General features: G+C 38.6%; 1 protein-coding gene across 2 annotated transcripts; it reads right to left on the bottom strand.

Annotated features, from left to right (window-relative positions):
- Positions 1-9,833: 9,833 nt before the first annotated feature.
- plekhf2 (pleckstrin homology and FYVE domain containing 2) lies at positions 9,834-44,170 on the bottom strand. Of its 2 annotated transcripts, none has more exons than XM_085472031.1 (2): positions 44,000-44,170; positions 9,834-10,878 (listed from the first exon to the last, which is right to left on the bottom strand). In XM_085472031.1, the coding sequence occupies exon 2, from the start codon at positions 10,865-10,867 to the stop codon at positions 10,130-10,132; it is 738 nt and encodes a 245-aa protein (XP_085328157.1). In that variant the 5' UTR covers positions 10,868-10,878; positions 44,000-44,170; the 3' UTR covers positions 9,834-10,129. The 2 variants fall into 2 exon arrangements, with proteins under 2 accessions (XP_085328157.1, XP_085328158.1); XM_085472032.1 differs by having other exon boundaries at positions 44,105-44,152.
- Between the last annotated feature and the right edge of the window lie 25,823 nt (positions 44,171-69,993).

Below are 69,993 nucleotides of genomic sequence, written 5' to 3'. Positions count from 1 at the left end.
GCATAGTTTACATAAAGAATGTATTGGTGTAGTATTTTTGAGTGTGCACATCAGTAAAAATCATTGTCATGGTGATTAAAGTTGGGCAGGTTCCTTTTTCAGAAACAGTCAGAGCATTTTCTGTCACCTTTTGCTGTTTCATTTTCATTTTTGTACGTAAAGTGTGCTTGATGCACAAACATGCTTTTCATGCAGGGCTTTGTGAAAATTTAAATACTGGAATACCTTCAATTTTGTTTAGTGCAGTTCTAGCAACACTGAGTTCTTATAATTTTCACATTATGCACATTTTATTTTACTGTAGTGAGTACTTTATTCTAAGAAATCAACAACTAAATTATACTTAAATCTATTAAATGTGAATTATTAACTTTTTTATTTTTAAATAATGTAAATAGTATTACTTAAACACAGATAAGGTTTATCATTTTTAAAAACCTAAACTCTTAAGGGTATTTAATAGGAATGTAATCCAAAAAAGAGCATTATACTCATGAGTATACAAAACTGAAATCAGGGGACTAATGCTTGAAAACATGCTCACTTATTCCTGATATTATGGCAGTTGCATATTGTCAGCAGATTAAATGTGCGACCCTTTCTTTTTTCGGACAGCAGGGAAGAGAGTATAAATTAATATTATGGGAGTTAATGTCCGGCTCATGTGTCCTAAAAACAACACCTTTGATAAACAGTTTTATTACTTTCTCACGTCATATGACACACAAATATTGTAGCCACTACAAAGAATGTTTCAGTAATGCTGTCTAACAGCAGCTAACAGAGGCTAACAGCAGCTAACAGTAGCAAAAACTGCAGCAATTAAAGACAGAAAATTTCAGAATATTCTCAACAACTCACCTCAGTATCGCTGCAATCGAGCACATGTTAGCGTCACTGACTCATTGACTCGTACTGAACTCTTTTCTCAGTTTTACAGCCTCCTTCAGAGTAAAAAGAAAAGGACACCGACTTAGGTAAACAGAGTGATAGCTTACACTCAATACAGATAAACATCAGCCAGAGTTGTGTATCCTACAGAAGCCACCATAACTAGACTTATGCTCAAATTGGGAGGAGTAAGAAAACAGTACTCAGTTGATTGTAATCTGCAACTTACTCACATCTAGTGATGATATTTTACACACTACTTTTGACTTTTTTCTGCTGATCAAACTTTTTCATATAGATAAAACATTTTTCTTTGAGTAATCTCATCCTGTGCTTTACTTTTCAGCTGTGTGCCATCTCCATTAACATATTACACATCCAGCAGTGGCAGTGCTGAAAACATCTGATAACTTTGACTGTATTTAATAAATATTAAACACCTGAACTCCTTGTTATGGTACTTCTGAGATTTGCTTTGATAAAGAAGTTGTGTTTGACAGATATTTTAACATATCATAATTTATTCATTATTCCTTCACACACTTACATCTCCTATAGCATAATGGGATTAAAGACTTTTTTAACTGTATGAAGCCTGCAAACTACGTTCCTTTAAAATTTAACATAAAGCTGCTGATTGGCTCCTGCTGTGGCTTTAGTTTATATGAAGACTGTAAAACAGACAACCCTAATAAGAAAGCTTTGAAAAGGATATTCTACATGTTCAATATTTGAAATATCATCAGTATATCCATGCCTTTTTTAATCACTTATCTAATATGGGTAACAGAGTGCTGGTGCCTATCACAGCCAATTTAGGAAGAGAGGTGAGGTACACCCTGGACAATCACAGTCACATCACTGGGCTAACACAGAGGGAGAAATAATCAGTCCCACACTAAAATAATATCAGATATATAGGTCTTTACAGTGTACAGGGAATTTAAAATGCCTGTTGTGAAATAGCATTGCATAAATAAAAATGAACTGAAACTAGCTGGCAAGACAACTCTTTAATTTACACTCAGAAGAGCAATGGAAACTGTGGAAAGCTACAGTTTTGGCTGAATAATCTGCTGACTGACTCCTGCCCCACTGTTTTCACATGATCCTTTCATAGTTTGTAAAGGCAGTCGACAGAAGCAGTGACAGCGATGGATGGCCCGTGAGGATAAATCAGATCAGTAATTTTAAATGCTTTATCTAACTGGAACCAAATTTGGACTAAGTGTACAAACTGAGGCCACAAATAAGAACTGTGCTATAGTTAAACATTAAAAAACTAAAAAGTCTGCATACAAATCGCTAAAACTAAAGGACGGAAACATGTCAGGCATTGTTAGATCATTATAACTTATAAACAGCTTGTTGTTACTGTCACAATTTGTGAGAGGACTCCTGAAATCAGGAATCTCGGCAAGTTACACTTAAAAGCCACTGCCAACTGTGATTTAGACGTCGAACAATCAATCTTTACTTTTAAGCACAGGCCACCTCCAGAGCTGAGAGATGAAGTCTGTGCAAAGTGACAACAACTGCAGTTCCTCTATCGGCCACTAGAGGAAAGCCCCAAAAGGGAGTCTATCATAATAGGCTCTTATGTTAAAATGTCCAACTGTACAGCATTAAAAGGTTAAGCAAAAAGTCAAATGTGTTTTGACTTCTATGGATTACAACTCTGCCTGGGGTGATTACTTTTCACAGCTCATTCAGTGGGTAATTGCATCAGGGGTGTGGACCGACAGGCATCCAAACAGACATCTGGAGTCAATCAGCTTCTGCTAGGCTTCATCCACGACCGTCAGTCATTAAACTGTATGATGTGTGTGCTGCTGGGAGCCTTTCAGTGCAATTTTGAATGTATTATCTGACTTATACTACAGCACACTGTATAGTAAACACCATCCAGGATCTAGTGAGTTAAAAACTAGCATTTTATTAGTCTGTCAGCTACTCAGCTGATTAAACTCTGCTGCACTGATGCAATTTGTGAATGCAGCTTGTCAACCGAGGCAGTGGCCAAATATGGTGTCCAAAGCCAGTAGGTGACATCACAATGGCTGTGGCCATTTTTATGTTACCCATGCTTTTAAATTAGACTAAAAGTAACAAGAGTGTCCACACGTTACCGGTTTGTTTCCAGTACTGACCCACAGAAATATATTTATTTTTAGATTACCGCATGACATTTGTACTAAACACTATAGTTATAAGGCATTTTACATACATATTGATGTAATATTTCTACAGTATCTACTGAATAATCTATAAATTTAACGTCAAATTTCATCTGACTACGTTAAAGTATTATAGTGTAATTAAAATTTCATACCAATTTACTTAGTCTATAGTGTTTATATGTTGGTATAAGAGCTAATTTATAGGGGTTAACACAATGAAGCTACTTTGGGTGCTCCTTTATACACAAGGTGTCGCCACGGTGACTCCAGATGTTTTGTTTGGCAGATTTTTTTTAACCCCTTCCTGACAAAACCACTAATGGAAAAAGCGTGTAAAAATTAATAAATACGAGTCATAGAATATGAGATAAATGTGTCTTCAGCTCTTTTTTCTGACTTCTTTTGGGCACTTTTACTGTGCCCTTTAGTCTCCAGGAGTGTATAGGGTGTTTGATTTCTCCGTGCAGCTTTTGATCTTAATCAGGAACTCAGTTAACCACAGTACACTTAGTTCGAGCTGTTTACGTTTCTTTGGTTTTCCTGTTTGTCATGGCTGTGAAGACAAGCTTTTATTTCTTACTGCTGGGATTTTCATACCAAGTTTTCTTTAATAACTACATAACTAAAAAAAAAAAAAAAAAAAAGGACACACTCAACAGTAACACACTTTTAAAGATGAAATCAACCTCAGTTGCATTTGTTAGTGCAAAAATCACGTTTAATAATCATGAAATCTATTTTCACAAGATGACCCTCTTATTTTTTCCCAGAAAGAGGTCAAATAAAGACAACACAGGACAATATTTGAATTTTAACCATTACATCATTTATATAAGAGATACTAAAGCAATTCTTAAAGAATTAGTATGAAGATGATATGCCGGGTTACATTCTGATTTAAGCCCTTTTTAGAGAATTAAGATTACCCGCAAAACTAGGAAATAAAACCAACAATGAAATCAAACAGCAACAGAAAACATTTGTACAACAAAACCTAAATCACAAGAAGCAATGAGATCTTTTTCAGCTGTCCCAAGTTGGCTCCTAAGGAAAATGTGTGAATCTCAAGATCTGCAGCTCTTCTCCGATTCACTTGTGGATATTATCCCACATCTGAAAACATCACCACCCTCAACCAAGTGGTTCATACTGTGAGCGACATGAGGTGAACTGAGCAGCATTCAACCACCATGTGTTAGTTTACTGGCTGAATATAAAAATTACTGGCCCATATTTTCAAAATAAAAACATTCACTTTTCTCCTATTTATATCTTTATAGCCTTAGTATTTTACCTCTGGACTCAAAGACTGTCTTTCTGTCACATTTGGCGCTTAAGTTTGGACATGTGTAGAGAGTGAGTCCACACTATCCTGATAGACCCGTATGTGTCAGACTCACAGCAAATTGTCCAAAAAAAATAAAATAAATAAAAAGTAGATTTTGAGCTTTAACTATCCCTGCAGCGTTGTGGCTGGCTCAGCTGTTCTTACAGCCACTGAAAGATGAAATGTGTGCTGGAAAAAGCCGAGAAAAATCATGATAATGAATCAATTTTCTGCACAGCTTCCAGCTGCAAATCCATGCTACTAACAAGAACAAATACTAGATGTTAGGTTTAGATTATTTACAGCCTCCGGTGACTTTTCCACTGCTTCCATTTCACGACCTATAAACACAACATAAAGGTCACATGCTTGAGATAATGTTAGAGTTTTGAATACAAGCGCATCGCCTGAATGCAGCAGAGGAGTGATCAGCTTTAAAAAAAAAAGTCACAAGTAACACACATTATATTCACTCTTTCAGTTGAAGGTTTTATTTTTATTTTATTTATTTGTTATTAACGTGCCCTTCCTGCATTAGTTTCACTATTGGGCCATTTAAGAAAAAGAAAAAAAAATCCTCTAAAAATCAAAACAATTACATGTGTGATTTGTTTACATGTGACATTTTCTTAATCAATGCTTGGAGAAGTAATCAGAACCCCTCAATCTACAATCAACACAAACAGTGCCAACTGTCAGACATGTTGCTCACAGTGTGAACACACAAACAGCTGGACACTGTAATTTACAGCACAAAAGTTCTGGCCAAATGGAAAAGTGGGAAAAAAAAAAAAAAAAGGCAGTTAAGTGTAACATTCTCAATCAGCCAAGATTTAGATGATGTTTTTTTATGTTCATGGTTCACTCTGCAGCAGGATCACACTGTACAGACAATCTTGTGGGGGGAGTAATGACTCATCGGGTTTTTGTACGTCTGCATCAGACTGTGTCATTTCTCTTGGTCAATATGTTTGGGAGGTTGGGAGGTGAAAAAAAAAAAATCTAATTTGGCTGGAGTTTGATTCAATTTTAGTCAAACTGTGGAATGAGACATTTAAAAACAAATACATATTGCAATCCTTAGTTTTGTACTGTATACTAGAAGTTTTACTACCAAGAAATCAGCATTGTGACCCGTTTAAGTGCATATAACCCCCCCAAAAACACAGGAACTAGGTGTCTTTGAACCGTGCATTTAATATTTGCCAGCTGCTGTTGCCTGTCCTGAGGAGCAGGATCTCTTAAAACACACGTGGCTGCATGGCGGCCATCAAAACGTTCCCATCTGTTTTTTAACCGTATTACAAAGCTGCAGATGCTGATGACATGTGACAGACAGGACGAAGAGGAGGGCTGAGCACAAAGAGACTTGAGACAGCGTCATTTCAGAAACTTATGAGAACTGTACAACAAAAACATTACAACCCAAACAACCCAAATCTGTACAAATGTACAAAAATCAACAGGCTTAAAACAACATGAGGATTCATTTGAAAATGTCCAGTCGCTGTGGATCTGACAGTATATGGTAACAACCTGGATCAGAGTCCATGTGCCGACTTTGTTGAGTGCAATCCACAGCAAACCTGAGGCCGGACTTTGTGCTTCTGGATTCGACTGTGACGTCATCGTCTCTCCGTGAGCACCACCGCCACAGTGAGTATAAAGGACAGCTGGTTAGTGATCATTAACATGGTCATTTCTCTTATCGCTATAACATTACCAGAAAGTTTAACCTATAAGATCATAACAAGAAAATGATCCCTTTCTTCTTCCTGTTCTGCTGGTTTACTGAGATGCTTAATGCTGCACTGTTACCGTATATCTGTGTAGAAAGAAAGTCAAAATGAAGGAAATCATCTGTAGACACTCACAGAGGTGTTGGACATAAAGGTTCGGCTTTTGTTAGAAGCAACGCAAACTTGTTTTCCCAATCCCGTTTGATCTCAGATAAAAGCAAAATCACTTCTGTGGTTTCGGTTTCTAGTCCTGACTGCAGTGTGCTCATGTACATCTTATCCCATGCCTTTTGTTTTAAACAAACACCTGTGAGTTTCATTCCAAAAAACCTGATGCAGTTAATGTGCTCTATTTAACAAGAAGAAAACTTCCAAAATACAAGTTCACACTTTCACCCGTCTGTGAAAATGAAGTTTCACGTGAGTGAGAGTCTGCTTGGATGGAGCTGGGTGTGACAGGCTGTCCCGTAGGAGGTGTTTTGACTTTTTCAGTCAGCCGATCAAACAGATGCACTTTAGTGAAATCAATGCAGCAGTCCACGCTGACTTTATGGTGACCTTTACACTCTGTAGCTCATTTAAAACAAACAAAAAAAGTCTCATCCAAGCTGCTGATGTCCTGCTTTCACACTTCGATAGGTTCATACAATATGTTAAGATTACTCGTTCAGTCGAGTTGTCAATAGGTAAAATGCCTGGCATTCTAATGCATTCCTGGCAGATGACATGACTGTCATGTACTGCATGTCTTGCGTTTCTAGTGTGACTGAAAAAAATTCGCGTCAATATTCCAGAGTTTCAAAATCTTTTCTTAAGAATACTGTAAACGCCCGTCAATGTGACGCGTGATGCGTCAATCTGATAAAAATGTTGGATTTTCTAAGCAGACATGCAGTGACGCAGGGAAACAGGACAGACGAGAATCCTAACTCAGTCTTGGTTTAGATGCTACAAGTGCACTTTTACAAATAGTGACAATCCTGAGACCTCCAACAGCACAGAATGAGCCAGCAGAGAAGCAGACTGACGAGTATCTGAGTACAAGCTTGGGTCATAAATACCGAGAAATTAATGATCCTGCGGAGTTCAGAGTCAACTTTGAGTGCTGTTTATTTGAAAATGTTGGTCTGAGGAATGAAACTCTTCACAGGACTCACCGAGAACAGAAACTCGCACTGAAACTGATAACATGAACATCTGGTAAGCGAACTGAACCTGAGTTCTCTGCAGGCTGTAGAAGGTAGTCAATTCCCCAAAGGAGTATTTTTTTTCAGTTCCTTGTTCAGTACCCAATCACATGACTTAATTCACACACACACTGTGTCACATGATCTACAAGCTGTGGTTTCCATGGAGAAGTGATGGTACTGAAAAAGGAAGCAAGTACACAAGGAAGGAAGGAAGGAAAGAAAGATGGACAGACTGTTATGGTCGCTTGTGTTGGCAGAGTTCAAAAGAGGTGTGTTTGTTTTATGACACAGTATTTCCCTCCGACGTAAAAGAGCAGCACAGTAAAGGGCAAGTGACAGGAAGACAACATGCCGATTTCCTGATGTTCATTCCAGAAAACCTGCTAAGCTGCTGAGCAGGTAGGAATTTCACAACCTATGGTTCACACACAGTTGTGCAAGAAAAGAAAAACACACACCAGGCCCTAAAACTTCCTTATTACTGCATTTCATTTCATTCAGTCATTCACTGGAGGCATTAGCTGAGTGTTAAACAATCGTATTGCAAACAGAATCCAAACTACTGCTTGCTGCTACCTCTCTGTGAGGTATTACATTAATCGGATCCGTTTGTATAACACAAAGATAAAAATAACCTACAGCTAACAAAACCCAACCAGGTGCAAAAAACTTCAATTCTTTGTCTTTACCCACTCTAGCAACTTCATGTTTTACCAATTTTTGTCTTTTGTTATAATGTGACATTAAAGTTATAGCAAAGACTTAACAGCCCCACAAGAATATTTTGCAACTTGGTTTAGCAGATTTTATTTTTGCAGTCTGTTTGAAGGAACACCACGATCCATGACTGATTTGGTAGCTGATAACACCATGACCTTATTTTAAAAGTTCAGTCCCAAAGGCCTTCTAATCTCACGTTACTCAAGACGCTATTTTGGCCATCTTGGCATTGTGTTGGACTTGGAGGTCATTACTTTGCTTGAGTTCTTGGATTCTAGCACCACTGCCCTGTACTCCATCTGACAACTGGAGATCTTCTGCTGCAAACCCTAGAACTACGGTTGTTTGAAGCTGTAATGCTTTTTGTGTCTCAAACTCTGAGCTCAGCTGCAGAGCAGAACAGGGCCTAGCAGCTAAAGAGGATGAAAGACTCATTGGAGATGCAGGTGAGTGTAACGCTCAATTACTTATGTATCACAGGGTACTTGCTGATTAAAATATTTCAAAAAGGGCCCTTTATGAAGGGTATTGTTTATCATGGATGGACAATGGAGCCAAAATGGAATTAAAATATGTGGGAAATGCTGTATAATTACTCACAGGCGGGGTCAGTGCAACAGCTTTTTGGGAACAAATGAACATATCAGCCCAGCACTGCAAAGTAATGTGTGCTTTATTTAATCAATATTCAGAATCAGAGTATATTTGGCTGGCTAGTTATTTATTTCTGAAGGTAAACTTTAGATTATTTGATAAGCAATGGGGTGTTTGATAGAAGTCTAACTAGATTTCCCAGCCATGGTCGGCTACGAAAGATTTTCACAAGGTCTAAAGCAACCTCTCAACTAGCGTTCAATCAGCCTCGTCTGGAACACAGGTCCACACAAGCCATCTGTTGAAAGGTGTGTGTGTGAGAGAGAGAATGTTGATCACCAATACTTTCCATTCATCCTCTGGTTTTTAACACAATGTGGAAACAAGGCAATTAGGTTCCTCTAGGTAAAAATTGCCCACTAGCAGCTAAATGGAAAAGCCGGTGACTGCCCTTACAAGATTGGATGGCTGGTTTAAGTGACTTTCAAGTGTTTCTAGGAACAAATTGAACCGTTCCCATCTGATCCCTGGTCTATAATCGCCCTGGTCTTCACACAAAACCAAACAACAACCCTACCCTCTATAATGTGTTTCAGAGTCAACCTATCATGAAGTCGCTGTTTTTTGCAGTCTTGTTTTATTATCTAATAACCTTTCTGCTTGCTGAAGGCTAAGCTGAGTTTTCTACAAGGCACTATGTGAGGGTATAGAAGAAGGCAGAGTAAGCTTGGGGGCAGCCTCTAAGAAAACTCATACGTGGTTGTTAAAAGAGAAACAATCGCTCATCGTGAGACAAGCTTTAGTTGATTTGTCAAAAGCAGCTATAGTAGATTAGAAAAAGCTCTGCGTTTAGCACAATAGATATTTATAAAAGGGAAACTTTTCATTTTGCTGGAGTCCAATTTACAAAAATAGTGCAGAATTCTGTTATAATAAAGTCCTGTTTGGTGAAATACCTGAAAGAAAACCAAAGACAGGCTACAGCCCAAACATTTGCTTTTCCCTGCAGAAATTACAAGCAGTTACCTTGTTTAGGTCCATGGAGAGAGAGCACGGACAAAAATAAGAAAGAAAGAAGAAGAAATTAACTTAAGCTGAGTATAGAGCAGAGGGCAAGTCTCTCATTAGCACCTTTGTTTTCTGTAGTGACTAACTGAAGCTAATTAAGAGGGAAGGGAGAAGGGCTGTGATGAACAGTCAAAACTTTATCTCAAAGTGCTGCTGGTCACCCAGGCAGTTTCTCAAGTGACTGATTAATCACTGCGTTCAGGAAAGTATTTATCCCTGCTGGATTCATAGAAAAGGGTAAAACATTTTGGTTTGTTGATGAGACCAGAACTCCGAAGTGAATTAATGAATTAATCCAGAATTCCTCTCTTGGTGGATCATGATTCAATCACAAGGATGAAAAACACAAAAAATGTAATCAGCAGAGTACTTCCTCCACGGCAGAGAGATGGACAGACCGTTGGGAGGATCGGACCTTCCTCAGTCACTGCTGTCGTCATCATCGTCATCGTCCGAGAGGTTGTTGCTGTGGAACTTTGACCCCGGCCGAGTGATGGAGTCTGAGCGTGCCTGGTTTACGGATGTCAGCTGCTCGTAGCAGTGCTCGCAGACACGAACTGGTTTGGACGACTGGCTAGGAAGGAGGTACTTCTTCTCTGAGCACGGCCCACAGACCACAAATCCACATTTCCTGCAGTGGTGGCGGCGGCTGACTGGCGTGAACTTCACCTTCTTGCAGCGCATGCACACAGAGGCCTCTGAGTCGGGCACCCATACAGCCGCGTGCTCTCCTGTAGGGGACTTGCCACTCTTCTGCAGCAAGTCTCCGACACATTTCCCTATGTGGTTCATCCATTCGGACTTCTCGGTGGCAGTAGCAGCATACACAGCGAAAGACTTGGTGGGCGTCTTGATGAGCCAGCCATTGCGCAGGTCGCCTTCATCTGGCACTGTGTCGATGGTGACGCTCTCCAGAGGGATGATGTGCTGCTTATTGTACTTCTTCTTCTGAATGACGATGTTACCATAAACCAAGATGTCGTTGAAGAGGAAGAACTGCCGTGCCTTTGGCTTCTTTCGGCAGAGTTTAGTGAGAACACCCTCACCAATCAGCACACGGCCTGGGATGGCCAGTGGCTGACCTGCAGCGCCGAAGCAGCTCTCAACCACCGCAATCCGCTTGGAGTTGGCCTCGCTGTTCGCAAGCCGGTCCACCATCTTCACCTCACCTGGAGGAAGACAAACAGAAGAAAGTTGAGAACAAACATTGGGGATTTTTTTGTTTTGTTTTTTTAAATTGAGCAACACAGCCAAATAAGCAATTCTAAAAGTTTCTAGTTTGAAAACGAGACCAGCGAGCCTTGACTAATTAAATTTTTATCAACATCTTATTAAAATATAGCAGACTTGTAGGAAAAGTAATATTTTCAGGACTTATTCTTATGCCCATCTGAGTCACCGCAGAGCAAATAAAGCCAGACAGAGAACACTCTACCAAGAGTGACCCTGACAATTTAAAAAAATAAATAAATTTTAACAAAATCGTGCCAAGTCCATCACTGTGAGCAGTACTTTACGTAGTTCTTTTAGAGTAACTTTACATATTTAACTCTTGGTCACATGTATGCTTTTGTTTTCTTGCAAATGTTTTTACTCATTCTAGTTGATTCTTTGTGAGTTCTTGTGAGTTCCCACTTGATATCAGTTTAACATTTTGAAGAAAGAAAAAAAAAGCAAAAAAAAAGCAGAGTAATTGGGGTTCTTCCGGCGTTTAACTTTCACTTTGTTATGCCATAAACTGATTATACTGATTCCTGTTTACTGACAGCATAATACTGTAAATACAGAGGGGAGTAGAAACCATTAAAACAATCTCTCTGACCCTGTTCTTAAGTTATACTGGCATAACTGTGTTTGTAGTAGCGGATTTCCTGCCAGTGCCTGTATTTCTTTCTAATGAAGAACCACAGTGCAATGAATCACTGTTCCACTTTCCCTGGTAACTTCACTGATCTCATCTGTCACGTGTTGGTTTAGTGCCACATGATCTGATTTTACACTTAAGCTGTCTGTGCTTAAGACTGGCGTCTATATTGTAAAATGTGACTTCGAGTAGCAATGCGATAATCACATTGGCTGACAAACGTATGGTCTTTAGCACATGTTATATTTAATTGACAGTGACATTTGCCAAATACAAAAATCATATAAAACCCAATTTTCCATATTGCCAAACTCCCATGGCTTCATCTCGTACAGCAAGAGATAGCACCTCATTCATTAACAAATTAAACAGATTGATCAGTCACACTTCATCTGTCAGCAATAAATACTAAATATCCAATTTATTTGTTACGACTTCTGGTGATTGTGGCATAAAAAAAATAATTAGCCACTAGCAGGGCTGGGCTATATATCGAGTTTTTAAAAAAAAAAATCGATATATTTTCATACGAGATATAAGATGTGACAATATCCTTTATATCGATATAGTCTATGTTACGTTATAATTATACTTGTGGAGCCACAAGTTTGCCTCTCTTTCGTCCACTTTTGTCTCTGCGCAACGTTACTCGGCCTCGCCTCTCCTTCACTGAACACAACTCCTCCTCCCCCATAGCTTCACCTGCAGGCAGCGACAAGATGGACACGGCAAATCTCCGTTAGCGAGTTGTGGGGCTGGACGGCGTCAACGTGTTAGCGAGCTAACCACGCTAACGACATGCAGCCCACAAGGGCTGCGCGGCCTAAAATCCTTTCATTTTCTCAAAAGTTGATAGCGCGCCTTATGTATGAATTCTGGTTGTGCTTACTGACCGCGAACCGATTTTAGGTGGTACACAGCGCTCAGCAATCTGTCAAAAAAATGTTTAGTACGACTTTGGTAAGCTACAGAGCTGCAGCGCTTGATGGATTGTTGGAGCATTACGGCTACCGTAGTCTGGAGCCTCGCGGAGTGATACGTACTGTGCTTCGACGTAATATTACCGTATTGTGTGTGTATAAGGACCATAAATGGCACCTGCTAAGAGACATGGTTACGAAGCAGATTGCAAACTCAAGGCTATCAGTCACGCAGTAGAAGTTGGGAACAGAGCAGCTGTGAAATCTGTCTTTGTTATTATGCTCAGCATCTGTTAGTTTACATTTTGACTGCACAATTATGAGCTTTTTCTTATGCACAAAAACAACATTGTTTTCTTTTATTTATGGAGCATGATTATTTAATAAATGCTGATAATTTATTTTTGAGAAATTTATTCATGTAAATCTATGCTGTATGTAAATAAAAATGCCTGTGTGACATCTGGGACACAGTGTGACTAAGAACTCTCTTTTTGTTCTTAACTTATGGCTTTAAAAAAAATATTGAGATATATATCTTATATCGCCACCCAGCTAAAAAATATCGAGATATGAATTTTGGGTCGTATTGCCCTAGCGACTAGGTGTAGCAAACAACCCACTGGACATTAACATTACAAAAATAAAGAAATAAATGAAGAAAAGAAAGAAAAGCTGTTAAGTCCCAAACTACAAACTGAAACAACACTGAATAACTGAATGTGCGGGAAATGTCTTCACATAAAATACATTTAGCCTACATAATATTATCCCACAATCCAAATGTAGGTAAAAACGAGCCATCTCTCCCGCAGGGTGACACATAAATAAATAGTTTACCCGATGTGCACCTTTTTTGTCTCTTCTTTTTAACTCTTCAATTCCTGAACATGAACCAGCATTTTTGAACACTATTTTATCTCAGTTTTATTTTTTCTTGTGTCCTTTGTAAGTAAAGGTTACAGTCTGAATGGATCCATTCCTCAAGCTTTTAAGAGAGAATTCAATTGAGACTCAATACCAAACACAAGCAGGTGTCTCCTCTCTGATGTGACCCAGATAACAGCACAGCTTATGGGTCTCCCTTTGGCTGAAAGCGCAGTGAAAGAGGTCAAAGGTCACTGGTGATAGATACAAAAGGATGCTGGCACTCTCTAGGCGAGCCCTAGGGTTTGAGAGCAGAGTCGTGCCCTCAAAAAAGATAAGATGAAGTACACACTATAGTACAGACATGAAGCCATGCACAAGCAGCATGGATACTGTGAAATCAGAGAGATAAACTTCTGAAGTCTTATTTACTTAGACAAAGCCTGCTGAGATTCATTCATCTTAAGATCTTGACTTGTGGATGCAGTTTCCTTTTTAATCCTTCCCACTGCTGTGACCACCCATACATGTATATTTTGTTCTGCTTTTTTTTTTCTTTTCCCGGTGCTTTCCAATCAGCCTTATTAAACCTGACTAAAAAATTTAAACACAATTATTTGCTCCACCCCTCTGGTTATTCTTACTATTTCTTTAATAATGTTTTGTTTTTAAACTGGAGATATTAGCAAGTTTCTCAGAGACTAATGATTCAGTGATGAAATGGTCAGTAATATCACATTAACATTCATACAAAACAAAAGTGTAAAAAAAAAAAAAAAAAAAAAAAAAAAAAAAAAAGGAAACACACCACATTTTTTAAAATTATTTTGGGCCTTTCTAGTTTTTTTTGGGTAGATATAGCGAAGACTGACAAGAAAGCGGAACAAAAGAGAGACAGGAGAAGACATGCGGCAAAGGGGCTGCAGGTCGGACAGGAACCCGCTCTCAGACATGTGGCATATGGTCACCTGCTCGTCCCAATGAGCTAAACCGGCACCCAACTTCACCACATTTGAGGGTCTAGAACCAACATTTCTTAAAATATTCCTGAAATTTGATCATTTTTAAACACAGGCAAAGCTACACAATGTCCCTTCTAAACTTCCCAAACTTCATTATTTGAAAGTTTCTGTAACTCTGCAACAAATAAGCTCCTAGCCACTTGTTTGTTGGTAAGTGGGTGGACTGAACTTGAACAAACTGCATAACTAAACTAACTGTAACATATAGAAACCAAAGTTTAGGTGTGACTGCACTCTTGATTTCAGACTTTAAAGAAAAAAAAATACAAACAACCAAACAAAACCGCAGTGCAAGAATCGATGCTAATTAGCCAGCAGATGCCAGTGCAGCTCCCTAGTGATCTGCACACTAATAACCCTGAGTGAGGGAGTGAACTGCGACAGAAAAGCCCCGTAGAGGACAGAGGGGTTGCTGAAACGCCAACCCTGTTAGCGAGGGCTCATTTCCCACTGCCGAGGCAGCCCGGGGACCAACTCCCATCAGCAGACAGTTGAAGGCACAAAGAGCAAAAGGTTCTGGTGAGAGATAGCGGCATAAATACAGGCTGCAGGCTCCCAACCCAGTAATCAAAGTGAGACAGAGTGGGATGAAACAGACTGAAAAATGCACAGAAAATGCTACAAGAAGAAAGAGCTTTCTTTGCTCTGCAGTGATAAATGACAGCTTTCATGAGCAAAGACAGGAACACAGCCGGGAGCAAACAAAAGAACTCTGAGGGCATAATCAGTCATGACGGTTTAATGGTATGGTCAATATAATGATTTAATATGGTGAGACATTTCAGTTTCAGTTATTTGTCATTTAAGTGAAATGTCATCTTGCAAACAGGTCAAGTTTCTTCTAATGATTTTTCTCTTTTCTTTACCTTAAGCTCAAAATGCTATCATTTGTAAATGCTTCAATTTAAAAATAATTAAAACAAATATAATTATCCTTTTAAAAGTGGTTAAAGTACAGCAAAACAGTTATGTATGATCTCTGTGGGATTTCAAATAAATAAAATAAATGATCAATTACAGCAAAAACAAACAAACAAACAAAAAAACGTGTTATTTGTTTCAGGAATACAGTTAACAGATGGGTGCTTCTGCTGGCAGACACATTCTTTAATGTAGCTTAAGAAAGCCAACTTTAATATGCCAAAGGAAATAAAGAAAAATTCTGGAAACAGAAATGCCTTTGTGTAAATCTAATAATTTCATCAATTAAAATCTGTTTTATTGATGAAAGTAAAGTAACATTGTAATTGATTAAGTAGACTTTGGCGAAAAAATTTTTAAATCAATAAAAAAAACAAATGATACTGGGATTATTAGTGAAGGATAAAAAGTAAATGCAGTCCATTACATTCATTTGCCAATGTGGCTCATAAAAGAAATAAACGTCACAGCCAGAACCAATTATCCATCTCTGTTATGTTGGTATTTAGTGTCCGTTTCCCTTAGGGATAGATTGGGTTCGTCAGCCAGCTGGAGATTGGCGAACTGAACTCTTTGTGCCAGCGTTGCCCTCTGTGGAGCTCAACTTTACCAGCTGCTGATTCTCATTTGTGAAAATGAATACATCAATCATCCATCTGTGCTCCCCTGGACAGAGAGAGGTAGACGAAACTGAGCCAGGTTGGAGCAAATTATTTAATGCATCAACCACCCTGACACCAGATTACAGCTGCCTGACTAAGGTGTGAATACTGCCAAGGTTACAGGTTTGAATATCCCTAGAGACCCTTGCAGCAGTGCACCCACAGAAAATTTGTTTTATGAGTTTGCATTTCCTATGTAAATTGCTGCTAATTATAGGGAAAACAGACGATAGTTCAGAGGTGGTAATTTTAGCACAGTTAGTTGTGATGTATATAAATGCAGTTGCTGATTTCTAGAAGACTCTGAAGAATACCAAGTTTTTTTCCACCTCTCACCAACTCAACATCTTTGTTATCTTTAATTTTCATTTAATTATATTATGGGCAATATATTAGATAATTTTCCCTCTTCTTCGGTAATAAAACAGTAATAGTTTGCAATGAAGTTGAAATAAAGGGGTAGTAACCACACTGAATGATGTAATTTACATTAGGGCTGGGCTATATACCGTTCACGGTAATACCGGTGTAATTTTGGGCAACGATAAGAAAATGAAATATCGCGATAGAATATGGGTAAAACACGCATGTGCAGTGCCTATGTTTACATACGCACATGGCGGCGACGCAGAATGAGAAGAGCGAAAGTGGATCGTTGAATGAAACGGATGAACCAGAATTGGTTTGTAAAAATGCTGCAACTTCAGTGGTGTGGAACTTTCGTCCGTCAGATACAAAACAAAGCACTATTTTTGCTAGCGCATGCTAGCGGGTCGTCGTTATTACAGTGTTGTTTGGAAAATACAGCACACTTAAAATCAATCCTTTGATTTTTCTGAAAATCGACAGTGCCCCTTATAATCCCGTGCGCCTTATGTATGAATTCTGGTTGTGTTTACTGACCTCGAAACGATTTTATGTGGTACATGGCGCTCTAAAATCTGTCAAATGTTTTAGTACGACTTTGCTAAGCTACGAACCCGCACCACTTGATGGATTGTCGGAGCATTACGGCTATCGTAGGCAGGCGCAGAGTGATACGTACTGCGTATATATCATAATAAATATTTTTGGTCATAACCCAGTTATAGCTTGTAACAATCTTGATTTTTATCTGAAATGAATATAATGTGGTATCAATTCGGGTTAAGAATGTGAAAACAAATGTAACAATACCTATGATGAAAAAAATGGCTTAGTAAGCTTTTAGTAACAATGTTAATATGTGAGAAATGTTACATTTTGTACATTGGCCTTACCTAATTACATGTTATTTAAAGTGCTTTAATTGGTTATTACTTCTCTAGATCCCACATTACGCCACTATTTCCATGTTATTACCAAGCTGTAATAAAAGTAACTTTTCCATAAAACCCAGAGGTGTTTTGCAAATTGTTTAATCATTTGCCCGCATGGTCTTTCATTAGCTTTGCCTAAAGATAATATATTTTATTTACTACAAACTAGTGCAAATCACATACCATCTCAACTTTTCAAACAGGGCTGTTCATGGGTAGTTTTGGTTTCTTAGCTGGAGTCTGGTGTTTTGAATGTCAATGACGACTGGCTGTGCTACCTAGGGTTACGGGAACAGCAGTGGCTTTAGATAAGCCCAATGATTAATTCATTACGAGCTGCTGACCTCTCTCTCAGTTTACAAGAGGTGTTCATTTATTGCCAACACCCAAAAACATTAAACCTCCACGAAAAAGCAATAAATAAATAATATAAATAAATAAATAAATATTAAAATTATAAATAATTAAAAAAGCAGGGCACTTTGTTCTCTTTAACAAGTGGGGAAGAACGACATGACAAGTAAGGCAGAGATTATGGTTTTGTCATGGCTATTACCCTTTATGAGAGATGCAAGATGTTCTAACCCCAACAAAACCCTGAAAAGGAAAAAACAACAACAAAAAACCCCCACCTTATCTTCCTTTTTAAGTTCCATCTTATTGTGCTCAATACAAAAGAACTTGCCCGTTTTCCATCTTAAGTTCAGTTATTCTATGCTTTATAAGGTGAAATCTGTGTGTGCTCTCAAACTGTGGTAAGTAGAGTTAAAATAAGTTGAATAAATATGATTCTTGTAGGAAAAATACACAAAGAAGACACTGCTGTTGATACTGTACTTAGCGATATTTCACTAAAATTCATCTCCAATCCTTCATTACTCTGACAGTTGCTAAAGTTTGGGGAGTTGGGGTGTGAACTGTTTTGCTTTCTAAAGTGGGCCATCTAATAAAAATTTTGCAAACAAATAAGCAAAAACAAGGTTTTACTTTCGAGTTGCCAAGGTGATGCCAGTGTAAAACAATCTCACACTTAATTATAAATAACCACCTATGTTAAGTGTTTCTACTGCAGGCGGACCTCTTGGTTACAGTCATTATTACATGGCACTTGTTAACTTTGAACTTCAGAATTAGATGCAATTTCTCATTTAACAATTTTCAAGCAGTGTAAAATGGCCTTAAAAACTCTTGAGATTTTCTTGAGTATAGCACGTACTCTCAAAATTACATAGATAATAGCATGAATATGCCAACTCGTGGGAATTGTCAGAGAAACTGCCTTTTCTGTAATTTGGTTGTGGTTTGCAAACAAGATGTTTGAGATATTTGTGAAAGAAGACTTCTCTGGAATATACGAAAAGATGACGTGGGTGATTCAAGACTTTAGTATGACCAGCAATTAAACCACCAGTGGACACCGCACTGGGAAGTCTGGGAAGTAAGAAGCAGTGACAGCAATGAGTCAGACGCTAAAGGGAGAGATTAAAGATGGTGAAAGCAGGGCAGGGAAGAGAGAAAGAGCCATTCTGTAGACTGTAAACAGCAAACACGGACACAAGGGCACCCATTTATCCAGAGGAGAGAATGTGAGGGTGGAGGCCATCAATGATGAGGCAGTGTCTTTGTTCTTGCCTTTTCCATTCTACATCTCTTTAAGCTGCTGCTCTTATTACAAATGATAAAGCATTAAAACATATTCTTTAGAACCGATCAGTACAAAGGTGTCTTCATTTTAAAAGCAGCAAATTTGATCTAAAAGCAAATGGTACAGACAGTGTTTTGACACTGAATGTAAAGGGAAGATTTATATTAACATTATAATTAATAAGGCAGAAACTAAAATTTCCCCACCCAATTTTCTCCTTTGTAAAGTTTAAATTCTGTCCATGTATACGAGGAGTTCAACAGGTCTGACATGTTGGCCCACATATCACCAGTAGGAAAACCACACAAACTTAGCATGCATAAATTTAATTATGCATGATGATAAACTTCATCCAAAGTGAGACAAAAACCAAATCATTCCCAGTTTGAATAGATCTCAGGTAGAGCTGTGCGATATGACAAAATATATCGGATGATGATATGAAAACATCTATCATTTCAAATTATACGCCATCCTTTGTTTCATGGTGTCGCAAAATACACTGTTTAGGCATCGGGGCACAGAGAATACCAGCATAGCCAGTGAAAATGAAGCAGGAACAGGCAGCTCCAAATAAAAGGACCAGTCAAAACAAATCAAGGACCTTATTCCTAAACGAGGGGCTACCTCTGTAGCATGGACATGGTTTGGTTATGAAAAGTCTGACACAGCAGAAAACGGAAAACTATGCCGCAAACCTGTCCCCACCACAGACTCAAACACGACAAACCTCTTCTACCACCTACGCAAGAATCAGGTGAAAGAGTATGGAGACTCAAACTTTAGAAGAGGCTTTTCCCAGCAGCACACCATGTAATAAATACCTCCAAAAGTTGATTCTGTTCATCTGGATGTAGCGTTTTCAGTGGGAGAAATGTTTTGCCACTCATCCAAGTGACTTCTTCAGTCTTAGCTGACTGCAGGTTTCCCCAATCTTATAAACAGGATATTTGCATAATGACTGAAACCAGCCCACTGAAGGAACAATGGGCTGGGAGGTCAGTTCCTTAATCATAATTATGCAAATTCTCATGACCATTGATCAACAACCACTGATCAATGGCCATGAGTACTAGGGCTGGGCCATATTATACCGTTCACGGTAATACCGGTATAATGTTAGGCAACGATAGGAAAATGAAATATCGCGATAGAATGGGAGTAAAACGCGCATGCGCAGTGCCTTTGTTTTCATACGCACATGGCCGATTGTTGAGTGAAACAGATGAACCAGAATTGGTTTGTAAAAATGGTGCAACTTCCGTGATGTGGAACTGGTTTGGTGTTTGTCCGTCAGATACACAACAAAGCACATTTTTTTGCAGAACATGCAAGCGGCCGTTGTTATTGTCATATTTGTCGGACTAAGATGCTCTTAAATCTGGGAGTAATCTGGGTCCTAAACTCCGTATGCTTCAGGTCAAACAACAACACTGCAGCATCACTTAGAGTTAAAAACTGTCTAAATTCTTTCATCTTTAATAAAACGATCAGCATTGCTGCTTTACCAGGTGTAACTATAAAGTTTAACTTCCAGGCATCCATGAAAACAAAAGTTATTACATTTAACGGAGTTAGAAGTTAGCAGGAAGCTAGCGGAAGTTAGCTCGCTAGTTTCGCTAGTTACCTAAGCATGATATTGCATGTTCTGACTGAGAGATTTCTGAAAAAAATCAAACGTACAGCTCTGCTATCACTTCCAACATAAATGAAGACAGGAAACTAAACAGCAGTGACGTTTGTAGGGTTACTGAAGTTGGGCTAGCTGGTATATAATGATGTGCTACGTGATCACTAGCGACACAGCTATGTTAGCATAACATAAACAGTGAAGCTGGAGGACGAACACTAACACTTTTCCACTTATAAAAGTTAACGTGAAGGTTCTTCATGGTTAGAGACAAATGCAATCGCATGGCAGGATGCTGTAAACGGACCAAACTTCAGTCAGGAGAACAACTGAGATAATCCATCCACAATACGAGGTTAGTCATTAATATACTGCAACAACATGGGAATAGAGCAGCTGCAGACAATTCAACATTAATGAATCAATGGTACAGAAGTGGAGGAAGCAAGAAGAATGAGTTTAATAAAGTTTGATTTATCTGACTGCTTTGTTTCGCTTAATGTGCCTTATAATCCCGTGCACCTTATGGTCCGAAAAATGCGTACTGCACACTGCAGTTTAATGTTGCAAAGCACCTCTTTTTAACTTCAGTGGATATTATACATGGTTATGCTCAGGATATGTCAGCCCATTTCTACTGGAAATGCCTTTTGGTTAAACTTTCAGCAAGGAATTTGCATTTGCACTGTTACATTTTTATAAAGCTTTAATGTACATAAAAACCAGCTTCTTGTTTAAGTGAAAATAAATGGAAGGTTGTCTTTTTGCGCTAGTAATGTTGTGGAGTTGTATTTTGTCTCGCATCAATTTTTTCGTCGGTTATATCGTTATTGCAAATTTTCAAATATATATCGTGATAAATATTTTTGGCCATATCGCCCTGCTCTAATGAGTACCATTCACAGAGAGTTGGGGAATGGCTGCAATCACAGCATTGTATGATGGCGAAAGATGTACCCCTAGGCCCCCTCCTCGATTCAGAGATGGTCTTTCCCCTTTCACGTTAATGGCCTCCTTGACTCCCCGCTCAAACCAGCATTCCTCCCTGTCCAGGATGTGTACATCCTCATCAATGAAAGAGTGTCCACAGGCCTGTAGGTGTAAATAGACTGCGGAGTCCTGGCCTGACGAGGTAGCTCTTCTGTGTTGTGCCATCCGCTTCGTCAGAGGTTGTTTGGTTTCCCCGATGTATACATCCTGGCAATGTTACTCTGTTTGTGTCAGGGGACACGATCCTTGGGGTGGACCAATTTTTGGTGAAGAGTGTTTTGGGGTTTGAAAGCCACAGAGACACTGTTTAGAAAAAATGCGTCTCAACTGCTCCGATACTCCTGACACATACAGGATCACTACAGGTTTTCGCTTAGGCAGTGGTTGTAATAAATAATCGCAAAGAAAATGGCGGCCGTTACAGCTTATATATCATAATATATCGTTTAATGCATTGGTCAAAACACTCGCCAAGCTGAAAACACTTCACACAAGTCGAGATGCCGGAGATTCAAAGAATTTACAGAAAAAGCACTATTTTGTGATATACATAGTTATCGGGATGACAAATATCCTGTATCAGGATATGAGATTTTGGTCATATCGCACAGCCCTACTCTCAGGACAATCAGAAGCAGACTACCACTGTATCGCTAGACTGCTGCGGGGAATCTTTGTAGAGCCAACGTAACCTCAGGCTACGTCCACACTAGTTCGGATAGATTTGAAAACGGCATTTTCGTCTGAAAACACTCTGCGTCCACACTAGCATTTTCAGTCGTTTTCACAGAGTTGCGCGTCCACATTGAAACGGACGAAAACGCTTACGTTCCAGTACTGCGCATGCGTGAAACACAATAAGATTCGACCTGCCTCATTTCTGTCTGCCGCTTATTTACTTTCGGGCTCTTTGAAACGTCGTGGCAAAATGTTGAGGAAAAGCCCCGAGTTTTTTAAGTGGACTAACAATGAGGTGGAGTTATTGCTGCGAGTAACACAAAAGTACAAAGTTACAAAAGCGAGTGAGAGTTAAAGAATTTGAAGAAAAGCTATCTGAAGCATGTACAGACTGATTAATCTTTAATAGGGCTGTCAAAACAGAGCAAAATAAACAACTGCTGTATAATGCCCTCCGCTATCTTAGTTAAATTGGTCACATGTCTGCATCATATGACTAACATGCATCATCATTTTAGAAAGTCTCCATTTTTGCTGTCCACACTACAACACGAAAGCACCGTTTCCAAATGTATGCGTTTTCCTTCAGCAAAAACGCCGTCTCAGTGTGAACGGGAGGCCAAAACGGAGAGAAAACGCATTAGTGTGGACGTAGTCTCAGAAAGTTGCTGATGTCTTATGCTTGTGTGTAGTGCATTATGTGTTAATTACCATGTGGTTGTGTCCCAGTGTTTTATTAGTCTCAATTTCTCGAATCTGAAAATTCATTGTACTACTTTTGTCTATTATGAAAAAAAGTGCACAGAGGAGTTATTATTCCACTGTAAGAGATCATTTTTTTCCTTGTAGTTCCTGATGAAATACTAAACACATGTATTGCATTCAGATATACCCAGTCTGACTGAAAGCTAACGGGACAGCTCTTTGACCACGGTCTCCTTCACAGAGGTCTTATCTGCTTGTTGCTGACCTGAACGCAGCACCCTGCTGCTATGTGCCAACAACATCCTGTCATGTCATTACAAAGGATTACAGAGCTGCCGTGTGAGAATGAACACCAGATAAAGGGATTGGAGGCTAGTCTCTGAACCAGTATTTGTGTCTGTAACCTGAAAACAACTTTTGGAACACCAGAATTTTACTGTGATTTTACACAACAAATGCCACATGGCACTGGATATTTGCTTCTTGCATGTAAAATGAACAAAAAAGTGCATGAATCACAAACAGCACTGCCATTATTTAATATTTATTAGAGTAGTGTGGTAGTTAAAAAATTTGTTTTACATTTGAAAGACCCCTGATTTGATTCTGGGAGAAGACACAAACTTGTCCTCCAGGGGTTACAAGCTTGTGTACTCCCAATGCTTGTCTCAAGCCGGGGTAAATAGGAGGGCTCAGTCAGGAAATGGATCTGGCATAAAATCTGTGTGATTAAAAAATAAATAAATTTAAAAATAAAAAAAAAATTAAAAAAAACCAAAAAAACATCTGGATCCACTTGTTGTGGTCCTTTGGGAAATAAGGGGGGAGCCGAAAGTGCCTTCTTCACATCATGACACACAATATAAAGCACTTTGAGGTGACTGTTGTTGTGATTTGGCACCATATAAATAAAATTGAATTGAATAACTGGTAGACTTTGCTCACTTAGTAAATCAACAGGAGTTCTTATCAATCTAGTATCAGGCTGAATTGCACTGTTTTTAAAAAGACAAAAAAAAACTCCCCCAAAAAACCCCCACAGTTATCACTTTATGTCTTCCTGTAAGTTGACATAAATTATTTATTAATCTTTTACGACATGCATGACTACATTCCCCATCATTAACTGGAAAAGGATTCATAGCTTCTCTAGACACAGGCTTGAATCCGGTCCAGTTAGGGGATCTTAAGCTATAAGCAAGTTTGGGAAACTTCTGAGAAATATATCTAGACAGGATATCATTATCGAGATCATGTAGATACACAGTAAAATTCTCCAGAGTTTACATCAGCATTAAAAATAATATCAATAAACCTGCAGATTATTATCTTTTTTTATTTAGTCTACTCGGTCAGAAAGTTTTTATGGATAGGGCTATAACTAGGGCTGGGCCATATCATACCTTTCACGGTAATAGCGGTATAATGTTGGGCAACGATAAGAAAATGAAACATCCTGATAGAATACGGGTTGTTTTCATAAGCACATGGCGGAAAAAGCATGGCGGCGACAGAGAATGAGAAGGGCGAAAGCGGGTCGTTGAATGAAACAGATGACTCAGAATTGGTTTGTAAAAATGCTGCAACTTCAGTAGTGTGGAACTGGTTTGGCTTCCGTCCGGAAGATATACAACAAAGGACTATTTTTGGTAGAGCATGCTAGCGGGTCGTCATTATTACCGTGTTCTTTTGAAAATACGGCACACTTAAAATCAATCCTTTGATTTTTCCGAAAATCGACAGTGCCCCTTATAATCCCGTGCGCCTTATGTATGAATTCTGTTTGTGTTTACTGACCTCGAAACGATTTTATGTGGTACACGGCGCTCGAAAATCTGTCAAATGTTTTAGTACGACTTTGCTAAGCTACGAACCTGCACCGCTTGATGGATTGTCGGAGCATTACAGCTATCGTAGGCAGGCGCCTCACGGAGTGATACGTACTGTGCTTCAACATAATATTACCGTATTGTGTGTGCATAACCTCTTTTTTTAAGTTTTGTGGATATTATACATGGTTATGCTGAGGATATGTCGGCCAATTTCCACTGGAAATGCCTTTTGGTTAAACTGTCAGCAAGCAATTTGCATTTGCACTGTAAAATTTTTATATAACTTTAATGCAGATAAAAAAAAACAGCTGCTTGTTTAAGTGAAAATACATTGATGTTTTGGGGGTTTTTTTGCACTAATAAAGATGTGGAGTTGTAAAGTATGTTGTCTAGTGTCAATTATATCGTCAGTTATATAGTTATTGCAAATTTTCAAATGTATATCGTGATAAATATTTGTGGTCATATCGCCCTGCTTTATAACTAACTGTACTTCACTTTCAATATAAAATCTTCAGAGCCACTCTTCAATCCCACAGAAGGCGAAAATTTTCTCTAAGAATTATGGAATAAATATCAGTTAAACAACGTGTACCAGTTTTTCTCCCTCATTGTTTCACTTTGCTATTATTTTCTTTCTTGAAAAGTTTCTCGAGTGTTCCTTGAGACTTTAGCTCATTGAAATTTAAAATTTAAAGTACTTTTCTAATCTCTCGATAAAGTCTTTGTCTGAAACAATACACTCTTTATAACAATATTCAGTAAAATCCAAATAAGGGACACTGTTTATTTCTAATGGGACAAAGACCACGTTGAGGAGAAAAACGTCCTGCCTCTTGTACCTCAGCATTTGTGTAAATTAGTCTATTGTAAATTAGAGACAGCAGAAAGCATGTCATCCTCACTCCTAATCCTGTTCTTTATCACATCAAATTTATGAAAGAAACTCTGGCCAGTGTTTCCTCAAACCTACTGAGCTAACTAGAAACTAGTTCAGCCCTAACTCATCCTCCCAAGATTAATTACCACAGCTTTCCTTTTCAAAACACTTCCTATATATTAACACACTGTGTATTTGAGTATGATAAAGAGCTGTAATGCTTATTCTTATCGTTAACGTTAAAAAAAAAATAAAAAAATGTAGAAGCGATCATCTACATTACCATAACGCATCCCACCGTGACAGTATCGATCTTTAACCTATCCCAATTTCTGATGTTGTCAGCATAGTAAACATAATTCTCACTTGCTGAATTACTGTTAAGAACTATATTGCACCTCCAAGAGGAACTGCCTCATGTCATATCTAAGAGCAAATTCTCACACTTCATGCAAATGATAGTGACACAGGGCTTCCCCTTAAGACTACTCAAACCAGAGAAGACTAATATTTCCATCCTACCCTAGTTCACTTGTGTGCAAGAACAGTGGAAACAGTTTACTGAGGTAATGACAACTGCCACCAGTCCTATAAACACTCTGTTCTTCAGAGGCCATCAAGTGGGGGGAAAACCCACTTTTCTAAATGAGATACGTCCAGGGTTAAAATCACACTAATAACAGGCCAAAAACTCTTGACAAATAACAGGTCGGCTACTCTAAGACATCGGTTTCTGCCAAACAGTCAACGCTCTTTTACCTGTAAATGTCACGCTAATAATCACCACCGTTTTAATGGGCCCAATCATGATTTAAAGTTTCTCTTCCCAAGGAAAAAATGCTCAAAAGAAGTTCCACGAGAACATTACACAAATATTTGTAGAACAAACTACAATAAATTTCCCAGAGGCCACAAGCAATTATCACTAATTACATAATGAAGCTTAATAGTCTTCATCTTAGCCCCCAGAACTTAAAAAAGTGAATCATCTAAACAGTCATTTCCCATTCTGACTTTAGCTGTCTTCAAACATTGATCAGCAGAGTGATTAAATCCCTTCCCAAATGAAACCGTTTCCCTTTTAGGGTCACTGAGATCAGGAGATATTTAACTTCCAGGAGCCACAAAGAAACTTTCAGAGTAAAAGTTAAAACTGAGATATCCTTTACCACAGATTATAAAACTATGGTGTCACCATTTCAATATTATTAAGTTGTTTATTGCTTTATTACTGCGCAGTAACCTCTTAGGAAATTTTCTAAATTACAATCACACATTCCTTCAGAGAGTCTTTTTTTTTATTTACAAAAAAAGCAGATCCCAAAGCAAGCCCTTTACTAAAAATTAAATAACATCCATTTTAATAAACTCACCCTTTCACCTCAATTTATAATATCACACATTTAAAAACAAATCAACATGTGCTTCAATATTTCTTTTGTTTGGTACACAAGCAACTTTACTTTTCTACATTCACAAGGGTCTTTATTATTTATTATGTTCAACTGCTTGTTAATGAAAATGTCTAAACAGCCAATCATATGATAGCAACTCATGACGAGCTGCTGACAGCAACGCATGAAGACGGTCCAGACAGCAAGCTGAAATTTAAACCCAGCATCAGAATAGTGAGCAGCAGTTCTCGCTGAAAATACCGTGTATGTCAGAGGTCACAGGAAAAGAGTCAGGTTGCCCTGAACTGAAAGGAGGGCAACAGTAACTTCAACAGCCGCTTGCTGCGAGGCATGCAGAAGAGCATCTCTGAATAAACAACACATTATTATAACACAGTATTCCTGTTGACCATCCACAGCATCCACAGTGTACCCATCTTCTAATGGCTGCTTCCAGCAGGATAACATTCTCAGACCAATTTTTATAACATAACATTAAGTTCACTGTCCTCAAATAGCCTCCACAGTCTTCAGATCCCAATCCACTTTTGCAATGTGTTGGAACGGGAGATGTGCAGCTGAAGAACAACTGTTTGATACTATCGTATCAATGTGAACAAAATCTCTGAGGTATGTTTATGTAACCTTGTTGAAACTATGCAATGAAGATTTCAGGTAGTTTTGAGAGGAAAAGGGTGTCTATGCCAGTACTACTAGCAATAATAATGATAATAATAATAATAATAATAATAATGTTATTTTCTGTCAAACATTTTGTCTAAGTGACACTGGTGTCACTGAAAGAATACCACATGAAGATATTAAAAAAAAAACGCACAAAAATCTAACAGAAAATACTCAAAAGATATGGGAAAAAAATCCTTTAAAAAAGAAATTACAGTTAAAAAAAAAAAAAAAAAAAAACTAAGTTAAGCTGTCAAACTCATTTGAGTACTGAAAGACTGAACACTGCACATGTTTCAGTTACACAAAAGGGAAAAATAATCAGAAAAATATATAATGGTATCAACTATTGACTGGATTTCACAATGGGTGCATCCCCATTAAGCTTGTTGACAGGGAATTACAAACATCGGAATTGGGCCACTTCAGTGAGTAATAGTCTGGGATGCCAAAGTACATACTCTCTGGACATCTTATCACTATAAAACCTTTACTACAGAGCAAGCACGGGGAACTTCAGCGTGTAACAGAGTGGTAGTATCACTGTTTTGATTTGCTGAGATCTTTACTTTGCCTGGGAAAGCCTCAACACGGGAAGGAAATCGTTTCATCGCACCTCCCTTCTGTCATTACAGTCAGCAGCAATGTAAGTTTAATCTGTCACACATACAGGTTCAAACAGATTTAATGCACAACCAGGCAATCTAGCAAGCTGTTGCGTCAAATACATGCTGAAACGTGCTGCGGATTCCCAACAAGAGCCACTGGCTGAAATTTATCAAAAGGCTAGCGCTCATAAAACTTTACATTGATTGTTTGTGTTCTTTCTTGCACTTAAGTCTTTAGAATAGAAAACCAGTGCTGCAGACCAAATCGTCACACTTTTAGAATCAAGTTTTTGTAACATGACAGAAATCATAAAGATGTTTTAAATTCCTGGACCATGACCCTGCCCATGTTTGCTTTAGATTTTGCGCAAGACTTAAGTCATCCACACCCATATACTGTGGAACAGAGTCATCCTAGTCATTTAATTTCCATAGGTTATCCATAAAGACATTTTGTGAATATTTAAGTTTAAAAAAAAAAAATAATAATATATATATATATATATATATATATATATATACACACACACACACACACACACACACACACACACACACACACACACACACACACACACATATACATACACACACACACACACACACATACACATATATATATATATATATATATATATATATATATATACTAGCAAGTTGTGACCCAAGTGTTGGCTTGGCTGTACGGTTTCCATTTCTTTCTGGTTAATTCAGGGTGTTTCTATATGCACCATGAAAAGAATTTGTTATATCTCTTCCCCCAAATCTCTCCGGCCCATTCACTCCCACTCTATCCAAATAACAGAAAACAACTGGAGGCTGCCAATTCAATCCTAAGGGTAAAGTAAAACTGGAAAGAAGCTACTACCACAGTCCTGGATATTATAATATAAACTTTTACAAATATCTGTGTTTTGTAATGGCTATAATTAAGAATGGTACTGTTCTTTTTAGTAGTATTAGCATTAAATACCAATACTACTAATACTAGTAAATAGTATTTATCTATTTGTTACTTAATAGCAAGTAATTATTTTATTTTCTAGTATCTACTGTGTACACGTGAACAACTATGCATAACAAAACACCAGTGGTGTTTGAATCACAAGTCTTATCACTATATCTACCTCTGATTTTAGTACCCTGAAAGTGAAACTAAACTAAACCCATCCTCCATCCTAAACACACACAGCCTACTCAACTGATTTTAGCTGTCACTAACTGTTCATGTTTGCAATACTGTCCATATCCAACTAACTTCTCTGTGCTAAAGTGAGGACAAGCAAAATAAATTTTTCATTTAATCTATTATTAAACTCAATTGGCTTCTCTCAAAATGTAAAAGAACCCACCCACCATTTTAATCACACTCTAGATCTTGTTCTAACCTATGGAATAGAAACTGAACATTTAACAGTATTTCTGAAAACCCTCTTTTGTCTGATCATTTCCTAATAACATCTAAATTTACAATAATATATTATACAGCAGTGGGGAATATATTCCATCACAGTAGATGTATTTATGAAAGTGCTATAACAAAGTTTAGGGATATAATTCATCCACTGTTATCTTCTTGTGCCACCACAGAGCAGAGCAGCTACCTGAATGCTACATCCACAGAGGTCGATTATCTTGTTAATAATTTTACTTCTTCACTATGTATGAAAAAGAAAGCTTCAAATCAGAAGTACTTGACTCCCTCGTATAACTCTCAAATGCACACCTTAAAGGAGATAACTTGTAAGCTGGAGAGGAAATGGCGTCTCACTATTTTATAAGATCGTCATTTACGTGGAAATAGAGTTTGCTGCTTTAAAAAAAGCCTTCTGTAAAGCTCAAACATCTTACTATTAAATAAAACAAATAAATTTTTAATCAATAGAGAAAAAATTTACTCATAATCATCTCACAGACGTAACATTATGTACAGTTACCACTGATATTTATTTAGAGTTTTTTTCTACAATTGATCTTTCTGAGTAACTAGGGTAATTACTTCCTCCAAACCATCAATGTGTCTCTTAGACTCCATTCCAACAAGACTGCTCAAAGAAGTCCTACCATTAATTAATACTTCAATCTTAAATATGATCAGCCTATCTCAATTAAGCTGTGTACCACAGGCCTTCAAGCTGGCAGTAGTTAAACTGTTATTTAAAAAGCCATCACTGACCCAGCTGTCTTAGGTAATTATTGGCCAATCTCAAAAAATCTTTAAAGTCTAGTTGTCAAACAGCTAACAGATCATCTGCAGAAAAATGGCTTATTTGAACATTTCCAGTCAGGTTTCAGAGCTCATCACATTATGGAAACAGCTTTAGTGAAGGTCGCAAATAATCGTCTTATGGCCTCTGACAGTGGACTTACCTCTGTTACCTAGACCTCAGTGCAGCATTTGATACTGCTGACCATAATATTTCATTACAGCGATTACAGTATGCTGTAGGCATTAAAGGTACTGCGGTGCAGTAGTTTGAATCGTATCTACCTAATAGACTCCAATTTGTTTATATAAATGGAGAGTCCTCTTCGCACACTAAGGTTAATTATGGAGTTCCACAGGGTTCCCTCGAGAACCAGCTTCAAATTGTGACCCCAACTGGTCACAGCAAATGGCCGCTCCTCCCTGAGCCTGGTTCTGTTGGAGGTTTCTTCCTGTTAGAAGGGAGTTTTTCCTTCCCACTGTCGCCAAAGCACTTGTTTATAGGGGGGGTCACATGATTATTGAGGTTTACTCTGTTTTCTTTGTACTATTGTAAGTAGTGCATTGAGGAAACTTTTGTTGCGATTTGGTGCTGTATGAATAAAAATGAAAGAAAATGAATTGAATTAATGCCTCATAATTTACATCAAATATCTGGGTGGTTAACCAACTATATTTCAAGCCAGTTAACTATCTGATTTATTACAGTACTTTGAGGTACTCAAGTTCTCTAATGTGTTTTATTAGCTGAAGGATCCCCTTAATTTCAGAGAGCTATGGAAACACCATAAAGTGTACTTATAGACAAATGTGCTACTTTAGCAGAAGATTAATATAGTCATCTTGTTTTTCTTGGAAAAACAAAGGTGTGAAAAAAGTTTCGATGTTAAGGCAACCCTATAGTAACATGAGGTTACTATTTTTTAGTATGCAGCATATAAACAGACAAATATGTACACTGTGAAATTATTATTGTAAATCTAGCTGTCTTGAATGTCTTGAGTTGAGCTTTGGAGCTTTGTAGTAATCTATAGTGGCAGCTGCAGCAAAGACTCACAACAAAAATCACCACACAGGTTCGAGACATTGCTTCATGAGGAACTGCAACAGAAATGACAGCACAATAATTGTCTTTGAAAGAAATTTACAAGGAGCAAAAGCTCTAATACTTTTTCCCTCCCACTGTGCACCACGCTTACTGTCACACTCTGAAGCCTCGCTGCTCACTCAACCAATGAACACAGCAGAGAATAAGAGCTGTCCCTATGCCAGGAAAACAAGATATTGTTGTGAAGCACTTGGATACTGTACATAGTTTTTTTTGGTTTTTTTTTTTTTTGTTTTTTTGGGGGGGGGGGGGGGGGGAATTTCCTTCTGTGCAAACAATGAAAAAATTTCTGGTATGACAGTATGAAATCTACCAGCAAGTTTGAGCCAGCAACAATGATGTGAATTGAAGTATAACCACTGCTGTGACTGATGTCAGTTGGACACGAAGAGACGGTGTATATATTTACATGTTTTTTTTTTTTAAATAAAACATGAATCCCCTAAACAGAAACCAGATATCTACACAACAAATGAATATCTGATAACATGCTGGATGACATCATGACAATGATACCTTATAGAATAGTTACCTAAGAAATGGAAATATTCAAATGATCAATTTGACAACTGAAAATTATCCCAACAACAAAATAATTTCTCTTACTAAATTTCTGATTATTTATTAAGTATTTATTAATTTCTCTCTCAGGTCAAATACAAACTTGATGACAGACAACCAAAACAAACACACTGAGATGCACCAGTGATAAGATTAAAAAACGTAAAAACAGTTAAGTAAGATTAATGGGTTAGTAAAATGCCAATCGCCCCTTTTAAGTGAGCGTTCACTTGAAGCACAGCGCCTGGGTTTCCGGAGAAACTAATCTTCATTGTGATACTCATTATTTCTGACTGTGATTGTAAGTTATGTCAAGCAGGTTAATACAAGAAAGCCTGGCTTTGTTTTACACCCCTGAGCATCTGTAGGAAGGAAAAATGATATTCTGAGAAATATAAAGATTATAACCATGTTACTTCATGTCACTGCACAGGCTGAGTATATTCAGTAGACTGTTTGCCTACGGACTGCCTCGAAAGACTTTCGGACTGCCTCGAAGAGATTCTGGCAAACCGTCAGGCGTCTCAGGAGGGGAAAGCGGTGCTCTACCTGCACTGTGTATAGTGCTGGCGGAGCGCTGTTGACGTCGACTGAGAAAATTGTCGGGCGGTGGAAGGAATACTTCGAGGACCTCCTTAATCCCACTGACACGTCTTCCGGGGAGGAAGCAGAGTCTGGGGATGAGGGGTGTGACCCACCAATTTCCGGGGGCGAGGTCACTGAGGCAGTTAAACAACTCCTTGGTGGCAGAGCCCCTGGTGTCGATGAGGTCCGCCCCGAGTTCCTGAAGGCTCTGGACGTTGTAGGGCTGTCTTGGTTGACACGTCTCTGCAATGTTGCGTGGAGATCAGGGGCAGTACCTGTGGACTGGCAGACCGGGGTGGTGGTCCCCATCTTCAAGAAGGGGGACCGGAGGGTGTGTTCCAACTACAGGGGGATCACACTCCTCAGCCTCCCCGGGAAAGTCTATGCCAGGGTGCTGGAGAGGAGGGTTCGTCCGCTAGTCGAACCTCGGATACAGGAGGAACAATGCGGTTTTCGTCCTGGTCGCGGAACACTGGACCAGCTCTTTGTCCTCTCGAGGATACTTGAGGGTGCATGGGAGTTTGCCCAACCAGTCTACATGTGTTTTGTGGACCTGGAGAAGGCATTCGACCGTGTCCCTCGGGGTGTCCTGTGGGAGGTGTTGCGCGAGTATGGGGTGTCTGGCCCATTGCTACGGGCCATTCAATCCCTATACAACCGTTGCAAGAGCTTGGTTCGCATTGCCGGCAATAAGTCGGACTCGTTCCCGGTGGGTGATGGGCTCCGCCAGGGCTGCCCTTTGTCTCCGGTTCTGTTCATAATTTTTATGGACAGGATTTCTAGGCGCAGCCAAGTGGCGGAGGGCTTTCGCTTTGGTGGCCTCAGAATCTCATCTCTGATTTTTGCGGATGATGTGGTTCTGTTGGCTTCATCGGGTGAGGGCCTCCAGCTCGCACTGGAGCGGTTCGCAGCCGAGTGTAACGCAGCGGGAATGAGGATCAGCACCTCCAAATCTGAGGCCATGGTTCTCAGCCGGAAAAGGGTGGAGTGCCCACTCCGGGTCGGGGATGAGTTCCTGCCCCAAGTGGAGGAGTTCAAGTATCTCGGGGTCTTGTTCGCGAGTGATGGGAGAAGGGAGCTGGAGATCGACAGACGGATTGGGGCTGCGGCTGCAGTAATGCAGACGCTGCACCGGTCAGTCGTGGTGAAGAGGGAGCTGAGTGTAAAAGCGAAGCTCTCAATTTACCGGTCGATCTACGTCCCTACCCTCACCTATGGCCACGAGCTGTGGGTAGTGACCGAAAGAACGAGATCGCGGATACAAGCGGCGGAAATGAGCTTCCTCCGAAGGGTGGCTGGCCTCTCCCTTAGAGATAGGGTGAGGAGTTCGGCCATCCGGGAGGGGCTTAGAGTAGAGCAGCTGCTGCTCCACATCGAAAGGAGCCAGCTGAGGTGGTTCGGGCATCTGGCAAGGATGCCCCCTGGGCGCCTCCTGGGCGAGGTGTTCCAGGCATGTCCCACCGGGAGGAGGCCCCGGGGCAGACCCAGGACACGCTGGAGAGATTATATCTCTCGGCTGGCCTGGGAACGCCTTGGTATTCCCCCGGACAAGCTGGAGGAGGTGGCTGGGGAGAGGGAGGTCTGGACCTCTTTGCTTAGGCTGCTACCCCCGCGACCCGACCTCGGATAAGCGGATGAAGATGGATGGATGGATGGATGTTTGCCTAACACTAAAAAGCTTTCCAGTGTAGGATAATAATACTTTAAATCTAACAAGAATAAGCACCGACATGAAATCTGAAAAACTGGACATGGTTCATGAGCACAAATGACACAGACAAGCCAATTTAGAGTAACAAAAGTAAAACATGCTCTGCTGGGGCCACATTAAAAAAAAAAACCCGAAGTGAAACTGTGACTTACTATGGAAGACCTTTAAGTGTTGAGTAATGGTGTGGCCTGAAATGAAAATGAGAAGTACTAATGCTGAAAGTAGATGCTTACAGGACATGCTCTTCTTCTTAGTTTTGTACTGTTACTTTAGTCCCCTATTAGTCTCATAGAAAAGCTGTTGTATGTGACTTATGCAAATATTTAATGCTTTTTATAATTGAAAAGATATTCAAAGTACTGACCTACATGATCAAAAGGCTTGTTCAATGTCCAAAAACAGAAAGACAGCATGATTTATTCAATTGTACAACACTTCTATTGAATTGTCACCTGTAAGTGCATTAAGTCCAATCTCCTGTATTCTAGAACGAGTTCAAATAAACTACTGAGGTGCAGCATTTTCCCCACACAGAGTATATTTTACAATTCACTTTTTCACCTGTCTGAAACAAAAGCTTGAGAGATTTACTATTGGACAATGCACTCAATTTAGCACAGGACTTTCAAGTCTAGTGTTTCCCTATGAGCAAACTGGTCAGATTACTCTTGGTGTGACAGTCTTTGATGATTCAGCTGTCTCCAGTTTTCTTTAATAATTTATACAATATAATAAATGCAGCATCAAGTTAGATTTCCTGTTAGCCAAATATAGCTTACTAATGTTGGGTTGCTAGTGATAATTTTAAAAATTGCTGAATGTTAGGACAACGTGACGGGTCAGTTGAGCCTGGACCATCACTGTTATGATAATACAGAACACCACCAACACAGGGATATCACATTGCGCACTGCAATCCAGTCGGTGGAGCTGGAGAAAAGATGGGTGTGCCTCCACACATGCTTACATATGCACCTTCTTCCTCGCTTTCACCACAAAGACACTATTTTTGTGGGACACACTCTCGTAACAAATGTTACAAGAGGCCTATAAATAATTAAAAAACATGCACCACTAGAATAATTACGCATAGTTCTTATTACTATTGAATGCAGTGTCATCTACTAGTTGAAACAAGGTGCTACTAAGTACAAACATCTACTCTAAAACAGGACTAAATTTGAAAGTCCACTCACAATTAAGCTGCTCTGTTCAACCTTATATTAGCACAGTCTAGCTAATGTTAGCTATACAGCAGAGAGAGACTAAAAGAAGTAGGATACACAGTGTCCATTCATTTTTTAATGGCTTCATATCTTGTATCAATAGATAATGACTTGATAACAAACACAAATAGTTCTCAGATCACTGTAGAGCATCTTTGTTCAGTTTCACCCTCTCATGAATGTTATCTCTAAAATAACATCCACATCCTGAGTCACAACAATCCCTTAAACTGAGGTTTATAGGCAGACAATGCCTAGAGAGGCAGTTGGAGAGCCATAAAGTATAATGCCCTATTTTGTAGATTTAAAGGGTATCAATTTTGCTTTTTCCCCCTCTTTTTTCCCGTGTGTGTGTGCGCGCGCGCGTATATATATATATATATATATATATATATATATATATATATATATATATTGACAGCAATATCAGGAAGAAGGAACACGAGAAGCTGGAGAAATACCAAGGGCTCAGAGAAGAGCTCGAGAGGATGTGGAGGGTGAAGGTAACGGTGGTCCCCGTGGTAATTGGAGCACTAGGTGCGGTGACTCCCAAGCTAGGCGAGTGGCTCCAGCAGATCCCGGGAAAAACATCGGAGATCTCTGTCCAGAAGAGTGCAGTCCTGGGAACAGCTAAGATACTGCGCAGGACCCTCAAGCTCCCAGGCCTCTGGTAGAGGACCCGAGCTTGAAGGATAAACCGCCCGCAGGGGCGTGCTGGGTGTTTTTTTATATATATATATATATACACATACATACACATACACATATACATATATATATATATACATACACATATACATATATATATACACATACACATATACATATATATATATATACATACACATATACATATATATATATATACATACACATATACATATATATATATATATATACATACACATATACATATATATATATATATATATACACATACACATACACACACACACACACACATATCACAATAATGAGATCTGTGTATGCTTACATAATATCTATGACCCAAAAGCTTGGGTTTCAGACAGTTGTGATGTCATGATTTGATGAGAGCAGATATATATTTAATGAGAGCAGATATATAGAGAAACAACTCTAGCGCTGAGCATAGAACCCACTCCTCTAAAGAAAGTTTTACATAATTTGGCCTATTAGTTTTTGCAGGAGGACAAAAAGCCAAGGAGCTGTAATTAAAAAGCTTCGTTCTGTCTTGGCAGAGGAACTATTCCCAGCAACTTTTCAACTTATAGCATATTTGTTATTCGATTTCAACAAAACTCACATTTCACACATTATACAACTCAAACTAAACCACTTACAAGAAGCGGTCTAACATATTACTAATATTAGTAAGCCCTCCTAAATATGCAATTAAACATCCTCCATAACTAAAGAAAATTAGGGTTGTGCTGGTGATTGCCAACAGTCTGCCAGTCATGACAATATTTAGGGGTTTTTTTCTTCCCACTAATGCATAATAGCAATATTACATTCTTTAAATTCATATTAAACTTAACTTCCCTCACTATCTTGCCATATCACCATCCCTGCATATATCATTATTATTACATTATTATTGTACTTTATTGAGCCCCGTGGGGAAATTGCTCTCTGCATTTAACCCATTCACTCAGTGAAGCAGTGGGCAGCCATTGGGCGCCCGGGGAGCAGTGTGTAGGGACGGTACCTTGCTCAGGGGTACCTCAGGGTAGCTGTTAAGGGGAATCGAACCCCCGACCTTCCGATCATGGGGCAACCACTCTACTTACTGAGCTATCCCTACCCCACACACAACAAGCGTGAGACTGTGCATACAGAAACCTCTGGACTCCTTAAAATGAACAGGGCTGTGGCGAGCAGCTAAAATGGCCTAGCGTAAACAAAACCACACAGAGAGTATTTTTGTCTCTTTTAATTTAAAGCTTGCTAATTTATCTCATTTCTTCATTTTTGTTCTTGTTTTAGTGGGATAAATAGAGAGACCATGGTGCAGAAAAGATGAGGTAGGTGCACCAATTTTACACATTAACAGCCTGAAAGACAAAACGTTATGATGAAATGTTAGGACTTAACAACATGCTGGCTGTGCACTTCTGTCTGCAAATCACATAAATGATACGCTTCCCTACTATCTTTGCACCATTTTGTCTGTGTGCTATAAAGTATACAGAAGGAAAGTGCTTAAAAATGTATATTTTTAAAACTGTGCTTTGCATGTGCAGATTTCTACAGATTCCAAAGGATACTCATCCTCACAAACAGTAAACGAAGCACTCACTGTTTAGATAATCTGTTTTTGTTTATCTGTGACCTCCTTGATGTGTCAGTCAGGAAATGACCCGCTGTCCTTATCTGCATCCATTTATAACTGACACGTTGGATTATGTGCAGGATATTGGATTACTCAGAGCCAGATCTGACTACTTCGAAAGTGAGATGAGGGGTAAAGGGGTTCCTGGTTCCTCGGGTAGTTGAGTGTACTTTACATTGCCCAGGAGTTCTGGAAGAACTAGTTTGAACCACATTCAAACACGAAAAGGAAGAAGATATCTTGGCTGACTGATTTGCTACTTGCAAACTTAGAAGATCATCCAAAAGCTGCAGCGTTGGATAAATCACAATAAATGGATGATTACCACCTAAGAGGAGGGTGCTGCAATTTACCAGGTGCATTGTTTGGGGAATAGAAACGGAAAGTCACAATTTCTCTTCCAGGGAGTCATTAATTAGGTCCCATTTTTCTCGTTACATAAAGACTGATGGTAATTTCCCACCCAGCGTTCTACTTTCAGCCATCTAAGGAAGTAGTCAGTAACAGACTCCCAAAATCACATGACACTTCAGAAGCATGCCGGGTTCTTTTATTTCCCTAGTTTTGGTATTAAAACTGAATAAGCTGCCCAGTTTCAAAAGGTTAGGTACAAGTTAAGAGTTTCTTGTATAGAGACTATATTTAGAAGATTACTACTGGATTACTAGTTGATACTAGAGTTGATCTCCTCACTCTTATAGTGAAAGTGCTGCTTATAGATCAGTCCAGTATATTCCTGTCTTGTTCTTTCCCTACAGCTGGTCTTCTGTACAGGTTGCTTGTGTGATGCTCAACATTCACCTGCTTGTGTCTCTTGTCCCATGGTCCAATAGATCCCAAATGCCTTAAATCTGTGTCATGGTAGGTACGTATTTTTATAATGTCTATGGTTTCAAGGGGGCTGCAGGTGGAGAAATACTTCATGTTCTAAACCTAAGGACTGTGATTCACTGGAGAGGCAGCTGACTATAAAGATTTAAGGTTAATTACTATTTTTAACCTGTTTTTTGGACAAGCTCTTAAGGAACTTTTATATACTTGACACAATATAGTTGGTATTTTAAATATTTAGAAGGGAGAATGTTAAAAACTGTATTTTTGGGGCAGTGAGTGTAATTTTTATCCTAGAAATATAACTTAAATCTATGGAAATACAAAAATCTCTTCAAAGTGAAGATCTGTTGCTTTCTTCTACTTTACATCAGTCTACATTGTAGGCCCTTAGGCTTTTGGGTGCCATTTGGCTAAAGCATGACAAGTGAAAATATACCTTGAGCTCATTTAATGTATGAAATACTAGTGAACTTAAAAAAGAAGACCATATTAAATTATGAAAGGCCTGACACTCAGCTGTGGGTGACATTTCAGTTTTATTATGAAAAAAAGATCTCACACATTATCACCAATAATTAGGCAAAGAGGCAGTCAACTCTAGAACCGTGAAACACAGTTTTAAGCAAAAATGTAACTTTATCCAAATGCAACCATTAGACTACAAGACATGTCATGTTGGAATATAAGATAACTACCAACCTACGCAGCTATAAGTGTTAATGAAACGTCTGATTAAAAGAAAACACATTTTTATAACAAGATCTTCTCTCGCCCACAGTTTCCTTTAACCTTTTGTTCCCACAGAGATACTCAGTCTATCAATGCAATACAGCAGAGTTTTTCCTATATTAGAACAGGATTATTAGAGTGTGAGGGTGCTTTTTTTGTTTAACCTTCTTCCTACAGAAATTCCAAAAGTGATCGCTACAAAAACGCTCCATATAGGTAAGTTTATTAAGCCCAGCTGTGCCTGTCACCGCAAAGTAGTTCAGAAAGCATCCTTATCAATATGTAAATCTATTCCTGCTCTTTACACTCAGTCATAACAGATGTTTGCTTACAGACTGTATTTGTTTCCCCAGAGCTATTTAGTTAGATTTAGAGAATCACTGTTTTATTTCAAGTTGAACAATTGTAGCTAAATACTTTTTTTAATAAAAATTAATATATGTCCAAAAAAACAAAAATATTTTGTTAACCATGACATAGTACTTTGCTTAAGAGTTGAAAAGATTTGTTAATTACTACATTTAAACCACCAGCTGTTCCAGCATTATTTTTGTAAGTGTGGGAGACAAATGAGAAAAGGTGAAGACAGTGGGGGTGGTTTAATACTACTTAATAATACTTTCTTTAAAAATTTAAACAATAGCCTTTGCCAAAGGTAAATGTAATCCTGTTTGCTAACAGGGCGATGACAGCCACCAAAGTCAACACCGACAGCTATCTAGTCACAATGTAACACCCACAATGCAAGAGGGAACAAGGGGATACTCTTTACTCTTTTGTTCAAGTGTACATGTGGGAGTTTGATCAAATAGGCTAAAGGATTTTGAGAAGGCATTTGAATGCATGTCTCGGTGTGTCACGTACAGTGGGGCAAAAAAGTATTTAGTCAGCCACCGATTGTGCAAGTTCCCCCACTTAAAATGATGACAGAGGTCAGTAATTTGCACCAGAGGTACACTTCAACTGTGAGAGACAGAATGTGAAAAAATAAAATCCATGAATTCACATGGTAGGATTTGTAAAGAATTTATTCGTAAATTAGGGTGGAAAATAAGTATTTGGTCACCTCAAACAAGGAAAGTCTCTGGCTCTCACAGACCTGTAACGTCTTCTGTAAGAAGCTTTTCTGTCCCCCACTCGTTACCTGTATGAATGGCACCTGTTTGAACTCATCATCTGTATAAAAGACACCTGTCCACAGCCTCAAACAGTCAGACTCCAAACTCCGCCATGGCCAAGACCAAAGAGCTTTCGAAGGACACCAGGAAAAGTATTGTAGACCTGCACCAGACTGGGAAGAGTGAATCTACAATAGGCAAGCAGCTTGGTGTGAAAAAAATCAACTGTGGGAGCAATCATCAGAAAATGGAAGACATACAAGACCACTGATAATCTCCCTCGATCTGGGGCTCCACGCAAGATCTCATCCCGTGGGGTCAAAATGATCGTGAGAACGGTGAGCAAAGATCCCAGAACCACACGGGGGGACCTGGTGAATGACCTGCAGAGAGCTGGGACCAAAGTAACAAAGGTCACCATCAGTAACACACTACAACGACAGGGAATCAAATCCCGCAGTGCCAGACGTGTTCCGCTGCTGAAGCCAGTGCATGTCCAGGCCCGTCTGAAGTTTGCCAGAGAGCACATGGATGATACAGCAGAGGATTGGGAGAATGTCATGTGGTCAGATGAAACCAAAGTAGAACTTTTTGGTATAAACTCAACTCGTCGTGCTTGGAGGAAGAAGAATACTGAGTTGGATCCCAAGAACACCATACCTACTGTGAAGCATGGGGGTGGAAACATCATGCTATGGGGCTGTTTTTCTGCCAAGGGGACAGGACGACTGATCCGTGTTAAGGACAGAATGAATGGGGCCATGTATCGTGAGATTTTGAGCCAAGACCTCCTTCCATCAGTGAGAACTTTGAAGATGAAACGAGGCTGGGTCTTCCAACATGACAATGATCCAAAACACACCGCCCGGGCAACAAAGGAGTGGCTCCGTAAGAAGCATTTGAAAGTCCTGGAGTGGCCTAGCCAGTCTCCAGACCTCAACCCCATAGAAAATCTGTGGCGGGAGTTGAAAGTCCGTGTTGCTCGGCGACAGCCCCAAAACATCACTGCTCTCGAGAAGATCTGCATGGAGGAATGGGCCAAAATACCAGCTACTGTGTGTGCAAACCTGGTAAAGACCTATAGTAAACGTTTGACCTCTGTTATTGCCAACAAAGGTTATGTTACAAAGTATTGAGTTGTATTTTTGTTATTGACCAAATACTTATTTTCCACCCTAATTTACGAATAAATTCTTTACAAATCCTACCATGTGGATTCATGGATTTTTTTTTCCACATTCTGTCTCTCACAGTTGAAGTGTACCTCTGGTGCAAATTACTGACCTCTGTCATCATTTTAAGTGGGGGAACTTGCACAATCGGTGGCTGACTAAATACTTTTTTGCCCCACTGTACATCCCTTGGGTGCTTCAGAATTAAGAAGTACCAGGCATGTTGTTACAGGCTAATCAGTCCATGCAGATGCAAAGTGAGAGCTTAGTCAGCATTGGCAGCAATAAGTCACATTCATTCCCAGTGGGTGTTGCACTCTGCCAGAGGTGCCCTTTGTCACAGATTCTGTTCATAATTTTTAAAGACAGAATTTCACATTCAGCCAAGAGGCGGAGGGTTTCACGCTTGGTAGTCTAAGAATCATGTCTCTGCTTTTTGCAGATGATCCTGTCAGATACATCAAGTGATTACCACTGTCTCACACTGGAGTGATTTGTTGAAGCACCAGTATTGCAGCCATATCCAAATCCGGAGTGCCCACCCCAACATGGGAACAAGTTTCTGCCTCAAATGGAGGACTATTCCAACGCAGTTTTGTTCACTAGTGAGAGGAGAATGGAGTGAGAGCTTGACAGACGCAGTGGTAGTGTTATAAACATTGTACCACTCAATTGTGATGAAAAGAGAGTTAAGTGTTAAGGCACAGCTGTCAACATCTGGGAAGTGATAGGAAGAATGAGTCTGTGGGTATAAACAGTGGAAATTAATTTCCTCCATAGGGTCCTCTGGGCTCTCCCTTACAGGAGGGGTGAGGGGCCTACAACCACTGCTCCTCTATATCAAAAGGAGCCAGCTGAGGTTACTGGGATGCCTCCTAGATACCTCCTATGTGTGGTGCTTTGGGAACATCCGACTGGGAGGGGACCCAAGGACAAGTCTAGTACATGCTGTAGAGATTATGTCATTCAGCTGGTTTGGGAACGTCTCCATGCCACACCAGAAGAGCTACGGGCAGTTGATGTGGATAGTGAGGTCTGGTTATCTCTGCCGCCCCTCCGATTCGTACCCAGATAAGCAGCAGAAAGTGGATGTCATTTATTTAATTATTTTGTTTGAGTTATTCTAATTATTTGGGGTAGCTTAAAACTGTAAAGTGGACAAAGAAGAAAAACTTAAAACCACGAATTAGGGATTTTATAATTAAAAATAGTACAAATCTTCTTCTAACTGAAAATTAATCAGTTGCAGGAGAGAACGCGAATACTGGCCAGGGAAGACACGTGATCGTCCTCTAACCTTAAGTTCAAAGACTCAGTGTAGTGGAAGAAGTCAAGTGAAAATAATGGGCAACCTGACTAAGGCAGAGGCAAGGCGTTGCAGACTTCCCATTTTGAGGTAGACAGGTTTCACCAGCAATCAGATTCGCACATTCGCTTCCACAAAAGCTGTAATAACAGAGCCTGGACCTCTAACTGATTGTAGGTTACCTGCACAGTGAGGCAAAGGTGGGTGAAGTTAGTCCAAATAAATATTAAACTTTACACTAGGTGGAAAAGTCAGTTTCTTTAACCACGCATCAGGCTAATATTACCCTACGCTGATAAATTGTCCCTTTTCAGCTTGTCCTGACTTGCTAAAAATAAATAAACCGCAATGACTTTTCCTCGCAGTCCTCAAAAAGCCACCGCTGGTGAGGCAAACTGAAACCATCACGCTCAGTTTATTCTTTCTTTACATTGAAACACCTTAAACACGATACGACACGAAGTTTCTGTGACTTTTCAAGTTATTGCCCCGTAAGTTTTCCAAGCTGGTGTCAGTTGGCAGCGTTAGCCAGCTAGCTCCCAAGTTAGCTTCCCAAACAATGTTCACCTGTTACTGCTTGTGTCAAACAAAAATCAACTCCGCTTTTTCGACTTTAAGACTACAAAAAAACTTATCGATTTTAACTCCCTGTGTGGAACTCCGGGGAAAGAAAGATAGCTGCTCAACTGCGCTAAGCTACCGCCTGTTAGCATGAATGGGAAAAAGTAGAAGCAAACCACAGAGCAAGCCGTAGCTCCCCTTAGCAAAGAGTGACAGGACACCAACGGAGACAAGTTTAAAAACGTGGAAAACTACATACCCGACGGCAGCTCCTGTTGTCCGGCAACTTTTGCTGTTACTTGAAGCTCGGTTGTAATCCAAATAGAGTGATTAAAGCAGTGCCTCCCCCACCGAAACTACCCACCGCGTCCGCAGACAGCTACAGCAGCTGGAAACTCCGCCGCTGCCCAGAAAATACAACAACAACATGGCAGCGCCGCGCCGCGTTCAGGGCGCGCTGGACAGCCGGTAAATACAAAACTAACGTGCGGTCTCTGACCTGCGAACATGTAAGAAACTTCAAACAAAGCTGAAATGTGAATGACATATTTTATTCTGGCACAACTTTAATGCCAAAATGCCCATCATCATTAGCGGAATCCAGGTTTATAACTTCACATGTTTTGTCTCGTCCGGCAAACAACTGACAATTATTTAAATAATAAGTTTTTACACTTATATTACTTAGTAAAGTAACCCCCAAAACCACAGGGTGCAAGACAGGAATCAGTGAAACAATCGAACAAAAGATGAAATGTAACTAAGAAAAGAGGTGAAATATGAATCAGGTTAAAGCAAGGATATAAAACTTCAATTCCCTTCAGTTCAATTCAATTTTATTTATACAGCGCCAAATCACAACAACAGTTGCCTCAAGACGCTTTATGTTGTAAGGTAGACCCTACAATTATACATACAGAGAAAAATCCAACAATCATATAACCGTCTCTGAGCAAGCACTTTAGCGACAGTGGGATCTTGAAAATTGTTATTTGTATGTCCAAACCCAATGACTACTTTGGTGCTTCCCCCAGAGCTTTTAGCTGTTTGCTCGTATGGTATTTTAGGCTAACACAAGCTTGATGGTCTAAAATATCTCTGGAGAAAGCTGCTAAGCTCACATGTCAACTATTTATCACTGTCATCTTTAAATAAATTCATCAGTCATGGTGGAAAACTGCAGGGGGAAAAGCAATGAGAAAGATGGGTAACAAAGTGTTTACTTCAATGTTTTGAACTTTAAGTTATACTAACTGAGTCTGAATCTATTTTTACTAGCACTAATTAACTTCCAGCTAAAAAAGATGAATTCTAATAAATAATTCCAAAGGTTATGCGTCTGAGTTTGTGTTGCTGAGTGGAATGTTTACAAAGACTTGGACCTTTGGAGATTATTTTTCCCTACAAACAGACAAAATATGGATGGAATGAGCAAGTTCAGATCAGCAAGTGCAAAGCTGATTTTGGTTTTTATTCTAGTGGAGTTTGCATCAGTAAGATGGATTTTGTTGGGGCTGATGTTAGGAGGTGAAAGAAGGGAAAACAAGGAGGAAAAGTAAATGAAAATCAACACAATCAATAAGGGGAAATACACGGAAGAGAGATGAATGTTTCCCTGATGAAAATAATGGCGGTTATCTATGTTTTTAATAAGAAACCAGAAAATTATGAAAGTTATTTTAGTATTTGAAGAGCCAGAAAATGAAATGCTATGGACTGAGATTTCACCCCTGGTACTACACGGTGGCCAATCTGCTACAAGGCCATTTTGCATCACCCTAAGAAAAAATATAAAAGAGAAAAAAGCACAAACTTAAAAGCCAAATAAAAAATGATAAAATAGTAATTGAGGTGCTTGACTTGGTGACTTGGCCTCCAAATTCCCCAGATCTTAATCCAATCAAGCATCTGTGGGATGTGCTGGACAAAAAAGTCAGATCCATGGAGGCCCCACATCACAACTTACAGGACTTCCAGGATCTGTTGCTAATATCTTGATGCCAGATACCACAGCACACCTTCAGGATTTTAGTGGAGTCCATGCCTTCGAGGGTCAGGGCCTGTTGTGGCAGCAAAAGCGGCACCAACACAGTATTAGGCAGGTGGTCATAATGTTGTGCCCGGTCAGTGTATAATGTATATTTGTCCTAAATAATCTTTTTCCTAGTTTACATTAGAAGGCGTTAAGTGGAACAGGAAACTCACTGATCACAGTCACTTCTTGAGTCTATCTATAGAGCTCTGACTGAGGTGATTACAAACCTTTATAGATCGTGATGCTCAGTGAGGCACTAGAACAGACGAGATTAGTGAACAACAGTTACAGCAACGCTAATCACCCGTGACCTAACCGGGTTGTTCTCAGTTTGAATCATGTGACTGCTGAGTGAAAAAAAGAAATTCATTATCCAGTTAGGTTCACCTAACGAAATGAGCTTTCAAAGCTTTCATAACACCAGCTTTAAGATTATGTCCACTGTCATTCAACACTAGATTACCAGCCAGGTGAGGTGGCCCAGGGGTCGCAGACTTTAAGAAGCTTTTCCACTACTTAATTGTCCGTAACCTGGAGCTTCCAATTACCTCACCCTTATGAGAACTTGTAGGGCAAAGGTGGCCAGTTTAACTTGGCTTTTCTTCTCCATCTTATCATCAAAGGATTTAACTTTTCTCTTTGGGTCTAGTTTTTTATTCATTACACATCAGCGCGTGTGTGTATGTGTGTGTGTGTGTGTGTGTGTGTGTGTGGGGGGGGGGGGGGATATGTGTGTATTCACATCATTTATGTTAATGAGAGTGTGGGGAGTGAGTTGGAGGGTGGGGTGGGCTGCTTTTAACTATGTAAAGCACTTTGTGCTACATTTTTTTTTGTATGAAAAGTGCTTTATAAATAAAGATTGATTGATTGATTGATTGATTGATTGATTGATTGATCAACTTGTGTCACTTTTCCTTCCTTCCAGCTGATTGTTTAATGCGTCTCACCCTTCTCTGTAGGTAGTTTTCAATCTAAATGTGGCAAAAATGAAAGAAACTGTGAAACACTGCATATGCTTTAAAACAAATGCCTGTGGCATGTACTTCTGTCCCGCAGTAGGCTTTTTTGGAATCTATTGAAACAAAAGTTTGATTATTCATGACCACCTACGCCTGTTGGCTAGACGTTTGACCCCAGTTTCACCTGCAGGTAAATGGAATGAATAATGTAAATGTCCTTAAAGATTGTCTTTAATGGCTGCTGTTAGAGAGTGTCTGTGAACCCAATCTCATCATCACTGGGATCCTAATGATCCAAACGTGGTCTGCTTTAGCTTAGCTTTAGCTTCACATAAGATTAATTATACTGTAATTAACTGTCCCCCTCATTCCCAGTCTCTCACAGTATTGCATTTGCATTTGCTATACCATGTAGCATACAGCTGTTTTTACATTTCATTTTAGATTAGTACATGACATCTAGCTCTCCATAACTTTTAAATCAATTTTAATGACATTTCTCTATATACCTAACTTTATTTTCGTCTTAGGCCAGGGGTGTCCAACTCCAGGCCTCAAGGACCGGTGTCCTGCAGGTTTTAAATGTGTCCTTGATCCAACACATCAACAAGTCTTGAAGTTCTCCAGAGGCCTGGTAATGAACTAATCATTTGATTCAGGTTTGTTGACCCAGGGTGACATCTAAAACCTGCAGGACACCGGCCCTTGAAGCCTGGAGTTGGACACCTCTGTCTTAGGCTACTTTAGCTAAACAATTGCAGCATGGAAACTGTGGCTGTATCTGTGCTATTATATACTACTCTTCAGTATTATTCATGGGGAATTAACACATATTGCACATATTTCACATTGGCTCATGTGCAAATTTTTCATAGTCTATTAGTAGTCTACTAATGTTACAGTCTGGACTGAGCATTTCTATAAACAGACATTTATTATTATCTTTTGCTGTTCAGGCTCAGAACGAGATATCTAATTTCCCTTTTTGTCATTCAAACAGCACAATTGTTTAGGCTGACATATTTAATGCACAGCCTTTGTATGCTGCTTACTGGTGTGTAGCAAGCTTTGTTGTGCACTGTACCACTGAAACTGCTATTTACAGGACTAAATAGTGAAGCTGGCCAATTCAAACATAACCATAATTTCTTAATTTCAATGCATTCTGCTGTAAGTGTTTCCCTCATTGCAACTGCCTTTATGTAAAACCATGTTTTCCTTCAATTTTGAGTAACAACAACACCAACATACTAAAGCAGTGCCCTGGTGTGGATGTGCTCATACAAAAGTCTGATCACAAGCTCTCTAAACTCATCTTTAAATGTGAGAAAATTGGGAATATTTTCGTGACAAAATTAGTTTCACTCACTTCACTTAACATGATTATTTGTATAATTTAACCGACTTTATCACTTCATCTTTTCATTAAATCACCCAGAGGTATATTAGAGTCTACATGCATACCTTATTAGGTACACCTGTTTGGCTGCTCACCAATGCAATATCTAATCAGCCAATAATATGGCGGCAACTCAACACATCAGAATGAAGTGACTTAAGCGGAACAGGTGATTGAAAAGTTGATTTAAGTGAATAAATCCAAGTAGATGTCTGAGAATGATGTGGGAAAAAAAAGAGAAAATATCCAGTGAGCCGTAGTTCTTTGGGCAAATATGACTTGTTGAGTTCAGAGGTGAATCACCAGACTGCTGTGAGCTGCTAGGAAGGCAACACTAACTCACACTGTCGCAACGAAAATATGAAGAGCCTCTCTGAATACACAGCACATAAACCTAAAGCAGCAGAAGACCACACTGGGTGCCACGTCTGTCAGCCATGAACAGGAAACTGAAGCTATAATTCACACAACCTCACTACAATTGGACAACAGAAGATTGGAAAAACATGATTTGGACTGATGACTTTCAATTTTTGCAATGACATGCAATGCAGCCCTTACCTGATTAAACTGTATGTGAGAACATGGATATGTGGCTCACTAAGACAGGAAATTAGATAGGCTTGTTGTACCAGGTCCTTTGTAAAAAGTGTGTGTATTGTCTGATAGCACCTATGTGAGAATAAAGCAAGTAATTGAATTCACATTGGGTGAGTGGCCATCATGTGTCCTATCTTCTTCGTGTTCTTCCCATGCAGCATCCTTACTGAAACCAAACAAACTATTTCCAGTAGTGAGAAGGGACAAGCCTGTCTCAACCTGATTTTCCAAACAATGACATTTAATCTCAGGTGTGAAGGCAATTTGAGTGTGTCATCTTGTTTCTTGCAGTCACATAAGTTCAGTCCAGGTTTCAAGCCGACTGATATGTTAGACGAGAAAGAGGAAAATACAAAAAGAACCAGTTTCTTCAGGGAGAGCAGCGAATGTCGATGTAGTGTTGTGTGAAGGACCCTTTTTCTCCAAATCAGCTACAGATATGTTTTGTTTTTATTTTTGTTTTGTTTTGTGTAATTTCACATTCTATTCAAACTGCAGATGCAAACTACCTCAATTTCTCTGCATGTTATATATATATATATATATATATATATATATTTGTGTAAAATCTTTCAGCAGCATGACCCTTTACAGGTATAAAATAAGCCATAACTGGCAGCTCTGAGGGCTTTGGTCAGTTTTTATGGGGTCAGTAAGGACAGCCAGCAGTAAGAGAGCCAATAACAGGAACTGGTTGAAAATAAGTCAGAGAGGCTGGTGTGGTGAAGGGAGATATTCACTTCAATGAGAGCACAGCAAAAAAAAAAAAAAAAAACACCCAAAAAAAAAACAAACCCAAAAAACCCCATAAAAACAACAACAGGCACTTTAAAAATTTAGGGTGAGGAAATGAGAGGTGGAACATCAAAAAGGATGAGAAAATGTTTTTGTTTACTTAAAGCTCTCCAACCATCATCATGTTGCTCTGTGTAGGAATTTTATCTTGATAATGAACACAATAGAACTATCACAGTTGTTCCTTTGAGCTTCTTTCTTGGTTTGGTATCACTTTGACCGGGGATGTCAAACTCGTTTTACATCGTAGTCACATACAGGCCACTTTGATCTCACTTTGGGCCAAACCAGATAAGATAAAGTGCACTTTCAACAGCGTGTCTAAGTTTTTTCACGTGATCACGAAATGCTGTTGTAATAAATGAACAAAATGACTGCATGACTCTTCTCAACCATACAATTTTTTTTTCTGTCATTTAGTCATTTATCTATTAGTGTTTTGCTGTAGTATGGCTGGTCATGGGGGAGCTTTTTTTCTTTTAAATTAAAAAAAAAGCTGTAAAAATTATGAAAATAGAGTTAAAAGTCAAAAATGTATGCAGTCATTCACATTTTCCAAAGTTGATCCAGTGGGATGGATTAGAGTCTTTGCCAGGCAGTTCTGTACCTTGGGCCTTGTGTTTGACACCCATGACTTTGGCTAATTCTGACTAATCATAAATTGTTAAAACCTTCCATTTGGAAAAGATCAAGAGTACTTAAAATGTTGTTTAAGTGTAGTTAAAAGATGAGATGAGCAATGTTTACATTCTTTGCCTCCCAAATTTGCTCCACTTCTCCATCATTTCTGTCATTTCTGCATGTCTCTACATGTACCCGTCTTGTTTTCAGTTACTCGCTATAATTTAGAGGAGGCAGTACACTTTTGATTATACCTTTTTGAGCTTTTGACACTGTTTGTTCAGTAAAAGCTGAAAGACTGTAAATTATACTGACTCCAGTGCATTGCTTTTTTCAATGTATATAGAAATAGTTTGTGTCCTCCATGATTTAGTTGCCATTTCTTCATGGTATTGGGAGGTAGGAGCAGTTCTTTTGAAAAACAAGAGCTGCAGAGAGCTGAGCCAGGATCTTATCTGTAGAGGCAGATTTAATTGGGGGCAGGATGGCCTGGTGATCTGAGAAGCATTTGCTATAGCACCAAGGTTACAGGTTCAACCACCATGGCAGCTGATGTGTCTATCAGCGACTCTATGACCATGAGTAGGGCTACGATTTCATATCTGCTCACCCTAATATGGATGTCATGTCATCTAAATGCAAATTAAGTTTCGGTGAACTGGAAATGAACACAGCATGTCCTTAAATTAATGGATCAGCACAGCAGTTCTGTGTTTCAGAGAAAATTGTTCCTTTACTTTGTGACCCAGAGCCTCAGTTGAGACATCTGACATCTCTGGTGTTGCTAAGTGGAGCATCGTTTACCGTGGTCCCCGTAAAATGGGAATGAACTGCTGATTATCTGGTTCATGACTCTGAAAATGAAAACTTGAGTTCATTAGTTGGAGTGATGTCTCGAAAGAACTGACAACTGGTTAGAAATTATGAAGAAATTTGTTTCTTATTTTTCACTACCGAGGAGCGCGAGGAGTCCATCAGCTTCTTCTTTTCAACATTAACCTCCCACACCTACACATAATATTTATCATTTCATATCAGTCATCTATATTTTTGCTATTCCCAAACATTTCAATTCTATTTTATCAGTTAGTGAAGTGAGTAAATAAAATATAGGCATTATGTCATATTTAACTATGCTGACTTGAAAGGCATGCAGCTGAAACGGCTGTCAGGCCGTTTCATTTTAAAATGTTTTTGTCCTTTGTTAGCTCAAAAATGAAGGTCTGAGTCAAATAAATCCAATAAAGTCATCTTTCAGCTTTCCCTGTTTCATTAAAGAACAGAAAAAGAGATAATGGCACACTTTTCTTTTGGGGAAATATACAGAACATTAATAATTGTAACTTTTTTCAAGTTCACGAAGAAGAAGTTTCTTTCCATTACAAAGATTTTATAGTTAATATCATAAAAATCATCTTTAGTTTGGATGTCTAATGCAACCAAACCTCCAACTTCTCAGTCAGGTTTTCTGAGATCAGTTACCTTTCTGCTTGTTGCAGTTTAATTGCATCTTCAGGAGTCAGATTAGTAAAGCATTCTGCAAACATATGAAACTAGCTGACAAGTTGATAACGCGATAATATGAGGATACGTGGACAAGGAAGAGCTTTTAACAACATTGAAGAGGAAGCAAAAGTATGCTAACAAGTGTGAGGGTTCACTGCAATGTGACAGATCACTGGGTTTTTTTTTCACTTCTTGCTTTGTGCTACACATTCAACCCCCTTTGCTCCCTGCGACAGTTTCATAGCTCTTCAGCAAAATAAGCAGCAGCTTTGTCTATCACTTACAACACACGTGTGAGTACGCACACAAGCACGCTAAAAATACCTTGTGGAAGCTGCAGTTGTCGACCTCATTGCTTCATCTTGGCCAAGATGACACTTTGCTCATTGTTTACCCAGATTTTATCTGCATACATATCACACATTATATTTGGAAATATAATTTGAATCATGTAGGATTATTCAAACTTGGGAAGATAGACTAAGGACAATTTTGACCTCATTGAGGCCTTACTCAGTTGTAACCTTCCAGAGTATATTTAAGATTGGTAGGTGGCTTTGCTTTCTCTGTGGAATATGTAGTTTCACCTGCTGAGAATCTTTACACTTGATGTTGCAGCTCCTGGCAGGAGGTGTCTGTGTGGAAGCAGCTCTCGGCTTCCTCTGTCATTTCTGGAAACAATCACTGTGTGATTACACTGACACACAGTCTGTTTCCATTAGTTCCTTGAACGTCACACAATCATGATGCCAGCTATCATACTCAGGTGCCATCTGATAGCAAATGGGTAAGATTGACGTAATTCTATATTTTTGTCTTGATGAACAAATGCCTTAAAAAAAAAAAAAAAAGAAAACAAGTACGTGTTAGTCCACATCACAATACTCCTGATTAAACTCCAAGAGCTTACATTTCTACTGATTTCGTTTCGTTTATCGCGATCCAGCTATTTTTCCTGGAGTCAATCAAACTTTACATTTTGACAGTGCACTATAGAACATACACACCTATACAACAAAACACATATAGAAGCAACAAAGACATCTCTTTACAACACAAACTATGCCTCACATCAGGGTAAGCACTGATAATATAACAGAAAATTTCATTACAGCAGACAAACAAAAATCCACGTTCATGGTTCAACAATTTCAACTGTGATCAAAAGTCAGACCAAAAGAATATTGTTTTAAATATTTTACAAACACAGTGTTACTGGTTTCTGTTGTTATCTGTATTGGTGGTAAACTCCATGTTTATAAAACTGTTCTTTTAATTGAATTGGTTGTTGCTTTGTTTAATAAAAAATGTCCTCCTGTAGCCTGTCGGGAAGACCATTCATGTCTATCTGCACTGAAGTGCAAATTTTTATACAGAATGGACTCGTTGTAATAATAATAATTCTAACAGATAAAGTAAAGAATGAAGTAATCAATATATAACCAATAAAGACATTTATGGTTTTGTTACAGTTTTTTGTTACAAACTTGTTCTATACACACAACAAAGAACAATTCCTGCTGCTCTGTTTTGTACCATTTAAAGACTCTTAATCTAATCCACTGTACCACCAGACCATACTATTGAGCAATATCGATGCCTGGATTAATCGCCTAATCAATTCCGGTGTCAAAGCTTGGCATTTTAACGACTTTTATTAATATGTTCTGTTTAGGATAGATGGCTGTCTAAGATTACACCCAGGAGCTTTGTCTCATTGATCTGATCAACAGCCATAGTTGATATAAATAAATAAGTATATATAACATATAAATAACTGTTTGTGGGACAGATCATCATTACCATGAATACATATACTAACCTTTCATCTCATGTGGGGGTCAGTAGCCTTTAGCACCAAAAAAGCTATTTTGATTTATATATTGTTACGAAGGTTTGCTATTAGGTGAGAAATACAGGCATACAAAGTAACAGGAAAATTATAAATTGCTTCTAATTATCCAATTGAGGTAGAACTAAAATAACAAACCTTTTAAAAATAATTTATTATTACTAAGTAAACTGAACAATTCTTAACAAGTTGAGGGAAAGTTCATCCTACAGCAGCAAGGCATCTCTGCAGCTTTGGGAGCTTTTTCTCTCTATTTTTGTTTTTTTCCCCTCGGTTTACAGTGCATCTGGAAAGTATTCACAGCGCTTCACTTGTTCCACATTTTCTCATGTTACAGCTTCATTCCTAGATTCATTTTTTTTGCCTCAAAATTCTACACACAATACTCCACAATGGAAAAGTAAAGTTTGCTTGGAATTATCGCATATTGATTAAAAACAAGAAACAGAAATATAGCAGGTACATAATTATAAGGTCCCACAGTTGACAGTCAGACCACAAACCAAGCAAAGAAATCAGAGGTATTGTCTGTAGACCTCTGAGACGGGATTTATAGGACTGTGTGCAGAATTCTGAGGTGAAAAATGTAACAGGGTAAAATGTGGAACAAGTGAAGCGCTGTGAATACTTTCTGGATGCACTTTACTGTTAGTAAATAAAGAGGAACATAAAAAGCTTATCTTGGAAATTGGTGAAGCCTGAATCTCAGCTGAAAGAACTGTGAGTATTTGACAAATGTGATGTGGCATTCTGCAACCAGTCAGAAAAATAGATGCAGCTTTAAGCTTTAAACAAATTAAAAATTACACCAGTTGTAGTCAGAGATTTTCAGATGGCAAGTATCTGAAACTTGAGTTAAATCTTGAGTTTAAGAACTGTATGACCCTTTACCTTTGCTCTCTTTATCTTACAGTAGACTGCTGGACAGGCCAATGGCAGCTCCTCCTCTTTGTGCTCTGCTTTTTTCTCTGTCACCGGAGATTAGAGCTGACTCAGTACCAACAGATCCACCATGCATCAGTGCAGCTGTCACTCACTCTTGTTTGAGTGATGGGCGGAAGGCCATGTGTACTGCTGACGGAGGAAAACGGGCATCTCTGGCTGTTTATGTGGCAGCTGAATTTTGCCGAATGTGATTCCTCACAAGAAAAAAACAAAACAAAACATGCCACTACATCTCATTATTACATTTGAAATATATTTGATTAAATTTGGCTGAAAGGAACATCTCATAGAGCACCGGCTGCATATGTGCAGAGTGAAAATTATCAAAAATGGACGGTTTGTGCAATTTTCTGAAGGCCAGGTGAATCAGTTATATCTACAACATAGAATAAACATGACAAAGTGGTTGGCTCAATGGCACTCAAGCTCACCAAAGTGATTTTTAGCAGTTTCCAAGCACTGAAATCTAATAACGGCAATATTACCAGAATCTATCACCCAGCAGGAAATCAATTTCACATCATCAGCATAAAAAAATGTAAAAACTGCTCTCCAAATACTTTCGGTAGAGAAAAACTTTCAACCTCATGAAGGAAAAATGATGTGGAAGAAGACGCTAAGCTTGATATAAACGTATGGAAAAAGATTTGGCTCTGTCAGGAGGTTCCCTAAGTCCTCGTCATTTTCACTCAGTATTTCTGGTGTTTAACCTTTATAATGACCAAGTCAGGATCAAAGAGGCAGGTATCTGAGCAGAAGCTGCAGAGGAACCAGGTGAGACGGAAGGTTCAACGACCAAGGTTAAATTGCCTGTGGAAACTGTAGGAAAAGATAAACACTAATTAAACTAGGAGGAGAGGAGACAGAGTCAAGTATTTGATCTGAGTGTAGGAGTGACCGCGTGGTTGGGCTACATTCGCAAACTGTCTCTCGCCCTATAATCAAGCACACAACATTTAAAAATATAAGAAAGCCGATGCCAAGGAGGAGACAGAACATGACACCACATGTCAGGATCGGCGGCTGGAGACCATGCGGAGCAAAGGAGAGGAACCAAATGCAGACGTGTGGACACAAGGGATAACTGAAGGTGAGCTGTTTAGATAGATAAATATAATACAAATGTGAGAAAAACAAATTAGTAAGTAAAAAAGAAACCTAAACTGGGGAACTAAACAGTAGAAAAACCACTGGGAAACCTGTAACATAGGGACGAGTAAATAGATGCTCTAGGGATTGAGGAAAACTAAGACAATAAATACACTCAAGTGGAAACACAGCAGGAACAAATTTGCACATAGCGACAGGGGAAGCAAAACTGAACACAATGCACATGAGACGAGGGACTGACAAAAAAAAGAAAAGAAAAGGAAGCATCACGCACACCAAGACTCAGACAAGGACACGCAAGCTTCACACCAGGATGGTGGCGAAAGAACACCGAGATATGACTGGGGTGAGAGAGAGGGTGACACACTGGGAGAGGGAGGAACACAGAGAGAGAGAGGCGGAATAGGCGAGAGACACAGAAAGTAAAAAAAACATGGAAACAGGACAGACCTAACATGGAAGATGCCAAGGACAAAACATAAAGGTGAGTGTTAGAAAACTAGAAGAGAACACTAAAGAACAAAACACAGAGACAAGATGAAGGGAAACTAAATTAATGACCCTAAAGTAAGTAAACAAGAAAGGGCAACATAATCCTTCAACATCTGTCGGACAATGCTCAGGATTTTCTATGAGTCTGTTGTGGCCACTGCTGTCCTCTATGCTGTTGCATGCTGGATCAGCAGGTTGAGGGTTGCTGAGGCCAACAGACTCAATAGACTAGGCCAGTAATTTTGTGGGTATGGAGCTGGACTCTCTTAGGGTGGTGTTGGAGAGGTGGTGCTGGAACGACACAGGAACTCATTCCTGCCAGTAGCCATCTCCCTGTACAACTCCTCCATCTAATACACTGTAAACACTGCGATAGTTGCATCCTTTTACACACGCTCTTTTCTTACTCATTAACGTTGCTGTCTATTTTCTTTATTGTTTTTTTATAACCACATCTGTCAACCCTGGATATTGATTATTTGGTGATTTGTATATATTGTGTTATTCCTTATATCTTAACATATTGTGTTGCTAATAGTCTAGTCTGTTTTTGTTTTTGTTTCACTTAATGTTACTGTACCGGAGCAACCGTAACCCACATTATTTCCCTAGGGAGTAATAAAGTATTCTGATTCTATTCTGAATAACATCCAGAAATGTGCTCAGTTACAGTTTCTGTCTCCACCTTCAGGTTTTCCTGGCACCCACATCTCCACCAATCTCACTTGGACCCACAACACCAACACCCTGGAAAACAAGGTTGCAGCAGTGGCTGCACTTCCTGCGTGTCCTGAGGAAGAATAACCTGGACCAAAAAGCAGCGCCTTTGCTCTTGTCACATCTCATTTAGATTATTTTAATTCTCCTCTCTATGGTTTACCTCATAAATTTCTCCATAAACTGCAGGAAGCTGCTGATGTTATATCCAGAATCATATACACTGAACGTATAACACGTAACAATTGAAAGTCCTGCTTCTCACTTTCAAAGCTCTTCATAAACTTGCTCCTCAGTATTTATCTGATCTTTTCCATACATACTCACTCTCTCGTTCCCTTCTGTCTGTTCCATCTGCTCACATGACTACCATGGGACTCGGAGCCTTTACTTGTTCTGAGACTTTGGAATGCACTCCCATCAAAACCCATCTGTTCAGAACTGCATGCCCTTCATTATAACTTGGTCCTAGTCTATTGTTACCTATATTAGTTTTATAGTTGTGCTTTTATTTGTTTACCTTATGTTTTTATTTTGTTGTACTATTGCAAGGTGACCTTGAGGTTCTTTAGGACCCCTATAAATAAAATGTATTATTATTATTATTATTGTGTGGATGCTTTAAGCATCCACACTATTGAGTTCCTGTTTCTCTTTATTCTTTATTGTGTGGATGCTTTAAGCATCCACACTATTGAGTTCCTGTTTCTCTTTATTCTTTATTATTGTGTGGATGCTTTAAGCATCCACACTATTGAGTTCCTGTTTCTCTTTATTCTTTATTGTGTGGATGCTTTAAGCATCCACACTATTGAGTTCCTGTTTCTCTTTATTCTTTATTATTCTTAGGACTTCCGTACACTTTTCGCCGTGGAACTACTTCCACAATTTTCAGCCGATTTTCACCGTTCAAACTTTAAACTATTCAGCTATTTTTGCTAATGCCGGCTATGACTTTTGCTATTTTTAACTATTATACTTTTTAAAATATTCCACTTTTTTCCTTTAATTTGTCCCATTGAAATGAATGGGAAACTTCAGCAATTCTGCTAAAATTTGCTTGTTTTTGAAACTTAACTACTTCCTCATACTTTCACCTAGAACAACCATTCAAATTTTAAAATGTTCACAAATTATTGGGCTATTCAGGTATGATTCAGCTTTTTCAAATCTTCTACTGTTTTACTTTTATGCCTCTTAAAGTTTTGAGTTGCAAAATTGTGATTTTTCACAAAATACATGTGTTGTTATGGTTGCTATGCTCTTGGCTTCCAGTGTGCCACTGAAGGTTTTGCAATTTTCACTTCATGTCCGAACAACTTCCTGCTACTTGCTCAATTTTCACTCAACTTCCACAAATCATACATCAAAACGTAGGTATTTTTGCTGGCTTTCAGAAAATGTCACCATCATTGTTGTGGGATTTATAGAATTTTTGCAAATCTCCTCAGACTAACACAAGGTCAGAAAACTCTCCATATAAAGTGAATGGAGAGCTTGTTCAAAATCACCGCTGGATTTCTGTAATGAGAGGCATATTCGAATCGTCATATCTCCTTAACGAAGCAAAGTTAAGACATGAGGCTTGTCCCCGAATATCTTCAGACACCCCTGACGCTCACAATTCAAGAATTTCTTTCTCACCTATTACCGTTCTGAAATGAGTTGGACTTGTTTGAGGGTAGGAAATTCGTCCTTCGCTCAGATTTCTTCAGATTTCAAACTGTGGAAATGAACCACTTTTTTCTCTCGTCATAACTTTTTGTTGGATTTCCACAGAGACCTGAAAATTTCCATGATTGTTCACCAAAGCCTGCTGTCTCTTACGGTGAAAGAATGATATCGATACTCCAAATAGATTTCGAGTTAGAAAGCGTTGTTTGAGGGCAAGTCAAGGCAGTTTTTGCTTCGCTCTACTCAGTTATGGTGCATTACAAGTCAAATATCTTTAATAATTCATATTTTAATGATAAATTGTAAACACTGGAAGATTCCCCCATCTCTTCTGAACAAAACGGTGTAAGAATGACCGCTCTAGCCCCTACGGTTTGGAAATTATGGTCATTTGTTTGAGGGGAGTCCACACTATGAGAAATAGGCTGCAATAATCCTGTGCCTCTCTGTGCTGCGTGTGTAAAAAGAGGCACATGTTTTGGCGGGAAAAAGTACACAGGCTCTCTGATTGGTGGATTCAAATTCAGCAGCTCCCAGGCTGACCTAGAAACTTACTTCTCTCTCCCTGTGCATTTTTTTGCTGATTTTTTCATTTAACAAGTATATTTGAGGGACCCTCAGCATGTTCAGCATTTTTTCAGCTGTCCATTTTGCTTTTCCAATTTTTCTGTTTAACTTATTACTATTGTGCTAAATCATACTATTTCTGCTATTTTATAAGATTTGTGCCTAATATAGTATTTCTGCTAAATTACAATATTTCTGCTTTTTATACTAGTTGTGCTAAAACATAGTATTTCTACTAAATGTAGTATTTATGCTTAATCATACTATTTCTGCTTTTTATGGGATTTGTGCCTAATATAGTATTTCTGCTTTTTATAGGATTTTTGCTCAAACATAGTATTTCTACTAAATGTAGTGTTTATGCTTAATCATCCTATTTCTGCTTTTTATAGGATTTGTGCTTAATATAGTATTTCTGCTAAATTATAGTATTTCTGCTTTTTATAGTATTTTTGCTAAAACATAGTACTTCTACTAAATGTAGTATTTATGCTTAATCATAGTATTTCTATATATTTCTGCCAGGTCCCCAGGCAGCCAATCCTCTGTGAGGACTGAGAAATTCAAATTTTCAAATCAGGGCCTGCACGGCTTCCCAGCCAATCATATATGTGTCCTGAGGCATTCAAATTTGCATATTGGGGACTTCATGGCTTCTAAGCCAGCCAATCATATCTGAGGGCTGAGGAATTCAAATCCACAAATCAGGGCCTGCACAGCTTCCCAGCCAGCCAATCATGTATGTGGGCTCCAGGTATTCAAATTTGCATATTGGGGAATTCGTGGCTTCTAAGTCAACAAGTCATCCATGTCATATATCTCTAAAAATTCATATTTTAATGATAAATTGTCAACACTTGAAGATTCCCCCATCTCTTCTGAACAAAACGGTGTAAGAATGACCGCTCTAGCCCCTATGGTTAGGAAATTATGGTCATTTGTTTGAGGGGAATCCTCACTATGTGAAATAAACTGAAAGAAGCAGGTCTATGTCTCTGTGCTGCGTGTGTAAAAAGATGCACCTGTTTTGGCGGGAAAACGTAAACAGCCTCTCTGATTGGTGGATTCAAATTCAGCAGCTCCCAGGCTGACCTAGAAACTTAGTCCTCTCTCCCTGTGTGTGTGTGTGTGTGTGTGTGTGCGTGTGTGTGTGTGTGTGTGTGTGTTTAGTGGGAGAGAGAGGACCCTGCCCTTATTTGACAGCATGTCATTGTAGGATTTAAATTGAACATAGTTAGACTGGTTGACTGGATTAGAGCCTGTGTTTGTGTGTCCCTCTGTGCATTTGTGTTTCAATAAGTTATTACTATTCTGCTAAATCATAGTATTTCTGGTACTTTTCGGTACTTGTGCTAAATACAGTATTTCTGCTAAATCATACTATTTCTGCTTTTCATAGGATTTATGCCTAATATAGTATTTCTGCTAAATTATAGTATTTCTGCTTTTTATAGGATTTGTGCCTAACATAGTATTTCTGCTAAATTATAGTATTTCTGCTTTTTATAGGATTTGTGCCTAACATAGTATTTCTGCTAAATTATAGTATTTCTGCTTTTTATACTATTTGTTCTAAATTATAGTATTTCTGCTTTTTATAGGATTTGTGCTTAATATAGTATTTCTGCTAAATTATAGTTTTTCTGCTTTTTATAATATTTGTGCTAAAACATAGTATTTGTACTAAATGTAGTATTTATGCTTAATAATAGTATTTCTATATATTTCTGCCAGGTCCCCAGGCAGCCAATCCTCTGTGAGGACTGAGACATTCAAATTTTCAAATCAGGGCCTGCACAGTTTCCCAGCCAATCAAATAAGTGTCCTGAGGCATTCAAATTTGCATATTGGGGCCTTCGTGGCTTCTAAGCCAGCCAATCATATCTGAGGGCTGAGGAATTCAAATCCACAAATCAGGGCCTGCACGGCTTCCCAGCCAGCCAATCACATATGTGGTCTCAGGCATTCAAATTTGCATATTGGGGAATTCGTGGCTTCTAAGTCAACAAGTCATCCATGTCATATATCTCTAAAAATTCATATTTTAATATTAAATTGTCAACACTTGAAGATTCCCCCATCTCTTCTGAACAAAACGGTGTAAGAATGACCGTTCTAGCCCCTACGGTTAGGAAATTACGGTCATTTGTTTGAGGGGAGTCGTCACTATGAGAAATAGACTGCAAAAATCCTGTGTCTCTCTGTGCTGCTGCGTGTGTAAACAGATGCACCTGTTTTGGTGGGGAAAAGTGCACAGCCTCTCTGATTGGTTGATTCAAATTCACCAGCTCCCAGGCTGACCTAGAAACTTACTTCTCTCTCCCTGTGTGTGTGTGTGTGTGTGTGTGTGTGTGTGTGTGTGTGTGTGTGTGTGTGTGTGTGTGTGAGAGAGAGAGAGAGAGAGAGAGAGAGAGAGGCTTTTAATGGGATGATCTCATTCTAAGATTTAAATTCAATATATTTAGACTGGTTGACTGAATTGGATCTTGTGTGTGGGTCTCTCTGTGCATGTGTGTTTCCTCATGTGTACATATTTGTGATTGTGTGGCTGTAATAATTTTTTTTGCAGATTTTTGTCATTTAACAAGTATATTTGAGGGACCCTCAGCATGTTCAGCATTTTTTCAGCTGTCCATTTTGCTTTTCCAATTTTTCTGTTTAACTTATTACTATTGTGCTAAATCATACTATTTCTGCTATTTTATAAGATTTGTGCTTAATATACTATTTCTGCTTTTATAGGATTTGTGCTTAATATAGTATTTCTGCTAAATGTAGTATTTATGCTTAATCATACTATTTCTGCTTTTCATAGTATTTGTGCTTAATATAGTATTTCTGCTAAATTTAGTATTTCTGATTAATTATAGTTTTTCTACTAAATCATAGTACAGTATTTCTGCTTTTTATCGGATTTGTGCTAAAACAAAGTATTTCTACTAAATGTAGTATTTGTGCTTAATCATACCATTTCTGCTTTTTATAGGATTTGTGCTTAATATAGTATTTCTGCTAAATTATAGTATTTCTGCCAAATTATAATATTTGTGCTAAAACATAGTCTCAATTTAAAATTACAATATTCATAGTTCATCACAGTGTCTCTGGTAAATCACAATATTTCTGCTCTGTTGTACTATTTTTCTAAATCATAGTGTTTCTGTAATGTTTAAGTATTTTTGGCTAAATATATTCTTTCTGTTATCTTATACTATTTCTCCTAAATTCTTGTATTTTTGAGAAGTTATCATGTTTCTGGTAAGTTACAATATTTCTGCTAAATTCTGCTATGCTATTTCTGCCAAGTATTATGTTTCCTCTAAGATATTGCAGTTCTGCTAAGTTATTCCATTTTAGCAAACTTCTTTTGCTTCTGCAAAGTTTTTACAATTTCTGCAACTTTTCAGCTTTTTCAGCTACTTTTTGCATACAGCTTCAGCTTTAAGCATCCACACTGCATTTTCGCAGGAAATGCAAATTTTTCTAGTTGTGTGGATGCTTTAAGCATCCACACTATTGAGTTCCTGTTTCTCTTTATTGTGTGGATGCTTTAAGCATCCACACTATTGAGTTCCTGTTTCTCTTTATTCTTTATACTTTATTCTAGTTGCTTCCGTACACTTTTCGCCGTAGAACTACTTCCACAATTTTCAGCCGATTTTCACCGTTCAAATTTTAAACTATTCAGCTATTTTTGCTCTTTCCGGCTATATCTTTTGGTATTTTTAACTATTATACTTTTTAAAATATTCCACTTTTTTCCTTTAATTTGTCCCATTGAAATTAATGGGAAACTTCAGCAATTCTGCTAAATTTTGCTTGTTTTTGAAACTTAACTACTTCCTCAAATTTTCACCTAGAACAACCATTCAAACTTTAAAATGTTCACAAATTATTGGGCTATTCATGTATGTTTCAGCTTTTTCAAATATTTTACCGTTTTACTTTTATGCCTCTTAAAGTTTTGAGTTGCAAAATTGTGATTTTTCACAAAATACATGCGTTGTTATGGTTGCTATGCTCTTGGCTTCCAGTGTGACACTGAAGCTTTTGCAGCCTTCTCTTCATGTCCGAACAACTGTTTGCTACTTGCTCAATTTTCACTCAACTTCCACAAATTATACATCAAAACGTAGGTATTTTTGCTGGCTTTCAGGAAATGTCACTATCATTGTTGTGGGATTTATAGAATTTTGGCAAATCTCCTCAGACCAACACAAGGTCTCAAAACTCTGCATAGAAAGTCAATGGAGAGCTTGTTCAAAATCATCGCTGGATTTCTGTAATGAGAGGCATATTCGAATCGTCATATCTCCTTAACGAAGCAAAGTTAAGACATGAGGCTTGTCCCGGCATATCTTCAGACACTCGTGACGCTCACAATTCAAGAATTTCTTTCTCACCTATTACCGTTCTGAAATGAGTTGGACTTGTTTGAGGGTAGGAAATTCGTCCTTCGCTCAGATTTCTTCAGATTTCAAACTGTGGAAATGAACCACTTTTTTCTCTCGTCATAACTTTTTGTTGGATTTCCACAGAGACCTGAAAATTTCCATGACTGTTCACCAAAGCCTGCTGTCTCTTACGGTGAAAGAATGATATCGATACTCCAAACAGATTTAGAGTTAGAAAGCGTTGTTTGAGGGCAAGTCAAGGCAGTTTTTGCTTCGCTCTACTCAGTTATGGTGCATTACAAGTCAAATATCTTTAATAATTCATATTTTAATGATAAATTGTAAACACTGGAAGATTCCCCCATCTCTTCTGAACAAAACGGTGTAAGAATGACGGCTCTAGCCCCTACGGTTAGGAAATTATGGTCATTTGTTTGAGGGGAGTCATCACTATGAGAAATAGGCTGCAATAATCCTGTGCCTCTCTGTGCTGCGTGTGTAAAAAGGATGCACCTGTTTTGGCGGGAAAACGTAAACAGCCACTCTGATTGGTGGATTTAAATTCGGCAGCTCTCTCCCTCTGTGTGTGTGTGTGTGTGTGTGTGTGTGTGTGTGTGTGTGTGTTTAGTGGGAGAGAGAGGACCCTGCCCTTATTTGGCAGCATGTCATTGTAGGATTTAAATTGAATATAGTTAGACTGGTTGACTGGATTAGAGCCTGTGTTTGTGTGTCCCTCTGTGCATTTGTGTTTCAATATGCCTCCATATTTGTAATTTTGTAAGTTATTACTATTCTGCTAAATCATAGTATTTCTGGTACTTTTCGGTACTTGTGCTAAATACAGTATTTCTGCTAAATCATACTATTTCTGCTTTTCATAAGATTTGTGCCTAATATAGTATTTCTGCTAAATTATAGTATTTATTCTTTTTATAGGATTTGTGCCTAACATAGTATTTCTGCTAAATTATAGTATTTCTGCTTTTTATACTATTTGTGCCTAATATAGTATTTCTGCTTTTTATAGGATTTGTACCTAATATAGTATTTCTGCTTTTTATAGGATTTGTGCTTAATATAGTATTTCTGCTAAATTATAGTATTTCTGCTTTTTATAGGATTTGTGCTAAAACATAGTATTTCTACTAAATGTAGTATTTATGCTTAATCATAGTATTTCTATATATTTCTGTCAGGTCCCCAGGCAGCCAATCCTCTGTGAGGACTGAGACATTCAAATTTTCAAATCAGGGCCTGCACGGCTTCCCAGCCAATCATATATGTGTCCTGAGGCATTCAAATTTGCATATTGGGGCCTTCATGGCTTCTAAGCCAGCCAATCATATCAGGGCTGAGGAATTCAAATCCACAAATCAGGGCCTGCACGGCTTCCCAGCCAGCCAATCATATATGTGGCCTCAGCCATTCAAATTTGCATATTGGGGAATTCGTGGCTTCTAAGTCAACAAGTCATCCATGTCATATATCTCTAAAAATCCATATTTTAATGATAAATTGTCAACACTTGAAGATTCCCCCATCACTTCTGAACAAAACGGTGTAAGAATGACCGTTCTAGCCTCTACGGTTAGGAAATTATGGTCATTTGTTTGAGGTGAGTCGTCATTATGAGAAATAGACTGCAAAAATCCTGTGCCTCTCTGTGCTGCTGCGTGTGTAAACAGAAGCACCTGTTTTGGAGGGAAAAAGTGCACAGGCTCTCTGATTGGTGGATTCAAATTCAGCAGCTCCCAGGCTGACCTAGAAACTTACTTCTCTCTCCCTGTGTGTATGTGAGTGTGTGTGTGTGTGTGTGTGTGTGAGAGAGAGAGAGAGAGAGAGAGAGAGAGAGAGCGAGAAAGGCTTTTAATCGGATGATCTCATTCTAAGATTCAAATTCAATATATTTAGACTGGGTGACTGGGTGACTGTGTGTTTCCTTATGTGTCCATATTTGTGATTGTGTGGCTGTTATATTTTTTTTGCCGATTTTTTTCATTTAACAAGTATATTTGAGGGCCCTCAGCATGTTCAGCATTTTTTCAGCTGTCCATTTTGCTTTTCCAATTTTTCTGTTTAACTTATTACTATTGTGCTAAATCATACAATTTCTGCTATTTCATAAGATTTCTGCTTAATATACTAGTTCTGCTTTTTATAGGATTTGTGCTTAATATACTATTTCTGCTTTTTATAGGATTTGTGCTTAATATACTATTTCTGCTTTTTATAGAATTTATGCTTAATCATACTATTTCTATATATTTCTGCCAGGTCCCCAGGCAGCCAATCCTCTGTGAGGACTCAGACATTCAAGTATACAGATCACAGCCTGCACGGCCTCCCAGCCAGCCAATCATATCTGAGGTCTCCCGTTTCCTCTCTCGTCATATCTCAGCGACAGATGTACAGAGAGCAATGAAAATCGCAGTCAAAGTACACCAAAGTCCGCTGATTCAGCCAGTAGAAGAATTATGCTTCTAGTCCACCTAGTTTTTGAGTTACACAACGTTTTGTAACTCCAAAAAACGATGTTTTTCGCCTCTCACCGCGATCTAATTCTGACTCCTCATCAGCCTGTTTTTCCAGAGTGGCCGCTCTCTTTCCCAGTGGCGCAGTTGGTAATGACACGGCTCTGCAAGCCAAAGATCGTGGGTTCGATTCCACCTTGGTCAACATGTTTTTTTTCCCTACAAATTAATACACTGTCACAGACCAGTAATTCATATTCATCATTTATTACAATTCTGCAAACTTTTATGATTTTACCAGCTTTTGATAATATGGACCTCACATTCTTGTTAACACTCCATGGCACAAATACTCTTCCCTTTAGGCTCTGTGTATGTGTGTGTGTGTATCAATATTTCTCCCATTTTAAAGTATTACTCCTCCATAATTGTATTTCTGTTCAATCAAAGTACTTTTACTACATCTTAGTACTTCTGCTCAATCATAGTATTTCTGCTAAATTATAGTATTTCTGCTTTTTATACTGTTTGTGCCTAATATAGTATTTCTGCTTTTTATAGGATTTGTGTTTAACCTTCAGAGGTCCTTAGGGACATTTATTGTCTTTTGCATTTTTAATTTTAATATAGTATTTCTGCTAAATTATAGTATTTCTGCTTTTTATAGGATTTGTGCTAAAACAGTATTTCTACTAAATGTAGTATTTATGCTTAATCATACTATTTCTATATATTACTATTCTGCTAAATCATACTATTTCTGCTTTTCATAGAATTTGTGCCTAATATAGTATTTCTGCTAAATTACAGTATTTCTGCTTTTTATACTATTTGTGCTAAAACATAGTATTTCTACTAAATGTAGTATTTATGCTTAATCATACTATTTGCATATTGGGGAATTCGTGGCTTCTAAGTCAACAAGTCATCCATGTCATATATCTCTAAAAATTCACATTTTAATGATAAATTGTCAACACTTGAAGATTCCCCCATCTCTTCTGAACAAAACGGTGCAGTGACCGTTCTAGCCCTTACGGTTAGGAAATTATAGTCATTTGTTTTGAGGGGAATCCTTAATGGATAATGTTTATATATATATATTTGTCTTTAAAACATCTTTGCAGACTGACTGTCCTGGACTGGTTGTTGTTGTTTTTTTTTTCAGGTCTGGTGAACTCAGCTCTTTGGTGTTGGTGTTCAGGAGTAGAGCCTTCTAATAATATTTATTCAAGTTATAGATTTAAAGTTCTGCGAGTTTTTTCTGTAGCAAATAAATATTGTATAGAATATTTAAAATCACCTACATTTTTGATGTTTACAATGCCCATTGTGTGTAATACTGGAATTTCCTACTACCCGTGAACGCCTCATCTTTTACCTGACTGCCGGACATCCGCCTTTCCGCACACTTCGCTGAGTCTGCTCTGGGTGAGTGCTGCTGCTCTGCTTCTCCTCTTCTCTCCTAAATGTTTATAGTCTGTTTGTGCGATTTAACGAGTTCTTTTTGTGATTTATAAAGCCAACCGAGGTATAACTCATATTAGAGTAACACAGTGGTTGCTTTTTCTTAGTGAAACTTTGTCATTTTTGTATGTAAAAGGAGTGTTTGATGAGCTAACAACCCGATGCTAATGCCTAGCGCTCCTTTGAGCCCAGTGTGAAATGAAAATTTGACTGTGAACCACGGTTGATGTGTTGTTTTATTAATTACATTTGGTGTGTTCGTGTTTGTCAGTCTGTTACATAAGGTGCAGTTAGTTCTCTTCACAAATCAGTTGGTTAAAACGGCCTCATTCTTTATGCTGTAAAGTTTTTAACGAACCGCCATCTTAGATTCAGTGTCAGCTGTCGGCAAGATCAAAGGAGCCATTTTACCGCCTCTGACCGAACACGGGAGAAAAAGAGTCACGTGTGTGCAGGTCTTGTGGGTTAATTAAGACAAAGGAGGGGGGGAGAAACTGAGGATTAAACATAGGCTATGTCCCCACATACACGGGTATTTTTGAAAACGGAGATTTTCCGTTTCTGTTTTAAAAAACAATCCCGTCCACACATAAATGCAGAAATGAAGGAGAACGCTGCTAGGAACATGCCAAAGCAGCAGGTGGCGCTATATTCCTAACCGTGTAGAAATGTTGGCCAATCAGAAGTCTAGAAGCCTCGGTGGGAAATGGTAAACAAAGATGGGGCATAGAAGCAGAACCGAGTCATATCTGTGGGGGGACAGTAACTGTGTGCGCATATGTAAGCATTTAAACACTGCAGAGAGAACAATTAACAGTAACCGTATTGTAGAAATGCATTTCACCGAAACAATAACGTGGCGCACAGTGTGACGTCAAAAAAGGCGCTGCGTTTTCTCCGTTTCCCTGTCCACACATAAATGCAAAAACGGAGTTTTCGAAAATATTCTGGCAAGCGTTTTTAGTTTTTCAGTGACCGAAAACGCCGTTTAAGTGTGGACGAAAGGTGCAAACGCATAGAAAAATCTCCATTTTCAAAAGTACCTGTGTACGTGTGGACATAGCCCAAGAATAATAAGAACTCCTAATATGTAGACTTTAATTTTTAAGAACTGTTTAACAAAGGCTTGTTTGTGCCAACCTAAATCTGCAGCACAGTTTAAATTCTCACTTTGTGGGAAATTAATGAAATAAACAACAGCCCACCTTCACATAAATAAAATATGGCAGTATATTATTATTAGTATGGTACATAGATATTTATTTTAAAACTACAGCATATTTACTATGATACTATGTGCAGTTGGTACTATTTTAGGAAGTAGAATTTGAATGCAGACCACCTCAAATATTAAAGCCTTAAAAATATGTCGTGCAGTTTTTCATGTATGAGTGTTTTGCAATCTTAAATGAGATGTAGACCAAAGAAAACAGAGGAGAGTTGTTGTTTGTATTCCAGCTGTAGTAAACAAAGAAGTTTAGTGAATCTTTTTGACAACAGAGAGTGATGCAGTATTGATGCTGATTTGAGTTTTCTGATCCTGTATTTTTGTTCTTTGTCTTTTGTTACACAGAGTGAACTAGAAGCTTGGTTTTGCCTTTGCTGGTAAGTAAACAGTGATTGTAACTGAAGCAATATGAAATTGGGATTGTGTAACATTTTTAGCAATTTACATACAATAGTTTGGCTTTTTGTGATATCTTGCCATTTGCTCATGGGCAAAAACACATTTAGGATTTATAAGCAGTAAAGCCCCCCCCCCCCCCCCCCCCCACTAGATCTCTGAGTGTCCCTAAAAATGTCCCTGAAGTTTAATAGGCCATTTATGTCTAATTTTAAAGGCTTATCAAAGCATTTCTGTAGTAATTATTGTTTTTATTACACATGTTAAGGCCATTTGAGACTCTGCAATTAAATTTTGCCCTCTTTAGACTAAAGTGAGTTCATTTTGTCTGAGGTACAGTGCTGGGAAAAGTCTTTCTTCCTTGCAGATTTATTTTGTTCATGCTTTTTTGTCACATGTTTCAAATCATCTAACAGGGATGATATGAATAAATACAAAAAAGCATTTTAAAGTGATGATTTCACGTATGAAGCAGAGAAAACCAAACCAGAGCTATCTGTTCTAATGTGAGAACATGCTGGTCTCTAATACTCAGCTGTGGAAGCCCTGATACGAAGAACTACCATCAAGCATTTATAGTATCAAGTATTATTTGTGATTGTTGCACGCTTTGAAACTGTGATGTTATCATTTGATCAAGTGTGCAGTGCGAGCAAATCATTGCTTGTGGTATCTGCTGTGTTATGTAATAGCACCAAAGTATTAGAGCTTTACGTTCATGAGGAATTTCTGTGGAATTGCAGATGGATAAAACGACACATCACCTTAATAAAGACAGAAATCTTTAATAAGGTGCAGAAAGAGAAGATGGGGTGTTTATAGTAAAGCTGTTGTAAACAAAGAATTTAACAGATTTTTTTTCCCACTACAGATTGTGATGCAGTATTGACTCTGATGCTGATTTCAGTTGTCTGATTCTGTATTTTTGTTCTTTTGTTACAGAGTGAAACAGAACTTCGGTTTTGCCTTTGCTGGTAAGTAAGCAGCAATTGTAACTGCAGTAATATGACATTGTCACTGTG

Source organism: Copadichromis virginalis, linkage group LG11 (assembly GCF_057382275.1).
Source record: "Copadichromis virginalis isolate Kocher_CV1m ecotype Utaka linkage group LG11, C_Virginalis_male_GT1.1, whole genome shotgun sequence".
In the NCBI taxonomy this organism is placed as follows: domain Eukaryota; kingdom Metazoa; phylum Chordata; class Actinopteri; order Cichliformes; family Cichlidae; genus Copadichromis; species Copadichromis virginalis.
Note: the sequence above shows the minus strand (reverse complement) of the source record. Positions and strands in the feature narration are given on the sequence as shown.

What these genes read in the sequence shown, in the direction of transcription:
- plekhf2 (XM_085472031.1), bottom strand. Translation starts at nt 10,867, where the DNA reads ATGGTGGACCGGCTTGCGAACAGCGAGGCCAACTCCAAGCGGATTGCG.